The 54,507-nt window shown below is 43.7% G+C and overlaps 1 protein-coding gene across 5 annotated transcripts; it reads left to right on the top strand.

Annotated features, from left to right (window-relative positions):
* The first annotated feature begins 1,939 nt into the window (after positions 1-1,939).
* Positions 1,940-42,162, top strand: LOC103184505 (NEDD4 family-interacting protein 1). 5 transcript variants are annotated; one of them, XM_007902541.2, is made up of 6 exons: positions 1,940-2,099; positions 2,384-2,471; positions 4,788-4,912; positions 5,757-5,823; positions 32,844-32,951; positions 41,411-42,162. In XM_007902541.2, exons 1-5 carry the CDS (start codon positions 2,061-2,063, stop codon positions 32,918-32,920), a joined length of 396 nt encoding a protein of 131 aa, XP_007900732.2. In that variant the 5' UTR covers positions 1,940-2,060; the 3' UTR covers positions 32,921-32,951; positions 41,411-42,162. The 5 variants fall into 5 exon arrangements, with proteins under 5 accessions (XP_007900732.2, XP_007900729.1, XP_007900733.1 ...); XM_007902538.2 differs by lacking the exon at positions 5,757-5,823; XM_007902542.1 differs by lacking the exons at positions 32,844-32,951; positions 41,411-42,162 and adding an exon at positions 18,569-18,630.
* Positions 42,163-54,507: the final 12,345 nt, after the last annotated feature.

Here is a 54,507-nt window from a genome sequence, read left to right as displayed (position 1 = left end):
CGTTGTTTTGTAACGGGATGGGGTGGTGGGGGGTTAGGTGGTAACAGGTCTTTGTGGACACTCTGTGCAATGAAGCAACTGAACACTAGTCACTCAGCGCCATCTGGTGCCGCACAGGAGCAAATAAACCAGGTTGAGCCACAACCTGCTCATTAAATTTTTCCCGTTTCCTAAGTTGTTCGATTTTTGATTCTATTGTAAAAAGTCGTTGCTCGCATCTCTTTCCTTCTCTCCGTTCAGACGCGCTCTCTGGTCAGACACACTTTTTCTGTACTCTTGTCATGTGCTTGGCAACTGATGCGTCAAAACCGATTCAATCCTCTACGTCTCGGCAATCTCATTCCTGAGCCGGGGCGAACTCCCTGTCTTTATCCCTCTGCTTCGCTCCCTCTTTCTCTATCTTCAAATCCCACCTCAAAACTTACTTCTTAGTCGGAGCCTAAGGTCACCTCCCACTTCCTCTCTTGCTCTCTGTCCAATCTCATCCCTGTGAAACACTCCAAGACATTCTCCTATGTGAAGGACACTATATAAATACAAGTTGTTCTCACCACTGCATCAAGCTATTTTATAAATGACTCCAGTGTCCAGGTCTCCACCACCCTTCCTGGCAACCCTGTTCCATTCATTAATTACCTTCTGGATAAATAAATACTTATTTTTATCTGCCCTTTCCAACTCGAAACCTGTGCCTTCTTATTCCACTGTCTCAGTGCGTCCTAAAGTATTGTTCTGGGTTTACTTTTCAACCCATTTAAATATATATCATAGGTTTGAGATGTCTACTTTCAAGATTGAAGAACCCTAGTTTATAATGTGTAATAATCCTTTCACTTGATATAAGCACCTTACCACATTATCAACCCATCTCAAACACTTTGCAGAATATACTGTAAAGCGTAGTGTAGACTTTTGGGTGAACCCAGCAGCCAATTTGCACTCAGCAATGTCCCACAAACAGCCATGAAGTGAATAACCAATTGGTTGACCGGGACACCGGGAAAAAACTCTCTCTTTTCGAATAGTGCCATGGGATCTTTAACATCCACCTGAACAGGCAGACGCGACTTTGGCTTAACACCTTATCCAAAAGATGGCAAGTCAGCAACATCCACTCCAATGGGTGGGAGCATTAGGAATGCTCCTCCTGATGAGGCAACTGTTTGTGACTGTGCCGTTTTTATTTAATTCTGCAGGTTTTACATTCCATATACACAGTGTACACTTCAGCTGCAATTTAATAGCCACTTTACAAATCCTGTCTCTCTAAATACACGGTCCTAAAGTGGGATCTCATTATTAGCCACTGGAACTCAGCCAGTGAAAACATCTTTGTTACTTCCCCCGAATGCCTACCTTACTGCAAATAGAAACCAGGATTGGTTCCTCCTAAATCATTTTGTTTCATCCCACCGTTCACTTCGTGTGATTAATGTGTTCCTCCAGCGAAAATCTGATGCAATCCTAAGAGGCTTTGTATTAGCACAGAGGTGGCAGCTCCAACACTAGTATTAAATAGGCTATAATTTCAGTATAATTGAATACAGTATAATTGAATCAAACTTTGTGTTGGATTTATTTACACTCCCAGTTTATTTTCACTCCCAGTTTAATCCTTTGCTGTGAAACCCAGGCGGCACGGAACAGGGAAGTTGATACGCTCAGCAAATGTTGTCCCTGTGTTACTTCAGCCTCAAGTAGCAGTGCTATGTGTTAGAAAAATATCAACGTTAAAGATATGGACCGAATCCAGAATGTTAAGAGTAGATGTGCTCATCCATCACCGAGAATCAGAAATAGGTTGCTTGCGGCAACGCTGCATTCCAAGCAGGACATGGATGCATCGCACAACATAGATTGATGTCAGGCATGTTTTCCTGTGTTCAAAACTGGAGGCAGCAAGTCTTAACCCAGCGAGTTACGTGGAGGGGGTGGCATGATTGTTATTGGTTTCTCTGCTTGCCACCCTCTGTTGTACTGTAGCTTAGTTTGACCCAACATGGCTGTCTGCCTCCACCGAACAAAAACGATGTGAAACTTGACAAGGTGACTTTTAGGTGATGGAGTTTAATGGCAAGCCAATTATCTTCTGCGAATACGTGAGTGCACCTTCAGCCAGATCTCATTTCTACTATGCCGTCTGCCTGGGCACATAGCACAGTGAATTCTAATACATAGCGAATTCTAAATTGACTGCTATTTAAACGGGTGTGGGAGGGAGGGAGGGAGGGAGGGAGGGAGAGGCAAGCCGGGGGTACTAACATATACAGTATGGCTGTGCAGTAATGGGCAGCTAGGCAGACTGTGACACACATGCTATTTAAGACCTCGTCAGTTAATGTGTCCTATTTAATGTGCTTGTCATTTTTGTTCAATACAACAGGACGATGATTTCCTAGTAGAAGATGGGTCCGATGAAGAGGATCAGCTCAGCCTAGGAGACGATTGCATGTTTCTACTGACCTTTTTCAGTGAGTTCACCCTGCTGTCGTTTGTCTCACAGGAACCCATGAAACAATCCGATTTTGATCCATGTCATTTCAGAAGGGAGCCGGCTTTCCCTCGGAAAACAAAACATCCAGTTATAATGTCCTTGGCGTCACTTGCTGTCAAGTGCATTCCACAACCATACCACTTTACAGTCTATCCTGTGATGCACTTGAGACGCATCTCAGGATAGACTGTAAAGTGGTGAGCTGACGTGATAAACTCTACAACAGGCGCAAACATTATTATTATTATTATCATTATTGCCTCACACTGTGCAATGGGCTTCGATGCTGTGGTTACCTTCAATTTTATTCATTGACATGTTAAGACAATGAAACCTCAAACATACCAATCTCCAATGGGTTTCTTTCATAAGGAATCCGAGTCACCGAAGGGAACATAAATATGTCACACCAACCTGCTGCGGGAACTCCACTCTGACCTGATCTCCTTCAGAGTCTGTGTGACATAATTCACCTTAGTCCTTATTTGCAGCTCAGAGTCATTATTAAGGAATCTGGTTAGAAATTGTTGCGTGTTTTGCCTATGATTGGAAGGAGAGTTGCAGTGAATAGCGTTATCATTATCATAAGGACGGATTTTCTGAACCTTTGTGTACAGTGGTTCCAGACTGGTTGGAGCTGAATATCAATCTGACTTCTAGAGAATGTTTTTTTCCCTCTCGCCTGCTTTAGGACAAGGTTGCCATGGCATTTTTAAAAAGATGCAAGCTTTTCTCACCCCAATATTTGAATAATTTAAGATTATTTTTCACAGCCATTCTTGAACTGAATCTATTATGTGTCTGCTTCTAAGACAGAAGGCTGCCAGATATTTGAGAGCAGCGTAAATCTACGCTGAGAGACCAGGGGAAAGGGAGGACTGAGAAAGAGAGCACAGAACACGATTGCTGGAGGCTAGAGGGAAAGTCTTTTGTTTGCAAGAAGATTGGATAGGTTTGGGGATTAAAACACTAACTTTGCTTAGATAAGATCAGTCTGCATTGGGCCCAGAGAGTTGAGATGACCGTCTCCTCTTTCTGTTAACTATTAAAAGCAAATACCTGTCGCAGTATTTTATTACGGCAGCCATATCCAGTGTCTATTTACTTAACAATGCCAGCGGATTGTAAATCAGAGGAGTTTGACCAGGCTCACTCTCCATTGGGTGCAGTCGATGAAGCGTGAACGATATCCAAAGGAGCAGTACAATAGCAACTTACATTATATACCAGCCTTCACGTGGGATCATCTCTCGGCACGTTTCACAAGGACAATGTCAGTTTCGGAGCAGGGAAGGAGGGAGCAGGTGACCATAGACAGAGTGAAAGAGATTTAAAGACAGATAGAGAAGGAGGTGAGATGTAGGCGCAGGCGGAGGGTATTTTAATGGGTGGGGAATAGTTGCTGAAGGCTCAGCTATCAATAATAGTAATCCTTGCATCGGATACAGCGCCTTATCACGTCTTCGAGACGTTTCAAAGCGCTTCACAGAATAGACTGTCAAGTGAATTGACTGTGGGACAATGGTGGGATTAGTGTAGGTAGCTCTGTTGGGGAAGCTAGCACAAGCAGAAGGCACATGGAGTATACAACGGGGCTGTAAAGGTAAATAAGATGCCGTGAACAACCTCGATGTAAACACTCCTCCAGAGATGCAGTTCACCATGATGCTGTGGGTTGGCTGAATGTTGAGCCAGTTGTGTGGCCTGTACCTCCTCTTCCCAAGCACCTGGAATGAACGGAATGAACGTCAAACAATTGTGCAACCGTCCTACAATACAGGGTGCCCACAAAGTCCTACTTACCCCCCCGTTATAAAACAGTGCTTTGAGACCAGGGAGGAGCTGAAACAAGTTGTCAGCGATGCATTTCCCTCGTCACTCTATCCATGTTATGGAAGTGTCACAATGAACACGGTGACAAATTATTATCTGCCATAAAAATGATGGCACTCACACTGATCCTCTGGACGTCTAAGTACAGTTAAACACTTGTGCCGAATTAAGAACTTCTAAGTACAAGTATCATTATTCTTCCACGTGTGTTTCAGTTGTCGGTCAGTGCGGTGTAGGGGGATAAAAAAGATAACAGGACTTGGTGGACACCTTGTAGATCTCGGAGGAGACGTCCTTGTTATTGAATGTGATTATCTTCTGATCTCATCGCACATTGCAGTGCACTATTCCACGTTTCGTGAAACGCACGATACAAATGTAATCTTGTTTTTTTTACCTCTCAAAGCCGCTTAAACCCTTCCCGAAACTAATGATTCATTTCACTTCCTTTGGTTTTTAGTTGCTTTCGTCTTCAACTGGATTGGATTTTTTTTGTCCTTCTGCTCAACCAATACCATTGCGGGCAGATATGGTGCCATCTCTGGGTTTGGCCTTTCACTTCTTAAGTGGATCCTTATCGTGAGGGTAAGTGGACATGTCTTCGTTACTGCCTTGATACGTGCTGCGGTTCCCACATTGCCATCCTGCCTAATGCAATTCATTCTCAAACTGGATTTGTTGCATCACAACCAGACGTTCACTTTTCTCTGCTTGTTTTTATCGTATTTGTTAAGTGTGAGAACACGTGAAACATAGGTGTCAGCCGGGCCTCAGTTAATAGCACTCTCGCCTGTGAATCAAAAGGTTGTAGTTTCAAGAAGGACTGTGAGCTCATAGACTAGGCTGACATTTTTCGCTGAAAGAGCACTGCCTTGTCAGAGATCCTGTGCTTTGGAGGGCCCTTCAAGTGGACATTAAAGATCCCATGGTATTATTTGAAAAATGAAGGGAGTTTCTCCTGTGCTCCCAGCCAACCAAACATTCACTTTTCCCTGGTTGGTCCTGTCTATCATACTTGTTAAGCGCTTGGAGACATGTGAGACTTGGGTGTCAAGCCCGGCTCGGTTTGTAGCATTGTGGCTTCCGAGTCCGAAAATTGTGGGTTCAAACCCCATGTAGAAAAAAATTCCAGATAATAATAATCATCATCATAATATAATAATCCTCACCTCCTTCAAGATCCATCTCAAGACCCTCCTCTTTGATCGTACGTTCGATCACCCTGCTTCACCCCCCCTGCCCTCCACCCACCCTCCCCGATCCCAACCCCCAGCTCGGGTCCGAAACTCTGACTGTCCAGCGCCTTGGGATGTCCTCCCGACATGAAAGGAGCTTTACATGTGTAGTTTTGTTGTTGTTGTATTTGGGATGGATTTCAATTTATATTGCAATTGGATTGCAGTTTATATAAGCATTCTTTTATTTACAGTTCTCTGACTATTTTATCAGCTATTTTGAAGAAAATGTTTGGCTCTGGTGGATTTTCTTTGCTCTTGGTGAGTGACATTCTCTTGTCGTACCTTTTGACAGGTTTACTTTGTTCGTAACTGCTCTGATCTCCTGATAATATAGAAAATGTCAATGTGAACTTGTGTTGCAATTAAAATCATTGCAGAGTCCTGACTAAATTTGTGAGCTAAACCTCCCTCAAAACTGAATGGTCATAATTATCCAAGATGGTTTCTAACTGTCTCCTGTGTTTTCAATACTTCCCTTTGAAACCATTTCCAAGGAGTCCCAAGCGTAGTGGTTAACACGCTCGCCTCGCAAGCAAGAAGACCCGGGTTCAATCCCTGGGCCGGGCAAAACCTTAGGCAGGTTTCCTCACTCCACTCTCCTCTGTTTACTTAGCAGTGAGTAGAAACCCGGTTGTTAGTCGATTGACGGATCATTTTTCCGGCGGTAATAATCCCTCAGAAAAAAAATCTGGTCACTCAATCCACGACTGTTTGTAGAAGATTGCTGTGCGCAATTGGCTGCTGTGCTTCACCCATAAATTACACGGTCAATCCACTTCACAGTATATTCTGTGAAGCGCTTTGAGACATCTCAATGAGGTGATGAGACGCTATATCAAATGCAAGGATTAGCCTTATTATTAGTATTATTATTACAATACTGTACACAGTGCATTTTTGTGTTTACCTTATAACCAGTCATTAGTGAAAGTTAATAAGTTATCCTCTGCCTGAAGTTAGTAATGATGGACACTGTTGCTCCTACTTAGCAATTGCAAAAGTAAATTCTGGTCTGACGTCTTCTGAAAGTCGTATCATGAGACCTTTGAAGGCACACTGAGCCTACATACATGACAAGCATAAGACAGTGGCTGTCATCCTACGAGCGCACACAACAGTAAATAACCAGCCGTCAAGTCATCCATGCATTGGTTCATCTGCAAAACTAGCATCAGACATGATGCACAGAAAGTCTCAAACAATGATAGGATAATATAAGCATTGCTGCCCTCTTGCAAAACAAAAACAACTTGTATAGCACTTATCACGTAGTGTAGATTAAAGACTGGAAGATAGCTACCAGTTAAGAGACAGTGACAATAATTGAGGACTCCTGCATCTTACTGGTTAGAGCACTCGCCTCGCAAGCGAGAGGACCTGTGTTTGGCTGGGCGAAACATTAGGCAAGTTTCCTTACTCCACACGCTCCCGTTTACTTAGCAGTAAGTAGGAACCCGGTTGTTAGTCGATTGGCGGATTGCTTTTCCAGGGCTAATAATCCCTTCAAAAAATAAATAAATAAATAATAATTTGGTCACTCAATCCAAGTCTGTTCGTGGGGACGCTGCTGTGCGCAATCGGCTGCCGCGTTTCGCCCACAAAATACACAGTCAATTCACTTTATAGTATATTCTGTGAAGCGCTTTGTAAACGTCTTGAAGACGTGATAAGGCGCTACATCAAATGCAACGATTATTATTATTGTTATTATTATTATTATTATCTAACCTTACTTATCACGTAGCTCAATTCTAGACTTGTTGCCGCTGCCATGAAAATCAGTGGTTGTGAAGCCAGTTTGGGCAACATAATGACGGGGTGACTGAGAACCTGCAATAGAGGATAAGGCAGACTATTACAGTGAGAGGGCGCTGTAGGCAGCTGGACAAATATCAGTAACAAGAATTTTTAACCTGGTTAAAAATAACCATAAAAAATTAAAAAATGCTCCGAAACATTATTCTATGTGGGAGGCATCATATAAGTGGAAGTTGTCGTTGCTATTAGATCATGGGGTGGGGGGGAGTGGACATGAGCAGAAACATTATTGACCTTTATGCCAAAAGAAACCTCACTTGGTTCTAATTTATGATGCCTGCAAACTGCAGTTTCTAAAAGCCACCAAAGTGCAGCTGGAGAGGAAAATAATCATAATAATAATAATAATTCTTGCATTTGATATAGCGCCTTATCACGTCTTCGAGAAGCCTCAAAGCGCTGAAAGTACGTTTGAATGGAAAATGGACTTTGTTCTCCAGCCTTTTTCAACACTTTTGTTTTGTGGAATCGGGCGTGAAGACAATACAATGCAATACAAATCTACATTAGTAGAGTGCCTTTGATGTTGGGAGGACATCCCAAAGCATCCTGTAAATGCCGCAGATTGGAATGCAAACCACTCAGCTGTTGAGCGCTCCGAGACTCTACCCGAGTGAAGGGCAACGTGTTGCTGTTGCAAAACAGAAGCTGAAATTTTGCGAATATGGTGAATTAGCCGCCAAGGTATCCAATATACACTTTGCAAATTTCAAGGCCTGATACTAGCTGAGCGGCTGCTCCTGATGGAGTTAAAACATATCATCGTAGATTCAGATGCAAAGAAGCTTCGAGGATATACGTAGTTGTAAATGAATCATAGAAATTTACAGCACAGAAGGAGGCCGTTTGATCCATCGATGTGTATCAGACAATGGTAAAATCATTCTTAGTAACAAAGAAATAGGCCATTATTGTGTAACTACGGTTTATAGGCTTGAGGTCTCAACCAGCTTGTGATCTGCCATGGCACCTTTAATAGGCTGTCCTGAGTAGCATAAGTAACTACAGCTGACAAGTTGGTGGTTTGTGGTTCTAGATTGCCCTGAGGTACTGAATGAGCAATTGAAGTAGGCAGATTTATAGCAGACATTATGCCAGTGGGGAAGCAGTTGATTATAGGGGTTTAATTACAGCCTTGCCACTCAGCATGTCACGCAGAGCTACAGAAACTGCCAAGACTCTCAAGGGCCTATTCTGCAGCCAGAATTAAAACAAGTCTTCTACTTAATGTCCTAATCTGAACCACTGAGCGGGAGAGCAAAAACTCCACTGCAGATGGCAAGATGCCTCTTTAAACATTGAATGGGTAGGTACCAATAGAGAGATTCTGTGGTCTTTTTGGTTGTTTGGAGAACAATAACTCAAGCTTCGCGTTCGTCCGAAGACTAAGAATTTCGTGACACCTTTTACATTTTTTAAGAGAGAAACTAAATTAAATCTTTGGCTGCTGGCAATGGAGCCCTTTATTGATGTTCCAATGCAAACAACTCTTGCTGTCAGAGCTAATGTATCCCTCATTAATCATGTCAAAACTATTTACCCACTCGTACACGTACACACACATATTTATACATATATATATACACACACACATTCAGACACATGCGTTATAACAACAACAAACTTACATGTGTAAAGCGCCTTTCATGTCGGGAGGACATCCCAAGACCCTGAACAGTCAGTATTTCAGACCCCAGCGGTGGTGGCGGAGGGGATCGGGATGGGGGGGGGTAGATATGTGTGTATATGAGTACATACACACACACATACACATCCACACATACATACACGTACATGCACACACACACACACATCCAATCCACGTACACACATATTTGCACACTCATGCATACATACACACTCACACCTGTATAGTCCTTTTGCTCCAATACACAACAGCTGAATTTAAACAAATTCCTCTGGTTGTCCTGGGGAAGAATTCCCCCAAATGACATAACGTATGATGTTTCCTCTCTCTCTCTCCCCTCGCCACCTCCCTACCCCGTCACAATTATACCCTATAACAGACTGAGTTACATACACACACAAAATGCAAATGACGTCCTTCCCTATCCGGCAACAAACCAAAGTCAGTATTTCACAGTTTTCATATTTATGCGTAGCTCACTTCATCCAAGATAATAATAATAATCATAATAATAATCCTTGCTGATCACATTGTCAAGACGTCGTGAAGCTCTTCACATGGTATACTGTAAAGCGTAGAGGCTATGTGCTTTATCGGCGATAAGAGATATCAGGGACAGCGAGACACCACCTGAATGTGTGAACAAAATCACGGCCATTTCACAATACAAGTCTGAAAGGTGAAACCAGGAGCCAGGTCACTTTGCCTGATTTCTAGGCTTGACTTTTGTAAAAGTGGCTTTGCTACAAAACTCACCAAATTTCGGAAGCTGTGCTCCAAAGGTTTCTGGGCCATTAGCCCTTTAGCGCCTTTCCACGTATCAGATTTCCTCATAGAGGCCGTCTGAGGACAGGGGGAGTGTGAAATGACTGATGCACCACTCTACTCTGCGGCACTTCCCTGTGCTCCCAAATTGTGACTTTAGGCAGTCTTTGGGTGCATGCAGAGCGATACTCTGATAACCCGCCCCTGGGATAAGTAGTCGACCTCACATTACTTGTCACTCACTCAATATCTTGGCTGTTTCCCCATACATTTTTTTTAAAATTATGATCCTCTGATAACTAGTCACCCTGGATATCTCATAACTAGTCAGGATTTCACACATTTGAGACGGTGCTTCCATGTTACATACCTCTGAAACTCATGATTTTATTTACCCTTCAAATTGCTAAACAATTCAGGAATTAAAAAGGCGCGAAAACGGATTAGTGTCAGGCTGGTTGGGTACTGTACTTCCCCATCTTCCTCCTTCCGCTAACTTCATCTCCCCACGCAGTCTGGCGTGAGGGTAACAGATTCCCTTTCCTGTCACCTAGCTTGAGCTGTGTTTGTGGAGTCCTGTAGCTCAGTGGTTAGAGCACTCGCTTTGCAAGTGAGAGACCTGAGTTCAATTCCAGGCAGAGGGCGAAACATTGGGCAAGTTTCCTTACTCCACACAGAGCCTAATAATAATCCCTCCAAAACAAAACAATAATAAATTGGTCATTTTCAATCTACGACTGTTTGTGGGACATTGCTGTGCGCAATTGGCTGCCGCGTTCGCCCACAAATATACAGTCAATTCACTTTATAGTGTGTTCTGTGAAGCGCTTTGGGATGTCCTCCCGACGTGAAAAGCGCTATATCAAATGCAAGGATTATTATTATTATTATTATTATTGTGAGTTTTGTACTTCTGATCAGTTACAGAATTCTAATCAGCTAACATTCCTGTGTCTGTGGTCATTTTTGCTCTGCGCTGTGTTATCAGTTTGCTTGCAGTTCGTGTATCCATGCAGTGACAGGTTTACCATTCGGTTTTTGCATTGTGCGTGTGCCACTGTCAATGTCTTGAACACTTATGCGAGCATTTTGAATTAAAAAGAAGTAAAGAAATTTAGAAACTTCTTTCCCGCGCTGGTTCAAGTACTTTGTACTTTTGGGTTACTGCACTCTGGATAACCAGTCAACTCTCAGTAGTCATTTGAGTTATTTCCTTTGGAGGTGAGGAATTTCACTGTATGTATGTAGCCAGTGGTGCAGTTAATGGAATGTTTGTTGCATATGTGATAGGAATGATCCGTACATGCAATGCTTTCATTGACGATGCCATTGAAATATTCATCACTTCTTGATCATTGCAACATGATATATTACAACAAGTCCAGAAGAATATTCTTAGCGAGCTGTAAAGTTTCAAAGAAAACCGTTGGGACACTTAAAAGAATCAGTCATAGTTCCACCATATCACAGCCTCCAGTTCCATCCAAATGGGTAAAAAATTCATCCAGCATTACTCACAATGCCTTTGGCAACGTCGGCCTCTGATGGGATTTCCCATTGTAGTCGTGTATCATCAAAGGCACTGTGTGTAACGCGGAATAATTTTTCTACTCAAAAGACCCTGTGCAAAAGAGCCAATCACTACTGTGGGTGACAATCCTCACTGAGATGGATGTTTTACATCTTGAACCTGATGGTTAACTGTGATTACAAATTACGACCTTCTCTCTTTCTACCAGTTATGATCTTTTATAAGTGTTTGCATATCAATTCGGGGGAGTGGGTGGGTGGGGTTGGGGCACGGAGAAGATGGGGAAGAAATGATGGCTAACAGGAAAATGGATGCCTGAAGAACCACGATAATGTACGTTTATATAACTCTCCCCACAGGGGCAGTGAGTAAGGCGTTATGGGAAGTTCAACCCAATAAAAAATATATTAATTAGTGAAGACTCGCTTAGCTGTATTTCCACAGAACCTATTCTTAAAACCATTTGACGAACTATTTGACGACCCTTCCCTTCCATATGCTTGTTTGCGGACTGCAAAAAGGATCACCCTGCCAGCACTCAAAGGGATAACTGGAGCTGCTTAGTTGTGACTGTTAACCAGAGGCTTCTGTGTGTTTGACATACCATGTGTGTGACGTGATGTACATTCTACGGGCAGTAGCCTCAATTGCCACACGTGGGCCAAAAGGTGCTCTTTCACACACACACACACACACACACACACACACAAGAGCCTCGCTTTCCGGGGGTAATAGCTGCTTCAAAAAATAATCATTATTTGGTCATTCAGACCACGACCGTTCGTGGGACACTGCTGCTGTGCCCAATTGGCTGTTGCATTTCGCTTACAAAATACACAGTATTACACACTTTACAGTGTATCATGTGAAGCACTTTGAGACGTCTCGATGACATGATAAGGCGCTATAGACCCTTCTTAAACCCACCCCCCCCCACCCACCGCCACCGCCCCTGACGTGGGCCTCAAACCCACAACATTCTGACTCAGAGGTGAGGGCATCACCAACTGAGCCAGGCTGGGACCCTGACATCGTTTGTTTGTGAGTCCAAAATGAGGGGCATCGATATGAGATAGCTAGTAACAGTTCAGGAGAAACTTCTTTATTTAGAGGGTGGTGATAATACGCACCAGTAGCTGTGGGGTTGAAGCAAAAAAAAGCATCAACATACTTAAGAGGAAACTTGATACGTACACGAGGGAGAAGGAGCAGGTAGGTTGAGAGGGAATCTGATAGAGATGTACAGAATTATGAGTGGTATTGACAAGGTGAACAGGGAGCAGCTATTTCCACTGATGGGGGTGATACTGGGAGCATAGATATAAGATAGTCACAAGAAGAGTGAAAAGGAAATTTAGAAGAATTCTTTTTTACGCAGAGAGTTGCTGGGATGCGGAATGCCCTGCCAAGTGAGGTGGCAAAAACAATTGTGGGTTTCGAGAGGGAAGAAGACAGTAGTATGAAGATTAAAGGCTTGAAAAGGTTTGGGGATAAGGTAGGGCAGTGGGATTGAAAGTTGTAAAATCAATGTAATATGTATCATAATCTCAATTAAACAGACTACTCAGGTGACACTGAGAGATAACTATAAGATGCTAGTGTTATTGTCCCATACACGAGGTTATAAAACTGCTTTTTTTAAAAAAAGATAAGGCAATCCTGTAAAGGAACCGAAGAGACGAGAAAATGTCACCATCTTTTCCCTGCTGGAAAATCTTTTATCGGATGTACAGAAAGTACGTATCATAGGAGTATTGAAACAGCGAAAACTCCTGTTTGTATTCTCACTTGTGAAGAGGATCATGGAGATAACATTCCCACAGTACTTGTCAGTTGTAAGATCTTAGGTCATCTTGGAAAGGAACAGCGTGCTGTGATTCAGTGTGAAAAATCCTCCGTCCCTGCTCCTTGGCACTTGCTAATAATCTGCCTGCTCGGGTACGATGCTTCTTCATGAAAGATTCCTTTGTTGCCTCAACAGAGGTTCAATCAATCACAGTGCACTGAGTATCAGCAAGTTGGGTATTAGTTGTTCTTCAAAGCTGGCAGATGAAAGCATTTCTTTACATAGGATTACATGGAAATTTAGAAACAGGAGAAGGCTTCTTGTCCCAGAGGCCCCACTCCCCTAATCTCGCTTCTCTCATGTCTCTTCATCATACCTTTAATAGTTCTAACTAGTTACTAGTTTAAGTGTCTATCCATTTTCTTCTCTAGGCCCTCAGTCAAGATTTCATCCGTGGCTCTCCAAAACCTACGCCTTTCGCTCACAAAATACACAGTCACAAAATACAAAAAGCAAAATGCACACAATGTACAATGTATTCTGTGAAGGTTTTGAGTCATTTCAAAGATGTGATAAAGTGCTATATCAAATGCAAGGATTATTATTGTTGTTATTATTATAATTATTATTATTATAACCCATGTAGCCTCAACTTGAGCTTACATCCTCTACAGACTGATTGACCCGAGAGGGTCATTGGCCTTATAAAGATGAAAGTTGTTCACTGTTTCATTTGATTGATGCCTTTCACAATCCTGGTCACCTCAATTAAATCCCCTGCACCACTTTCCCAATTCCAGGGAATAAATCCCCAGTTTACGACAACAATAACAACAGCAACTTACATTTCTATAGCGCATTTCACATTGGGAGGACATCTCAAGGCACTGGACAGTCAGGGATTTGGACCCAAGCAGGGGTTGGAATTCAGGAGGGGTGGAGGGAAGGGAGGGTAGGGGGTAGGAGGGTTACCGAAGGCGTAGTCGAAAAGGAGGGTCTTGAGGCGTGCCTTGAAGGAAGCGAGGGAGGGAGTGAGGAGAAGGGACTGTAACCACTATACCCTTTATGCTTTCGGCTGCCTCTCCACCATTCATACGCATTGCTCACTACTTCATTATAAGACTCAGACCCACTTCTCATATAACTAGATTCACCAGAGGCAAAAATGATGGTTTCTCATTTTCGTACCTTAATGTATTAGTCATTGCTATTCCGTCTCCGGTGAGTCGATACTGGGTATGGCTTACTGGAAATAATAACATTTAATTTAATTCTACGAGGTTCGTAGAAATATGATCTCAATACCACGAGCAAGGCAGGGCCAACAAAGGAATGAGTTATGGTCTGTCTCGCAAGCACAAATAGGAATCCTATTTTGGGCCGTAAATCAGGAGTCTTCTTTCTTGTGTATGTTGAAAACCGAAAGGGAAGCCAGCTTCGGTTCATATTAAATTCATGGGTGTCAACTGCATAATAATAATAATCCTTGCATTTGATACAGCGCTTTTCACGTCAGGAGGACGTCCCAAAGCGCTTCACAGAACACACTGTAAAGTGAATTGACTGTATATTTGTGGGCGAACGCGGCAGCCAATTGCACACAGCAATGTCCCACAAACAGTCGTGGATTGAAAATGACCAATTTTATTATTGTTTTTGGTTTTGGAGGGATTATTATTAGGCTCTGTGTGGAGTAAGGAAACTTGCCCAAGGTTTCGCCCTCTGCCTGGAATTGAACTCAGGTCTCTCACTTACAAAGCGAGTGCTCTAACCACTGAGCTACAGGACTCCACATAGGATGACACCTAGCTGAACGAGAAATCAAAATTTAAAGACTATTGCTCAACACATCTGTCAACAAAGTATTCGACACCAATTGCACACTCGACTGGATTCACGCACATCACTATGACCTGCAGGTATATACAGTACTGACTCCAAGTATTGCTTCCGGGAAAGAAACTTTGTTGAGCGGTTTAGGAGTGCAACAGATATCTTCCTGTTCTTCGGTGAAATTGTTCCTTGCTTTAATTTGCAGATACTTTTGCATCTTCTTCTGTCTCTCTCCCCACCCATTCCCACTCCCACACCTGCCATGGCCAGATATCAGCGATGGCAACACTTATCTTATACAACCCTTGCATTTGACCTACCCTCTTATCATGTCTTTGCGACGTCTCAAAGCACTTCACAGAATATACTGTAAAATGAATTGACTGTATATTCGTGGGCGAGACGCGGAAGCCAATGGCACACAGCAGCGTCCCCACAAACAGCCGTGGATTGAGTGACCAAATTATTAGTAGTTTTTTTTTTTTTTGGAAGGGTTTATTACCCCCGGAAAAGCGATCCGCCAATCGACTAGCAACCGGGTTCCAAATTACTGAAGTGATATCACCACGGTGAGCCTCCAGCTAGCAGTTCTGCCAGATCTTCCTGGAGGAAGTGCTTTTCCGCCTCCAGAATTCACCACGGGGGAGTCCATGGCTGCCAACCTATATCCTTCCGATCATTGAGGCAGCACACACACAATGGTCTCTAACGCAGCTCATCACTACTGTACCAAAAACTTCAGTTTAAGCCCAATTGAAAAGAGACCTGTTTCAGGCTACAATTATAACCCAAATAAAACACGATGTGCTGAAATCGGAGGCTTTTGAAATTCTTTTTCCCTGGGCGCTAATTATCTTGAGAGAATTAACCATATTTCGCATTGGAAAATAAGCATATGCCAGCAAGCTGTAGAGAAGGGCTCCATCACAAGGGATTCAGGCATCATCTTAACAGGCCAAGCCATAGAGGGATCCCATTTCCTGCAGCGTTGAGGAAAGTGCCTTTAACTGAGTTTTAATAGTAGTAACAATCCTATCACATCAACATATTCCAAAGTGCTTCACAGAGTTTTTCTGTTAGATACAGCAACTATATATTTATAGTCAAACGGGAATATGATAGAAATTTACACATTCGATATTCGGTCTCTAAACTGCCCGAACTTCAAACCTAACACAGACCTCAAACGTACCGGTTTAACCTTGAAATTCCACGAGGAATAACCAGACATATTGGAAATAGTGCACGGCATCAGTTTAGGATAGCTAGCAAATGAGCAACGGGAAGATTAGGAGACTTTTTTTTAAGCGCAAGAGGAATCCTCTGCCCGGGAGCAGTGACTGAGGCAGAACCCATATTAGCTTTCAAAAGCGAAGTAGATAGATTTCTAAAAATGAGTCAATTTCAGGGGTACGGGGAAAAGGCAGGTGAACTCGACTGTCAGGTTTACTCTTTAAAACAGTCAACACGGAATGGGATGTAAGCCCTCATCCTGTATATTGTATAATTTTATGGTAAACACTGTTCTCAATGCTGATGTCTGTGGGTCATTTATTGTGGATTCAACCATCAGTTAGCAACAAAGCAGTTTTAATAATAATAATAATAATAATCCTTGCATTTGATATAGCGCCTTCACAGAATATACTGTAAAGTGACTTGACTGTATATTTTGTGGGTGAAACGCGGCAGCCGATTGCGCACAGCAGCGTCCCCACAAACAGTCGTGGATTGAGTGACCAAATTATTATTAATATTTTTTTTTGAAAGGATTATTATCCTTGGAAAAGCGATCCGCCAATCGACAAACAACCGGGTTCCAAATTACTGAAGATAAACAGAGGCGTGTGGAGTAAGGAACATTGCCTAAGTTTTTGCCCTGCCCGGGAATCGAGCCCAGGTCCTCTCGCTTGCGAGGCAAGTGCTCTAAGCACTGAGCTACAGGGCTCCACTGCCTCCACATCATACATTAATGTCCTTTTACGGCAGTGGGTTCTGGCAGCACAGTATGTTCCTGTTTCATTTTCCGTTCTAAGGCTTTACAGAAAGGCTCAGTTGGTGGACTGCTTCCCTGGACGTTAAGAGTCATCCTCCCCATTTGAGACTGCAACGATGTCTTTCTGGGTGTTTTCCAAAATGGGCTTTGATGTTTGTAAATCATCTGTATGGTTGTGGAAGAGCAAAGCCTGAATGCCTGGCTTTGAACACAGTCAGCTTTCCAGCCGAAAAAAAATAAAAACCTGCAGCTACATTTTATACCGCACTGTATACTTCATATGGATGGAATCTGCTGCGTGACTGATCATTAAAAATGTTTGAAGTTAAGTGGTTAACCGACACTTCTTTGTTTATTACAAATGTTATTTTTTGTGTGTGGTACAGCGCTCTTTCATGTCGGAAAGACGCCTCAAAGTACTTCACACAATTTACTGGAAAGAGTGTGCATTTTGTAGCTAAACGCGGCAGCCAATTTTTTTGTAAGGAACTGGAAGGACCATTGCAATCAATCAATCATTCAATCAATCAATCAATCAATCTGCCTGGTCCCCAGATTGAAAAAAAACTCCGGGGTCTAATTTGTGTTACTTCGTAACGGAAAGGAAGAGGTTTAAAATTCCCAACCACGTTGCGAGATCTCCCACGGCGGAGGTAGATCGCATCAGATCAGAAAGGGTTTCTCCCGCGAGTCAGTGTGACCCACGACTGGTCACTGTGAAGGAAATCCCATTTAAAGCATTCCTTAAACATTGTTCAAAAAAATAGCGCAAATCAGACCCCCCCCCCCACCAAAATCTACCCACTACGGAGTAAATGTTGCAACGTTTCAGAATGGGATCGAAGTGATAATTAGCGCCTGGAGACAGCACTTAAGTAACCGAATTAATTGATCTATAGCACAGGGATTCACTCCGCTGATAGCGTTGTGCTGAGACTGGACTGGGCGGGAGGAAGAAGAATGATTCGGTTCCTCATCGAAAGGCGGCCGCAATCTTTGTTTCTCTGCTTTTATTCTGATTTGCAAAGATGTTCAAATAGGTGTACGTTTGCCGCAGAGACGTCCAAATATTCTGCTTGGCCTTTTTTTGAGACGGGATAATTATCCGAGTTCACGTGTGCAGTAGTTTGATACAGAACGGGGGCTTATTGCGAGTAAAGAGTATTCACCCACAGCGGTAAACAGGTATTGACTGCAGACGGGGTCACTTCACCGCAGAGGATTCACACATTTTCAACGGAAAGGAAATAAACTTCCTCCCGTCTCCTTTCTCCTGACGCCGGCCCAGCGTTCCAGATGCGGACATGAAAATGAAGTGAAGCGAAGGGAAGATGTGGGGGGGAAAAAAAACACGCGGTGACTCAATCCACGACTGTTTGTGGGATGTCGCCGAGCGCAATCGGCTGCCGCGGTTCGGCCGCGAATGAAATGCACCACGAATCCGCTTTGTGTTCCGCGAAACGTTTTCGCGACGTCTCGGCCGCTTGATCAGGAACCTTATATCGGATGCAAGGATTGTTACGCTGCTATGGTCGCCAGTGTGGCAGGAATGGGAGGGAGACAACTGGTATGTTTGTACGCTGGTTTGCCGAGCTAATGAGCAGTGTCTGTCCATACTGTTATCAGGTACTTGTGCTGAGTCTGGAATTGAAGCGAGGCGACAAAGCACTAATTGACTCCGCAGCCCCAGGGAGGATACAAGCCTTTCACAACAAGACCCCAGCAACGCCAATCAGTGTAATGACAGGAAAGAATCCCAACATCTCGGCCGTAACAAGATCATTTTTCCTCCATAATGACGTGGTTTGATTACTCGTAATGAGTAAGAAGAGGAAGTGAAACAAAATTATACCCTCTCAATTAGGGACTGACTTGTTTTGTGAATGGGGAAGCGGCGGTGGGGGGGGGGGCGGAGTGGGGGATTGGGAGGTAGGCTGGTGGGGCTGGCAGCGTAAATGTGGTATCTGATGTGATGATTATCCAATCTCACAAGGCATTCCCTCCTGCTCACACTACTAACACGGCCTCTTCCTGGACACTTTATATACAGAGGAGATTGTATCTAAATGATCTTCAGATGTGGAATATAAACACAAACACCCTGTACTCAGCGGGGGCAACTGTAGAGACACCAAACCTAGCTTCACCTCCGCTCCCCCACCCCCACCCCACAGCCCCCACAGCCCCGGCTACTAGGGAATCGGGCAGTGTTCCCGCTGATGATCATGATCCAGTTGCTTTGCCAGAAGAGTATGTTGCACGTGGAACAACCACCAGCTCAGGTGCGGATCTCTGACTGTCCAGGCCTTCGGGACGTCCTCCTGAAGTGAAAGGCGCTGTACGAATAAGTCACGTATCTTGCGAAGAGCGGAAGATGTTAGAAAGTAGCTGAGGGAGAGAGAGAGAGAGAGAGAGGGAGGGGGGAGAGAGAGAAAAAAACCTTCAAACACCAATAAGCCCACATTGTCGCATTAGCAGAGAAAGAGTTTGCCGCACTGGAAAAAAGGTCCACATGGGGTCACTACAGGCAAACTTAAGGAGCAGGTTGTTTCCAGCGGAGCAGCGAGGTTGAAAAGTTGCCTGCTGATGACTCCAATCATTTTGTTTTCCTTTGATACGACGCATGGGGCACTGGGGCTGCTGTTCATTCAGTAAAGGTGGGTATGAAAACCCATTCAGGAAACTTTTGAGTAAATGCAAGGGAAATGGTGCGAGTGCCTGGCGTTCAGGAGAAATGTTAGGGTCTATCACACAACTTGGAGTCCTGCAGCTCAGTGGTTAGAGAGGGCTCGCCTCGCAAGCGAGAGAACCTGGGTTCGATTCCTGGGTAGGGCGAAACCTTAGGCAAGTTTCCTTACACCACACGCCTGTGTTTACCTAACGGTAACTAGGAACCCAGTTGTTACACGATTGGCGGATAGCTTTTCCAGGGGTAATAATTCCTTTAAAAAAATTGTCACTCAATCCACGTGGGGACGCTGCTGTGTGCAATTGGCTGCTGCGTTTCCCCACAAAATATACAGTCAATTCACTTTACAGTGTATTCTTTGAAGCGCTTTGAGATGTCTCAAAGACGTGATTAGGCGCTGTACCAAATGCAAGGATTAGTGTTATTTGTAGCATGAGTTACAAATACATGGGGTGGTCTTTAAGTTGAGATTTTGGACGATTTACTTACGATAGATTCCTTCGTCATTGTGTGTTTACAAAATCACATCACGCAAAGATGAAGTGGCCCTGTGATGAGATTCTCACTCCGCAAAAAAGATTCAAAGGTTGAAAGAGAAAGTCCTCGGAATCCAGCTGTGGTGAACAGAAGTCCTGGAGCCCTTTATTTGCCACACTGGCTCGGTGGCAAATAAAGGAAATCCTTTTTGCAGATGAGGCCCCAGGCATGCTATTACAGGTACAACAACAACAGCAACAACTTGCATTTGGTTTGGTGGAGGTCATCACTCCAAACCATGAAGAATGAGCTACTCTTGGCAGCAGTGTGAGTGCTGTCTCTTCACTCTTCAAGCAACCTGAATGTGGTGCAGAAGTTAATTGCTCAGGTGCAGGAGCATCAGAGGACTATGCACATTAGGGAAAGCCGAAGTTGTAAGTATGTGTTTAAAAGCTGCACCGACAGAGAAACGATAGCAATAATATACTCAACAAGATAATAATGGTGCAAACAGCAGGGTTATGCACAATAAAGCGAACATGCCACAATGTTAATGGACTGCAGGAAGCAGTTTTCATGGGATACATCACCGCGGCTCAGTCACTACTGCTCCTAAGTTCAAAGACAAAACTAACACACAGCAGAGGGGTACAGAAGACATGTGATGGAAACCAGCTTTGAAAGAATTCCCAGCACGTGAGCAGGCAATAGGCCACTTCTCTGTGAGATTTTAGATACTATTGATGTTGGAGAAGAGAAAAACATTATTGATGGGTACCATGGTCCTTTCACATACGTGTGTGGGGGCGAGGGAGTATCTCCAAGCACTTCACACGATTACTGTAAAGTGTAGTGACTACGCAGTTTGTAGGCAAATGCAGCAGCCAATTTGCGCACAGCAATGTCCCACAAACAACCGTAAAGTGAGTGACCAGTTTGTTTGTGGGAGGGGGATTGTTGCAGAAACACCGAGAGCTTCCCTCCTTCCTTTGAATAGTGCCATGGGATCTTTATCCTTCATCTGCACAGACAGACGGGACCTTGGTTAATGGATCATCTGAAAGAAAGCACCTCCAACAACACAGTGTTCCCCCAGCACTGAATTTGTGTGTGAGCCTAGACCAGGGTTGTCCAACCTTTTGGCTGTATAAGCAAAATATGTGTGTTTCCCTTCCAGAAACATAACATTTGCCCAGCACCTTATTCACATTGGGAGGACATCTCAAAGTGCTTGACACTACTGGCTGGGCACCTGAACTGGGGGTGGGAGCCCAGAGAGGTTGGGTGGGATGGTGACAGATGGAGAGGGGAAAAGATGACCAAAGGAGGGGTCGAAGAGTTAGGTCTTGACGTGCCTTGAAAAGAAGGGAGGGAGGGAGCGAGTCAGAGAGACTCCAGGAGTGGAAGTCCAGAGAGCGGGAGAAAAATGGGAGGGTGGAGGAGATATTCAGCTGTACAGGAACCAAGCAAAAGATGCACGAGAAATATAAACCAGAATGTCAAATAGAATTCACAAGCACTTTGTTTTCAGGTCATGCTGCGCAGATCCACTGAATAACAACCCAACTAACTCAATAGTGGAACGGAATGTGTTTAGAAATACCACAATTTTGACTGCTTTAACTCATTGCAGAGGATAGCAGGAATGCCAGGAGTAAAATTGGACAAATTGTTCAGTATTACACACCATCTCCCCATTTGGAGTCCCCTGTAGCTCAGTGGTTAGAGTTTTCTTGCATCGCAAGCGAGAAACATGGGTTCACTTCCCGGACAGGGGGAAACCTTAGGCAAGTTTCCTTACTCCACATGTCTCTGTTTACCTAGCAGTGAGTAGGAACCCGCTTGTCAGTCGATTGGTGGATCGCTTTCCAGGGAAAATAATTCCTTCCAACAAAAAATAATAATTTGGTCATTCAATCCACGACTGTTTGTGGAGCACCTTTGTGCGCAATTGGTTGCCACATTTCACCTGCAAAATGCACAGTCACTACACTTTACAATATCCTGTGAAGCGCTTTGAAACATCCCGAAGACGTGATAAGGTGCTATATCAAATGCAAGGATAATTATTATTATAGTATTATTATTATTTGTGCACATCACAATTGTCACTGAAGTTAGCAACCGGGAGAAAAATTGGCTTCCGAATTTTTTTTCAGATCAATTCAAATAAAATAACACTGCTTCCCAACTGTATCTTAAGGGTGAGGTACAGTCTGGTATGCTCCTGTCATCGCCATTACTTACTCATAATTACAGATGGCAGGTATGTTTTAGAATGTGTCTTCTGAGCAATATAGTGCTCGGGAAACCAGTGCACGTCCACATTTATTCTCGTTTTCTACTCACCCGGTTTTTGGCAACAGGTGTTGTTTCACATGAATATTTGTTGCCCTTTGCCTTTGTCATCTGCAGGTCTTTGGCTCCAATACTTTCTTTGTGCATGCGAGAAGATTGACAGTTTGATGTGTGTATTTATGCCAAAGGGAAGTAAGAAAAAACCAGTCTATGATACAACAGATCCTGTGGTTACAGTAGTAAGTGTCCCCTTCAGCCTCGTGCACCTTCCTCCACCCATTAACATCTGTTATTGATATGATTTGCAGTTCCCTTAACTCGAGATCAAAGCAAAGACTTGTGATTTAGCATGTGCTTAGGTTAAACCAGCCTGAGTAACTATAGCTGATTGATGTTTCCTATATCACTGCCTACATTATCAATCTGTTCAGGTTCTGGCGAGCACTGGGCGCTCAGAGCAATTACTGCTCGATTATGTCACAAAATTCTTCACTAATTTGATCCGCGTTAAACCTAGTTTGGTGATGACATTGATGATAATGGGAGTCTTCTACATTTTGCTCCTTTTAGCCCGTTCTGAAAAGGGCGGCTGTGCTCATTGCGTATTGAGGGTGTGGGTGAGGGGTGGTCGGGGGTGGGGGGTGGGTGGTGGTGGGATTTGAACAGTAGGGTTTCCTGGCTGATTTACGAAGGAATTATTTGTACCTATGCATTATGGATAATTTGCAAACAAAGTGGAATGAGCCCAGGGCAGCGCGGGAAGGAAAGGTTACTCTGCTGCTGGCTTTAAAAACAATCACCTTTTAAATCATCTCAAATGGCCCAGCGAAAGTTTTGCTTGGGTTGGAAAAAGGGGGAGGTGGAGGATGATCACCATCTGATAAAGGCCCATGAGTGTGCAGTGACTAAACAACGAGCAGATCTCCTCAAGCAGATGAACGTGTGCAGCGTGAGCCATAGTTAGCAGTTTGAATATGTCACCTTCTTCTCCTCGGTTTCAGCAAAGTAATCCTGCTTTGGGCTGAACGATCATCTGTTAATTATACTGAAGAAGGTCAGTGTTTGCAGAGAGTAGGTTATACAGTTCTCTAGAAAGGGTTTTAGGCACCGAAATGCTTCGCTGAGTACACAGCATATTGTTTAATAACAGAACTTGAACTCACAGAGTCTAAGCTGACCCTCCAGTGCAGTGCTGCAGTGGGGTGGATTGGGGTGGGGTGATGTGGAGTGGGTTGGGGTGGGATGGGGTGGGATGGGATGGGGTGGGGTGGGGTGGTGGAGATTTGCAATGTCGGAGATGCCGTCGTTCAGATGAGATGATAAACCGGCCATGACCTGGGAGGCTGAGCCTGAGGGCTGATGTCGTCCCACTGATCGCTCTCTCCCGGTCTCTGTATGCACATTTTGGCTGCTGCCCCGACTCGAGCCTCCCCCTCCCCCTCCGCTCTAAATGTCTCTCCTCCCGCCCCCTTCTATGTCTCTCCTCCCACCCCCTTTATCCATTACTCCTCCTCTGTCCTTCTCTCCCACCGCCCTCCCCGCCTTCTCTCTCTCTTCCCTCGACCCCATCACCACTTCCCTCTGCTCCAGCCTGGACATCTTCCGCTGGCACTGGCTGTCCCAGAGCAGCAACCCCACGTGTCCCATCATTCACTCCCTCCGCTCAAACCGCTTCCTTAAGGCAAGCCCAACTCCCCTTTCTCTCATACGTATCCTCCCCAACTCTTCACATCACACTCTCCTCCCTCCCCTCCCTCCAGCAAACCCACCCGCATTTCCCTCCAAAATGTCCGTTCCTTCTCAAATAAAGCCCTCACCATCCACGACCTCATCCTGGACGAGCACCTTGACATTCTTGGGCTCACCGAAACCTGGCTCTTCCCCAATGACCCCGTCCCCCTAGTGGAAGCCTCCTCTCCAGGCTACACCTTCCACCGCACCCCCCGTCCAAACCAACGTGGTGGCGGGGTGACCTTCATTTCCAAAGCCTCACTTGGTCTCACCCCCGGCTCCTCTGGCTGCTTCCCCTCCTTCGAGCACCTCCCCTCTTCCACCCCTCTCTCCCTTCGAAAATCCTCTTTGTCTACCGCCCCCCCCCCCAAGCTCCCCGGCTCCTTCCACACAGACATCTCTACTCTCCTCTCCTCCCTGTCCCTCTGCTCCGAGCGCCTGCTCATAATGGGCGATTTCAACCTCCACCTAAACTCCCCTTGTACCACTTCTGCTGATTTCACTGCCCTCCTCTCCTCCCTAAACCTTACCCTTCATATAAACTCACCGACCCACAACCATGGTCAGGCACTTGACCTCATCATCACCCACGGCCTTGACATTTCCGACCTCAGCAAGTGGACAACAAAAGAGGAATTTCCATTCTCTGGACGTATCGCTGCTACTTCAGTAGTGATGAGGTCTTTGATGAGCGCCAACTTTCTGCACTAAACATGGACAAGGCAGAAACTCCCCCTCCTTGGCTCCCATCAAGGCCTTCTCACTTGAGGCTCGGGGCTCCTAACCGCCCCGGCCTGTCTCTCAGACTCTCCAAATTTGGGTGAAACCAGGTGTCTAGTCGAATCCTTAGTTCTCTTTCCTACTCCAGTTCTGGCGCACTGACCAGCACTGCTTTCCTCCACCTCTGCCATATCCACCTGCCTTCAACCATGCCTCACCACCAACACTGCTGAAACCCTCACCCACCGCTTTGTTACCTCCTGCCTCGATTTCTCTGATGACCACCTTGTGGGTCTCCCCAGCTTCACCATTCATTGAAAGTCCAATTGATTCAATGCTCTGCTGCTTGGTTCCTCACCCTTATCAAACTCTGCAGCCCCATCACCCCAGTCCCTGCCAAGCTCCATTTGCTCTCTTTCACAGAATGGATCAATTTCAAGTTCCTCATACTCACCTGCAAATCACTCTATGACAGAGAACCTGCCTACCTCTCCAACCTGCTCCCTCTCCACTCCTCTACCTCCACTGCCTGCCCCTTTTGCTTGGCTGGCTCAGGCCTTCTTCACGTCCCTCTACCAATCCACTCCAGCCATGCTTTCAACCACTATGTCCTTAACCTCCAGAACTCCCTGCCTCAATCCCTCCACCTTGTCCCCTCTTTGCCCATCTTCTGACCACGCCTGAAGACTTTCCTCTTCGACTGAGCCTATGGTCACCTGCCCTTTCACCCCAACTCAGTGTAAAACTCTGCCATTGATCAGTTCTCCGAAATGCTACCCTGCATGAAGGGCGCCATATAAATGCAAGTTGTTTTTGTTGTCTGAGTTTTTTGCTAGTCTTGTAGGTGGGGGTTGGGGTGGCTGCCTAATCGAATGGGAAGAGGTAGAGACAGTCTCCAAGCTCAATGCTCCTCTGTGTTTTATAAAGACTTTTAATCTTTGCTTTTATTTTAAGTTGAACAAGTACAGGCAGGTATATAGGAATAAAGATCCTTTCTGTATCCATGTTTTGTAATACTTTACTTGATCCATACAATCATGTAAATAGATACAGCTGTGCTTACAATGGTCCAAAGCAGAGGCAGTAACAGGAACTAGTATAATTGTCAGAAACAGATTATCCTTGCAGCATATAATAGCAAGGCTAAATCTTTAGATGTGAAATGAACTAACTATACATCCTGCGTTTACCTCAAGCTGGCTATTTTCAGGTTGATGCATGAATACTCATCATTTTCTCAATTTGAGCAATTTCATGTTTGGGTTTGTCTGTTCCTCTTAAAAATTATAGCACTTTGGCAGCGAGACAAAATGCTGCTTGGAACACGCATATTGCCATTGTCTGTATTAAGCCATTAGTTGTTGAGAGTTGTTGTCGGGCAAGTGAATGCTGTCTGTGGCTTGCGTGAGTGCCAATGCCTCTGGAGCTTTATTGGGTGTGGAGAGGAATGGAGAATGCATGAAAACCCTAGTGATCCATGTTTTCCTTGCTGGCTTTGGTCAAGCTGCTTAGCCTGAGACAGGATGTCTGAATCAGATTGCTGGCAATGTGGAACATCCATTTTCCTAAATGATAAAGCGTGTGTGGGTGTGCGTGAGTGGGATGAGTGGGGATGTAATGATAGAGTGGGTGGGGGTGACTGCGTGAGCGAACGTGTCAGTGAGTGGACGAGCAAGCGAATGTATGAGAGTGTGTGGGTGAGCAGGTATGTAGATGAGAGTGTGCGCGACTGAGTGGGTGTGTGGATGGATATGTCAATGAGTGAGTCAGTGAGTGCAGGTATCCTTGACTGAGTGAATGTGTTAATGAGTGGGTATATAGGTGTGTTAATGAGTGAGTCACTGTCACTGGATGAGTGAGTTACTGAACAATTGGGTGACTGGGTATGTGGGTGAGTAGGTGTATGAGTGAGTGGGTGAGATGAAAAGTGTGTGGGTGTGTAAGCGATTGGGTGAGATGGTGAGTGAGTGGGCGAGAGGGTGAGTGTGTGGGTGTGAGTGGGCGAGAGGCGAGAGTGTGAGTGTATAGGTGTGAGTGGGTGAGTGGGCAAGAGGGTGAGTGTATGGGCGTGAGTGGGTGAGTGAGCGAGAGGGTGAGTGTATGGGCGTGAGTAGGTGAATGGGGAAGTTGGTGAGTATATGGGTGTGAGTGGGTGAATAGGTGAGATGGTGAGTGGGTGAGTGGGCAAGAGGGTGAGTGTATGAGTGTGAGTAGGTGAATGGGCAAGATGGTGAGTGTATGGGTGTGAGCAAGTGGTTGAGATGGTGAGGGAGTGAGTAAGTGGATGAGAGATTCCTTTGAGTAATAAGCATCCAATATTAGATCAGAAAAATGCCTGAAGGTATTCTTAGAAAAGAGAGACGAATTGATATAAGGGTAGAGAGATTCAGTGAGAGACAGTTGTATGACAGGAATGGGTATACTTCAGTAGAGTGCTATTCTGTACACTGTGAGGTTGGATTAAAAATGTCGTCACTTGGAATTTCCTGATTTTGAAACTCAGTCCAGAGTGTAAATTAATCTGAACGTTCACATCTTGAAAGAATAAGTCATAACTAGAGCTGAGCACCAAAGCAATTATAAATGAAGCTTTACTAGTTGTACTTCAATGCAATATTTGCTTTAGTACAGGGTGACCAAAAATTTATGATATCTACCCCATTATTTCAATTTAAAAATTTATATATCATCATTTCGTTTAGACTTATTAGGCATTGTAATGGTATCACAACTTTTTGGTCACCCTGTGCGAATCATGGGTGTTCCTATAATCACTGTGGTAGTATACATGCAGCTCTAGTACTGGGACTCTCTCTTTCTCTAAATGTGTACAGTATATTTAAAAATTGGTCACTCAATCCATGACTGTTTGTGGGCTATTCTTGTGTGCAATTGGCTACCAAGTTTTGCCCACAAATACACACAGCCAATATATTTACAATATATTCTGTGAAGACGCTTTGAGGCATCTCAACATGATAAGGTGCTATGCCGAACACAAGGATTGCGTGAAGGGCACTATACAAATGAAAGTTGTTGTTGTAATGAATTATTATTCTTTCCACTATAATGGATTCTTACTGTACAGTTCTTTCTACATCGCAACGCTATGACATGCCAATACTCCTGTTGAAAATTGAAGATGAATTTTTCAGTGATTCAATGAGTTGTTATATCAAATGCAAGGATTATTATTTTTATTTTTATTTTATTTATTTATTTTTAGTAGTAGTTAGGACCATAATACTGTATTCCAAAATAAATAGTTGTCTCCCTGACTGCTTCTCCATAAAGCATTCCTGTTGGTAGCTACAACAATATCACCGCAGGCCAACTCACAGGCACGACTTGCTGTGTCATCGTATCATTTACTAATGCTGGCAATAGCCATATTTTCATCTCGATATTAAGCAAATGTGCTTGTTGAGAAAGCAAGAGTGTTGGCAAAGGTCTGAGCAAAACTGGCAACAATCGGTAGGGGGAAAAAAAATAACCCTGCGATAATGCTTGTTTTTTTTTAAAAGGTGCGGCTGGCTCTGGTATAACCTGTTTTGATTCAATGGAGGTGATTGGTAATATTGTTGTGGTGACTGCTCGCTAACTTCGGGCTGTGTTCGCAAACAGTCGGGTTGTGGATTCTTCCCTTTCTGACTGGATTTGATTTGGAGTTTCCTAGATGACACATCTTGTGGTGTCTTTTGGCAAGCAGTCAGGTAGCAAGCAGTTGGTTGGCTGACTCATGTGTTTAATGGATGTGCTGCTCATTATATACTTAAAACACACTGGAGTTGATTAAGCAATCTGGTCCACTGCCAGTTCATGGTGAGGCTTCCAGTCTGTTGTTGAGCTGGGTCAAAAATCTAAAATGCAGCAGTCGTAACAGAATTTTTTGGCTTGCGAAACCATTTTGGCACCCACCTTAAGATGGTGTTGAATGGTGGAAAATTCCTTAATTCCGTCTTAATTTGGGAAGCAATTCTTTCTGAGATCTGCTGAAAACCAGCTCCCAAATTAAGCATGAATTGATGAATTTTCTTTCCATAGATCTGTGTGATTTTAAATGTCAAGCCAAAGCAGTCTTACAATCTAAGACAAGGTGGGATTTGAGGCCTCTGCATTCACAAACGATGTGCTCATATTGAGTCTTGCCATTAACCTGACGTGCATAACACAACCCGTTGGAACTCTGCAAAATCTCCTTCAAGGCTCATCAGACCAAAAATCCTCAATCCTGTGTTGCGGTGCAGTTTTGTGTTTTATCATAAAGGCTCCATCCTAAAATTATTTGGCTTTGCCAACTGCTAATGTTAATTGTTGCCCACAAAATGCACAATCAATTCACTTCACAGTATATTCTGTGAAGCGCTTTGAGACGTCTCAAAGACGTGATAAGGCGCTATATAAAATGCAAAGATTATTATTGTTATAATTGAATAATAATAAGGATTCACTGAATTTCATGCCTTTACGTTGCAACAATTCATTTTGGGTTACAGAGACAAGCCTTCCATACAGAGATTTTAATAACATGACCTTACAAGACATAAGGTGCAGTGATGTGAATGTGGAATAGTTATTTTACTGTATACAGAAAAGTACTTTGTTTCCTTTTATGAATAACAGGAGACGAGGAATAATTCTGGGCACTAAAATATGGTCATGGTGGGGACATTCAGGGAAATTATTCCTCGCGATTCGTTTAATATTTGCTCAGAAAATATTAAAGGATTCGAGAAATAAGTATATTTTTCCTTACAATGTATATAACTTTCGATTTCACCAAACCAGATGGGAGTAACTAGCGAGAATGCCCTAATACAGTCCTCACCAATAGATTGCTGCAAGCGTAAGATTTGCTTTCACATTTTCCTTTATTCCTTAATAACTATCCTCTGCCTCTGTAGTCAAGCTTGTCAACTTGGAGCCAGTTCAGCTCAGCTCCCGGTACACCCCACTTACCATCAATAATAATAATAATAACAGTAAAATAGTAATCCTTACAGTTGATACAGCGCCTTATCACGCCTTCAAGTCGACTCAAAGCGCTTCACAGAATAAACTATAAAGTGAACTGACTGTATATTTTGTGGGCGAAACGCGGCAGCCGATGAGCACAGCAGCGTCCCCACAAACAGTTGTGGATTGAAGTGACCAAATTATTATTATTATTATGTTTTTATTTTTTTCCCCCGCGAGGCCATCCACCCAGCAAGCTCTGGATCCTTCATCTGCATCTCTCGCTCCCCTACACCGGGGGGTCTCGAACCAGTCGATTGCCACCAGGTGACATGTGGCTCGTGATCAAAAAGGACAAGAGGAGGGAGTGATAGAACTCCGTCCTTATTGAATCCAATTGAAAACAAAGCCGGATGCGCAGAGTATTCTTTTTTTTCGCGTCTGGAAATAAAACTATCAATTCAAAACCGTCAAAACTGCGGTAAATATCAGTGCTGCCTCTTGTTTTTCTCGAGCGTGCGCAAGACTCCACCTAGCAGCGATCGGAGACACATTGGAGACACAATTGTCGCTGCCGCTGGGTTATGGGTTCAATCCTCACACTGGGGACTTTGAACTCACAGTCTAGGCTGATGCTGAATTACGGTGCTCGTGGTGAGCTGCATTGGAGGGGGTCGTGCTTTGGACGAGATGTTAAGTCTGGCATTTCAGGTGGACAGTAAAACAGCCCATGGCTTGAAAAGCGAAGAGTTTCTCCCGGTGTCCTGGCCAGCAATCCCCCAAATAAAATTGGTCATTTGCTTTACGGCTGTTATGGGACGTTGCTGTGTCCAAAGATACACAATAAAATCTTGTGAAGTGCTTTGAAACGACACATGACCGTAGCAGGACTGATCTAATGTGCGTATGCCCTCTGATAACACAAGCTGATCATGACCCCGGCGAACAGCGACCGTGTTTTACTGAGGCGTGTACAATACTACTTACACACCCCTAATTCTTTCCAAAGACGTATTGTACTGCAGTCTGCACAGGAAAACTGAGACGCGTTTTACTTGCAGCCACTTCTATCACTGGGACCCAATTTACAACTGGTTGAGCATAATTGTATGGTACAAAGCCTTCAGAGTGTTCCATACTCACAGGCCTTTCAGCACTAAGAGTGTCTCTGCAGGCTTGCTTCTTTTTCCTCTGTGGATTCGCAGTTTTTGTTCTTCAAAGACTGAACAAAAAAGATTACTCTGTTGGCCACACACTGTGATGGATGATGAAATCCTGCAGTAGACTCGGCACACAACACACCTGAAAAACTTCTATCCGGCTCGAGTTTATAAGTTGAAAAGTTTTTTTGATCTACAGTGATTTCTCTTTGAAGATGATCACCAGTAAAAATTAAAATACAATGGGGGAGGATTATGCATCTTATGCACATATACATTCATATGTCTTCTAGGCAACAGGGAAGGCAATTCACACCTTCTTCCTAATGAAAACGTATTTTTTTTAGCACTCACTCTCCCTCTACCATTGGATTATGTTTATTCCCATGCTATTTTTACATTTGTGGAGTCCTGTTTTTTATTGGTTAGAGAACTCGCCTTGCAAACAAGAGGACTCGGGTTCGATTCCCGGGAAGGGCGAAATGTTAGGCAAGTTTCCTTAGTCCACACGGTTGTTAGTCGTTTGGCGGATGGCCAAATCAAACCAAATCAAATGGCCAAATGGCCTATATCCAATGTAAGGATTATTATCATTTACTAATTTTTAAAAGTGCAACGTTTGGACATGTGGACTTCTAGTTTGTGAGATTTCTGAAAGAAGATGCAAGCGACAAGAACTTACATTTATATATTTCTCTTCACCTGGTGTAGTGTCTCAGAGCTCTTGAACAAACAGTGAATGTTTTTCTTGCCGGTTGTTGTTGCTATCTCTCTGGTGTGCCTAGATGTCTGTGGTCTCTCTATACTTCAGTCTCACTACTTCATCTTGGTGGTTATCTTTAGGTTATAAACTTTCTTCCAACTATTTTTGCTAGGTCTTCTGAATTATGAGGACCACGGAGTCAATATCGTGCATTGCTATATTCCCTCCTCCACCAAAATTGCGCGAGTGTCAATCCCTGAAGTCGTCACAAGGATTTTCAGTGACATTTCTGAAAATTTTCCTCTACCATCTTCACATTCCAATCAATATATTGCCCACAGTTCCACACAAACTTTATCTGTATATGTTCTAGGGATCTCCACCGGTTTAGCTGCTTCAGACATTAAGAAATAACTTGATGCTGTGATGTGAAGATGGTGGAGTGCGTATATTGGAAGGATGAGATCAAATGGACTGAAGGGCATTCATTATTTTATATTCCCGATCTTGTGAGAAATGCTCAATATTGCTCCTGTGCGGTCATTAACTGCTGCTTTTTGTTTTGTTAATGCAGAAATAATCTGTTTGTTTTCCAATTGATATTTAAGTCATACAGGGCTCTCACCTATTTTTCTTAACGTGTCATTAACATTGTCGATAAACATACTCTCCTCTGTTATTCTTGAGAAGGAGAATGTTGGGATTAAGGTCACCCAAGCAATAAACATCAAAGGCCTATTTATGTATCAACTTCTGCTCACTCATCCAAACATTTGCTATATTTTCACTTGATTTAGAAGTTAAATCATTTCTAGTTGTTACATGAAATATCCAATGGTGTAAAAACAAATAACAAGGTAACTGCAGTAGGGCTGCAAAATTTGCCTACAAATACACAAAATTTACTTGACACTAAATTCTGTGAAGCTCTTTGAGATGTCCTCCTGATGTGAAAGGCACTAGAACTAATGGAAAGATTACGATCAGCAGTGTGCCTGCAGTCCATCCTTTCCAGTTTATTTGAAAAAAAAGACACGCCAGAACTGTCTTCGTAAACGTTAACCACAGCGCTCAACGCAGTGCGAAAGTCACGGGTGTGGCAAACTACAGTGACTGTGGCGTTGAAGTCATTAACTGCGTGTGTCACTGTTTTCCATCCCCCTGCAGGAATCTTGCTCTTCACAAGAGGCTTCATCAATTATGCCAAGGTACGGAGAAGATGGCTGCCAAGATCGCCACCTTGAAACGATCCAGGTTCCGTTTTATTTACTGACGGTAATACATCTTTTCCATCCAGTTTGTTGCTAAACTTTATGGGAAGATTGACGCTCCTGTGTGCTCTGCGTGTTACAGCTTTCTCTTGGAAACAGCGTGATCAGAAGTTATGGGACCGTGTGCGTGCGCGGGGGTGTGGAGTGAGGCCGAGTGATTAATTTTAAGAAGCTTTCAGATTTACGAGGCTCAATCGGCTGGAGAAATGCCTCAAGTGTATTTCCCCGGCCTGTGGAGCAATATAACACTCTGTCACTCATTGGTCCAAATGCTGCGGCAACGAATTAACCTTTGTACCTTGAATGCACTCAATGATGATGCAACACAGGGACATCCTTTGTTTTTTGCTAATAGTAACCTTCCATTGATGACAACTGTTTGTCACTGCCCTACTCCACTGTGCTGAATATTTTGCGGTGACATTTAATTTTTTGACGATTTTGTAGACGTACTGGTTTGTGAGCGCTATTGATATGAGAGCTGCCCGTTTGCCCCTTCTGCTCGGCTAACTCGGGCTTCTGCATGTCTCCCATCCCCTCCGGTCACCATCAGTGGCCAAAACTTCAGGTTCGATGCCTCCTAACCTCTGGAACTCTCGACATCTCATCTCTCTCCTATCTCTCTTTAGGTCCAATCTTATAGCCTACCTCTTCAACCATGCCTATGATCACTGCCCCCTCCCCCTACTCTCCCCTCTTCCCCATTTGCTGTCCGACCCCATCTTTTGAAAGTATCCAGACACCTTATCCTCCGTGATGGATGCTATACAAAAGCAAGTTGGTTTTGTTGTTGTTGTTGACACAGAATAACTTCCAAGATTAAACTGTGAATGATTTCCTATTCCAACAACATTAATATAGGCATCAACGTTCCAGGGTCACCTTGACTCAGTTAGTAGTGCTCTCACCTCTGAAACAATATAGGATCTTCCACCACATCCCACACACTCACACTCAGTAGGAAATATATTGTAACATTAAAGAGAGAGAACAGTGTAGGTTTACAAGGATGTTATCAGGGATGAGTGCATGTTGATATCAAAAAAGATTGGACATAGTTCTCTCCAGAGGTATGACAATTCAGAAGAGACCTGATAGAGATGCTTAAGATTACAAAAGGATTTGATAAGGTGTCTGTTGATGGATTGTTTCCATTTGCTCACTTGAGTCCAAAACAAGAGGACATAAATATCAGATAGCTGCTGGTAGATCTAATAGGGAGTTTAGGAGACATGTATTTCACAGAAAACTTGATGGAGACATGAGAGAGAATAAAGTAGGGTCATATTATAATAATCCTTGCATTTGATATGGAACTTCATGTCTTCGAGACGTCTCAAAAGGCTTCACAGAATACACTGTAAAGTGAATTGACTGTATATTTTTTGGGCAAAATGCGGCAGCATTTTATAGCGTCTTACCACACTGTTGAAACAACTCAAAATGCTTCACAGCATGCTTATGTGGAGCATAAACATTGCCATGGACTAGTTGGGCCAAGTGGCCATTTCCAATGCCTTACCACTCTATGTAATTCTTTTTAACTCCATTCCCGGGGTGCGCTGCATTGTCAGAATTACTCTTCCTTCAAATGAGACTATAACCAAGGCCCTGTCTGCCTGTTCAGTGGAGCGTTAAATGATCCATGATATTATTGGAAATGAGTGGACATTTTCCTTGCGTCTGTATTTCTGCAAGTTGCTCGCAGGAACTGAGTGCTTCCCTTTCGCTAGCCTCAGGAAGACTTTAAATTATTGCTGTTCTGTCAGGTCTCGCACACTCTGGATATTTACACTTTACATTCTAATGAATATCTTAGTTCGAAGACTTGGCCTGTGACAGCTGTTTTTTAAAAGCATGAATTATAAAATGTAGTAATTGCCACTCTCCTGCTCTGGTATTGTTCCCCACTGCAAACGTATACAGAGCTGTAATAATTAAGATTGCTCTCTTGTTCACTTGCTCCACCCATAAAAGAATGGAATAGTTTTTTATCCAATATTTTCGTACATGCTTCATCAGCAAAGAAGCTTCAAATCTGTAGAAAACACCTTTTTTTTGTAATGCTATCATTTACCATATTGAATAGAAAGAAAGGGAAGGGGGGATTGAAATATATTCAGCCAAAGTACATGCTGAAGATTAACAACAACAACTTGCATTTATATAGCATCCTTCATGCAAGTTAGTGTCTCGGAGTACTTAAGCAGTCTTGGCCTTTGTTCAGCGAGCTGCGGACTTCTGCAAGTCTCTCTTCCCCTCCACTCTACCATTGGTAGCTGTGCTTTCAGCCACTAAGCCCCAAATCTCTGGAAATCCCTTCCTCTCAATCCTCTGTCTTGTCCTCTCTTTGCCAGTTTTCAAATCACACTTGAAGGCTTTCCTCTTTGGCCGTGCCTCCAGTCGCCCCCCACTCCCCCCCCCACTCTCTTTTCAACTCAGCGTCAACCACACCACTGTTAAAGCTCGAAGACACTACCTACATGAAGGTTGCTATATAAATGCAAATTGCTGTTGTAGTAGCAGTGTCTGCGTGTGTTTTGTGGAAGAACACAATAGTCAATATTTGCGCTGCAATGTCCCACAAACAACCACAAAGCAAATGATCAATTTTATTTCCAGTGAGGGAAGTGAGGAGTGATCCATGAACCAGAGTTTGAAGACCAGAAGGTATTGCCTGGAATGTTTTTATGTTCAGAAACTTGGTGATGCACAGCTGGTTATTATCTACAAATGGCCTTAACTCACTCCCATTGCTCCTAAATCCCTTATTCATATGTCAGTTATCTCACAAATAGATTTTTCCAATGTGTTCCTTGCCAAACACCATGGAGTCATTCTCAGGAGCTTTAACTGATCTGAGTTTTTTGGACAGACGATCTACATCTGTTATCATTCTCCTTGCCAACTCCATTGGTTCCCAGTACCTTAAAGGATTGGTTTTAAGATCTTATAAGTTGTGGTAGTTAGTTACTGGCTGGAGTCACTATTTATAACTTCCTGTTAAAAATATCATCTTTTAGATCTTCCCCACGATGCATTTCCACACGATTTACATCACTGACGTATGTTACTCATCAAAATTGGTTTGATTTGGCTGAAAATATGAGAAAGTAAGCCCTTATCTTCTCTTTAAAACATATACTGCATAGACTGGTGATCCCAGATTGGAGTGTGTAGGTAGTGGCCCTGCCTCGATGGTCTTTAGCTGGTAACAGTTGCCTGGTGGACATTGTTTTTGACCAGACTGGTGACCCTGGACTGTTGCCCTTGGGCTGGTGACCCTCAAATGGTGACTCCTAGAGTGGTGATTTCCAGAGTGGTCACTGTAACGAGTTGTCCTCAGTCTGTGTCCAGTTTATGGCTAACTCAGGCTTCCTGCATGTTTGCTGCCTTACCCGTCCCCGACCATTGGTGGCCGAGCATTCCAATTCTATGCTCCTAATGTCTGGAACTCCCTCCCCTGACCCCTTCACCTTGCCCCCTTACTATCTATTCCAAATGGCCCCATACAAACCTCTTTGACCATGCCTGTGGTCACCTCCTTCCACCCCTTTCCCATCATCCCTCTATCTGCTTCGTGAGTGTGAAGGCCTCTGAGATGTTATTGGATGTGAAGAGCGTAATATAAATACATGTTACTGTTATTGTTAGTGTTGACTCTGCCTGTCAGCCAATGCCACCTAGGATGTGTGCCAACAAGCATGTGGGAGGAACTGGGGATTAATTTTTCAGAAGTGCAGTGGTAGGCGCTTTGCATTCACTTGACAGATAGCCCTCTATATGACGTGTACTTAATATTTAGGATCCTCGCGCAGCATAAACTTTGCGGAAGCTGATCTTCTACAATGAATCATCAGGTCACCATCATTTACTGTGGACTGTATGTTCATTGGATTGGAATCTCTTTTTGGTTAGTGTAAGAATTAGAGCTACCAATTTCAATGGCACTATAAGAGTTATATAATTATAGAAATTACAGCATAGAAAGAGGCATTTGAGCCTACTGAGATCTACTGATACTAGCTCTTCCACTGAACCTATTCACTTTAATCCCCGTTCGCTGCTGTTTTCCCAAAGTCTTTAATCTTTGTTCCTTTTCAGATATTTATTCAACTCTCTTTTTTAAACAGAGTCTTGGGTCATTTAGAGAGAGAGGAATTCCTCTTGCGTACAAATTTAGCAACTTTGAGGACGTGCAATTATCAAAATTAGGAGGCCACAAAGTCAAAGTCACTACACGTAGCAGCAAGAGGAATTCTGCCACTTGGAATCCTGTGGGAGCAGCGAATATACTGTATTTTTAAATCTAGAGCAATGCAGAGAAACCACCAAAGGTCACCCATATGTGACCCAGTTATTATATGGATCAAGAATCTAGTAAAAAGTTCAAAGGCAGACACATATGGTTGAAATCAAATATCCAAAGGCTATTCTTCTGTAAATCAGAGGTTACGTTGTTCCAATTATGGTCATTTAAACAAGGAAAAACAAAGATCGATGTCCCTACAAGCCAGTAGTCGCAACTATTTAAGAAATGAATGAGACAGTCAAGAACTGAAAAAAAATATTCCCAGAAGTCTGGCTGGAATTACATGGATTTCCAGTACATTTTAGCTTGCTTATTTCTTGCCAAAAAAAATCTTTGTCCGTCAATAGACTTATTAAACAGTAATCGGTTTAACAATATAACGTAACTAAGTACATCTGTTCCTGTTTTGTATGGGTTGAGTTTATTTCCACGTCCCGAGACAAGTGCCTCGGAACAAATACTGCCCTTAGAATTAATTTATTGTTTTTCGGGGCAGTCCACCTGCCCATTTAGCACAAGGCAACACCGGTTGTCCTTTAGAATTGAGGGATAAAATTTCCACGCTGCTGACATTAACCTGCAGTTACATGTAACAGTAATGAAAGCAACACCAGCATTCATTCTTCTCTCTGCTGCCAAGTGGTTGGGGCTTGCCAAAGGGAGCAATCACTCCACACTCAACCTCCGATGCTCCATGTTTGTGTGGCAAAAATACCAGTAGCAGAGTTAAAGCTGGCTGATGCTGTTGTTATTCGACTCATTCCAATGCCCTGGGACATGTTGTCATTACCACAGGCTGGTATCCTGACCTATCTTCTTATTGGATCCTGTCTTAGAGACATCACTGCGCCCTAGGGAGACTAGAGACACAGAAGTAACTAAAAAGATTCCAATTAAAAACTATGGATAAGGTTGCAGATTAGGGGGATAAAAGTTAATTTTCTTCAGTTCAAGAAGCATTTGTTTCCCAAATAAAATATATAGTCAATTCATTTTACAGTATATCTTGTGAAGCGCTTTGAGATGTCTCGAAAGACGTGATAAGGCAAGGATTATTAAAATGCAAGGATCAAATGCAAGGATTATTAGGGGATTATCGTACTATATGAATCATAGAAATTTGTAGCACAGAATGAGGCTATTCATGACGTGCTGGCTTTCTGACAGAGCTATCAACTTAGTCCCATTCTCGGGCCCTTTCTGTGCACGCTTTTACAACAACAACAAAATTACATTTATAGAGCGCCTTTCACATCAGGAGGACGTCCCAAAGCGCTGAACAGTCAGGTGTCGGGGCCCGAGGTTGGGGGAGGGTTGGGGTAGGGGTGAGGGAAGGCAGAGAGGTGGGAGGGAGACCAAAGGCACGGTCAAAGAGAAGGGTCTTGAGACCGGCCTTGAAGGAGGCGAGGAAGGAAGCGACGCGAAGGGACCGTGGGATGGAGTTCCAGAGTGTGAGAAAGGCTGAAAGCCCATCCACCGATGGTAGGGCGGGTCGGTCGGGAGACATGGAGCAGCCCGGAGCCCGCTGAACGGAGGGAGCAGGCAGGTTGGTAGGGAGTCAGCAGTCAGAGAGGTAGGAGGGGGCAAGGCCATGGTTGGCTTAAAAGTGAGGACGAAGATCTTGAACTCGATCCTCTGGGGGATGGGGAGCCAGTGGAGTCGGGTGAGGGTGGGAGTGATGGGGTCACGGAGACTGGTGCGTGAGAGTACACGAGTTGCAGAGTTTTGGATGATCTGCAGCTTGTGAAGGGAAGAGTTGGGAAGGCCGATGAGGAGGGAGTTCTCGTAATCGAGCCTTGAGGTGACGAATGTGTGGTTGAGGGTTTGGGCAGCCTGAGGGGTGAGGCAGTGGCGGAGTCTGGCAATGTTGCGGAGGTGGTGGTAGGCAGTGCCACCATTTTTCAAATGTTAGGTTGTCCGCCTGACTCAGTTTGTCGTACTCTTGCCTCTGTTGTGGGTGCAATCCCCAGTCAGGCCCCATCGAGTGAAAGGGTTACTTGATTCTTATTATGTTTATCTCATTTAATTGCAATTACAAATTCTGAATTAAAGCTGAATTTGAGAACTTTGTTGAAAATATTACATTTTGCGACAGTGGTCTTTACCACAGTCGCCTTTCCGTATTAAAATACACATGGGAGCTCAGTTGTACAGTTTGCAGTTCAGGACCTTCTCCTTTACTTGAGAATCACAAAGTCAATCATCGGTCAACTTTGTCTTAACCTCAATGACTTGGGCATCTAGACTTCATCACTCAGTCACACATCAGTCATCACTGAGTCACACATCATTTGACTTCGGCATCATTAAGTCATGAATCACTCAAGTTCTATATCAGTCAATGACTTATCACTTGTATATGGTACCACTCACTGAGTCAGGCATCATTTGATTTCAGGATTTCTCATTGTGGTTAGTTTAATATATTGGATTTGTTCAGTTGTACCGAATTAGCAGGAAAATGCAGACCACAGGCAATCTATTGGTGGAATAAAAGTCCTGGAATATACCCTTGAATTTATGATTAAAAAATGTGGAAACTGTTAGCATATTATGAATTAATAAGAGGTAGAAATGAACCACACTCTGGTAGAATCTTTTCAGGCTTTTTGATTTTACTTTAGGGGCAGATACAGTATTTTGTAATATTATAATATATTTCTCTGCGATGATTTTGAAAGGAATCGGGTATCTGTATAAATAGCATTTCACCCACAAAATACAGTGTCAATTCGCTTTACAGTATATTTGGTGAAGTGCTTTGAAGCATCTCAATGACGTGATAAGGCGCTATATCAAATGCAAGGATTTTTATTATTATTATTATTATCTAATAATGTGACTTGTGTTCATTTGCTCTTCAGACCTGTAACACAATCAGGTATTAGGACTCTCTATTTTAGTACTCTCTTTTCCCGCAGTAGGATATTTTACAATCTAGCCTTTTTAAGATAATTCAGGTTTATATATTTTGTGATGCTAATAAATGAGATAGTAGAATTTGGTTCCAGAGTTTTGTCAGAATTTAAAGTGGAAAATTGCTTTGTGAGACACAGATAAATACACGCCATGAAGTGGAATAGTGAAGTGAATACAAGACTGAGATAAACTTAGGTGAAAGGCTACGACCCACAGTGCAGGGCAACAAGTCCCAGGGTATTGCAATGCCCCAAGAATGGAAACAAGAGTGAGATCGATTCAAGAAGCAACAACAACAACAACAGCAAAGTACTCTTGGAAAAGCGTCCTCCCTTCACGTTGGAAAGATGTTTCAGGACTCTAGATAGTCAGGGGGTTTTGCACCCGATCTGGGAGTTGGGGGTCAGGAGGGGTGGAGGGCGAGCAGGGGGGGCGGGGGGGGGGGGAGAGTGGGGTTGGGGTGGGAGTGGGAAGGTGTCCAAAGGCACGGTCGAAGAGGCAGGTCTTTAGACGGGACTTGAAGGAGGCAAGAGAGGGGGTGAGGCGGAGGGGTTGCGGGGATAGAGCTCCAGACTGGAAGAGCTGCCCAGATGTGTGGCAGCATTCAAATCGTGGATGGTTTGGTGGCATCCGACAATGTAGCCCTTTTCGTACAGAGTCAATTCAGGCACCGCACCGTTGCGGTGTGGACCCCGTTCACTGAGCAGCAGGCTCACTCCTTTCCCATGTGCCAGATTGGCTGCTTTCCAAGCCATGTGGTCGCCACTAACATCACTTCCTGAGAATGTGGTCCTCCTCTACCCACAACTCTGACCTAGAGGCGACCCAGGCAGACTGACAGGAAATGAATGTTTGGTTTGGGAGAGGAAATTGAGATGCAGGAGATGCAAAAGTTCCATTTGAAATCAATGGAGATAGTGAGGCAAACAATGTTGAAAAGAAGACAGTTGAGGTGTGACAAGTGTGTACTTACTGTGGTCTTTACAAAACCGTAACAGTACAACACTTCTTATCCTTACTTGGCATCGATGCTTTTTTCTGGCGACGTGCTCAGCATCACACGAAGGGTTAAAGGGATAGAGGTGTCAGTGGTGTTAAAAACAGCTTTGGTATCCTGTCAGTGTCGTGGCAATCAATCGCTTTAAAGTGGCAGAGGCTGTGAAGAAACACATAGTGTGGAAATTCAATTAAAACTGTACAGGAAATTGATATTGGCTCTCTTTTTATTACAGACATTTGCTGGCCTGCATTTCTCCCGCACTGGCAGACTCCACCGTGTTTGACAAACAAGGACTGAGGGGGTGACGCATCTCACAAGCTGCGCGAAAAAAAAAACCCCAGCCCAAATGCATTGGCTTTTCCTTTACTTCTAACTTGACCTTCCAAGCGACGTGAAAAGATTGTTTTGGATCACCGTGCGCTCGCACTTGAAGTCTTCCAGGTTTCAAGTCCTATCATAGAAACCGTTGCCACTCCTAGTTCTGAATTGTTTCCGCTCGGTTTCCACTTCTAGTTCTGGTGAGCTGAAATTTTACCAGTCACTTGCTTGACATTACGCAAAGAGGTATATTTCAACGCGATGTGGATGCTCTCAGCTATAGAGGGCAGTGTTGCTTTTGGAACTCTTGATCATCTTTGGAGATAAAAGGTACCAGAGATTTGTAGGCTTGAAGTTGGAAGTGGATTCTTGGCAAATGCCATTTAGTGTCCAGATGTTTCGACTGCACGACTGAAATTATAGTAAACAAGACATGATGAATTATAGTTGGCTTTGGATATTTTTTTTTTCCGAATGCAAATATTGTTTGATAAGACTTTCAAATAGCATTACTCAACAAAATCAATAATTATTTTGCCGGAAATTAAATAGTCTTTTCACATTTGTGAAAGGAAATCAGTAGCAGCAAACTATCACAGTGTGATACTGCATCACTATTTCTAAAAATAATCCTCGATGGTAAACAGGTAACCCTGTGTATTTAATACACACAGATCCCAACACAATAATAATAATATATTAATAATAAAATATTGGTCACTTCAATCCACGACAGTTTGTGGGATGCTGCTGTGCGCAATTTGCTGCCACGTTTCGCCCACAAAATATAGAGTCAATTCACTTTACAGTATATCCTGTGAGGCACTTTGAGACGTCTCGCAGACGTGATAAGGTGCTATATCAAATGCAAGGATTATTTTATACAACACACTAAGTATTGTACCAGCCTCTAATCAGTAAGAATGATTTGGAAAAACCCTTTTATCAGATGTTTTTGCATCATTTCACTCTCAGTGTAACCTGAGATGAAATGGCTTTGAATTAAACTGAAAAAAGACACTGATGTACCCAGGAATAAGCCTCTATTGCCTCTTTCTTGTTAACCGGCCAATCAGAGATTGTGTGAATATCAGAGAACATACTGTTGTCACGTGTTGGCCAGATGACATAACCATGGTTTATTATGTGGATTAAGAAACCACGTGCTTTTCCTAATGCAAGAAACATCCTTATATCTCTTTCTTAATGAGACAACGCCCTCCTCTCTAGACTTGACTGCAGCAATGAGCACTAAAAGCCCTTTCACACTAATGCACAAAGTACTGTGTTGTGTCAATTTTTTTTAAAAAAAACACGAATTGGAAGTAGCGATGCAGTCACACTCTATGAAGAGAGCTTTAGTTTTAGTTCCAACGTGCACGAAGCCTTCTGTCAAGTGACAAGCGGATCTCACCAGAAATAATATGGCATTTCTAATACCTATAGTTGATTGGTACCTGCACTTTATATATTTGTGTCTAAACGTTTTCTTTGCCGTTGTATTTGATGAAACTCCATAAAAGGTTAGTTTCCAGGAGGCATAATTCAAGCCACACATCAAAGCAATAAATCTTTGCTGGTCCTCCCGTATCGATTTCTGGAGATTTACAATGATTGTTTTGAATAACCAATTATAAATATTGATTATGATTAATTCCTGCAAGTGGACCTTTTACAGTGCCAATGACTGGAGACTGTGATGATTCTAACGAGATTGTCTGGAACGTATTCTTACGGATACAGTATTAAAGGTAAATGATCCCAAAATGAAGATCGGAAGTTTTAGCTTCAAAGTTTTCTTTTACTGTAATTGTATGTTTTTGGAACTAATCACCTCTTCTTGTGTTTCTAGCTTGGATCCCTCTTACTCCCAAGCTAGTGCTAGCACTTCTCTAGCTAACACGAGTGGGGTCGGGGGGGGCTACAGTACTGCTGAGTACTTCTGAAAGGATCCCTGGGTCTCGCTGATGATGTTTTATGTTCCTCTCCCAAGATGGAATGCACCATTATCACAAGGTGCGCCATTGCAAACTCCTATCTGGAAACATGGGACCAAAGCAGAGATAATCGTGTTCAATCTCCAGTCAGGGTTGGACTTTCACGGCCATCCAGGAATTCACAAGACTGGCCTAGATGAAGAAGGCTCTTCAGCCCATCTGATCTCATCTCTCCAAATCACCCACTCTACTGTCCTACTATCCCAGTATCAAACTGTTTTATAAATGAATCCAGTGTCCTGGCCTCAACTACAGTTCCTAACCGCATCTCCAGTTGGTAATTATCCAAGCTGGATATAGAAAACCTTCCTGGGGTCTGTCGTAACAATGCAACTCTAAACCTATGACCTCTTGGTCCACTGTCTGATGCATCCTAGAGCATTGTTCTGGGGTTCCTTTTCAATCCCATTTAAAATGTCGTACAACTCTATAAGGTCCCCTCAGCGTCATTATCCATGTCTTCAATGTGCAGCGAGATGGGAATACTGGAGATGTATTCAGTTTGTTTGTAACTTAGATTATTAGTGTATAAGTGGAGAACATAATAATAATAATCCTTGCATTTGATACAGCTCCTTATCATGTCTTTGAGATGTCTCTATACGCTCCATAGAATATACTGTAAAGTGAATTGACTATATTTTGTGGACGAAATGCAGCAGCCAATTGCACACAGCAGTGACCCACAAACATTTGTAGATTAAGCGACCAACTTATTATTTTTCTTGAAGGGATTATTATCCCCGGAAAAGCGAACCGCCAATCAAAAGGAACAATCCTTCAGTGAGACTAGAGATTTGAAGAATTTATTTTAACCATAGAGTAAATGACTGATGCGGAACAGATGTACAGCAAAGACAATAAATGCTGTATTTATCAACTCCTTTAAAGAAATGGATAACAGGATTGAAGGTTTAAGGATAAGTATAGATACAGATGATCACAACTGTGTGGAATGCAACAGGATGCGCCAAAGATTAACAATGAGAATGTCCTGCCAAAGATTAATGATATGGCTTGTTAGGTTAGATAGCTACTCTGTAGTCTGGTCGCTGGGTGGGATGTCTTCAATTGGCCATGTTGATTCCTCATCTGGAAAGTTGCCTTTTACCAGTTTTGATTGATAGTGACAGCTTAGATTCATCACGATCAGCGATGTCCCCTTCTGAATGGAGCTTAGCCATGTTCTTCCTGAACTCATAAGCAGAACTGTGTTGACATATCTTTACGTATAAGCAGGCAGGAAGCCATTGGGACAGGGAACAGGAAAGTGCCTCAGAAAGCATTCCATTATATTTAACTGCTGAATAAATTATTCAATAAAAGAGGCATTTTCACAGGACTTTGACAACTTGCAAACTAAACAGACTAGAGGGAGTGCTTCAGTGTCCTTTTGAACAGGAATAATATTCCTTTTGAACATAGCACCGCTGATAATTAACGGTGATTCCATCCGTGCAAAATCCTCTTAATGCTCCCATCATAGGATGTTCATTGTTTCACATTTATTATCTTGCTTTTTCAGATTTATTGTTGCATTCATGGATATCTCAAATGATACAGAGCTCAAGGGTCTTTAAAGGTTTCCTGCTTTAGGAGTGTGAAACACATCACTGCAGGCATGTCTTCATTGGCTAAATTTCCATTCTCAAAAGCAACATTCATGCAATCCCATTGGTTTTTCATGAGAAATGTGCTGAACTGACTTTTCTCCCTCTTTTAACCATGATGAAATTGATATTTTGGAGGAGAACTTTAGAGAGCCTGAGGCGATGAAGGTGGCACCATGGAATAGTGGAACACATGAATTTTGTGCAGGAGCTGCAAATTCATCTCCAGTACCTGAATATCCAGATTCAACTTGCAACTCAACCAGGTTAGGTTAACCATATCCAAACACATATTGTACAAAACTTAACACCTCATCTATATAATTAAAACCAATAAAAAGGATTCCTGAATCCCCCTTAGTCCTCTTCACTGGTTCAGTGTATTATTAAGGGCATCTGCACTTCTCTCTTGTACACATGTTTGCACATGGTTAGCACAATCTGCACATATTGCACATTGGTTCTTAACCCAACCTGCAAGTTGGACCCTGTTATAATGGTTACACATAAAAAAAAAGACACAGCAGAGCCAGTGTGTCATGGATATTTGGCTTGGTTTAGTTTTCATGCTTTGTAATTGTGAACATGATTGATGATTATACTGTACGTGGTCTCAGGCAATTCTGTCACAGCAACAATGTCCATTTCCATTCCTGGTAAATACATGTCTTCTCTTGTCCCTGGGAACAGCTTTTTCATTATTATGTTGAGGTTCCCTTCCTGTGTTTGCTTGTATGTAAACACTGCCTTTATTAATGTTCCATAGCGATCTTGCCCGGAGGTTGTGTATGACTAATTGCTGGTTTCTGATTTCTTTCCTATTGAAGTGGCAGCACCAGACAGATCTGGCTCTCTTTCAATTACTATTTAGAATTACAGACACCTTCGTTCTATTGTGCTTCTGTTTTTTGCATCAAGCAAGGCTATACCTTTATTGGGCTTTCAGGGTGGAAGGAGTCATTCCGTTTGCTTGGTGTGCAAACGGAGACCCGGTTGAGTTTACGCAGTTAACACATGTTCCCCTGCTTCCGACGGAGGATTTGTCTCTTGTGTTGACAGTACACAGCAGGAAATGGAAGGTGTGAGAGATGTGGAAAAGATGGTTTGGCAACAACCTGCATAGCTGAGGAAAGTGGCCACAGAGAGAACAGGGAACTAGCCCAACTATATTATTTCCAAGCCTTCTTTGCAGAAAGCCAGGCACTGAAACGAAAATAAAAGATCTTCATTCTTTATTTGCAGATTCCATTGAGACATTGTTTACTAAATGGCTGAAAAATGTTGTGGATGTTCGAGAAATAATTCTGTCACAGAAGGAACATTTGTCATGCTCAAACCAATCCTATTCTTGGCGTACAGTGAAGGACACTTTTGGGCAAGTCCTATCAAAACCAGAAGCGGTCTCCACACGTACTGAAAGATCTTTATGTATCCAGTACAAACTGATTATTGTTAAGAGTTTGGGTCTCTGTGCGTATGCCAATTTTCTGTAAGCAACTGCAGGCTCAGGAGGAATATTTGTAAAAGCTCAGCTTCCCCATTCTTTGTAATGGAGCAGTATGTGGAGGATACGTCACATTGTAATTCCCGCTCCTCTTCTATGCACTTTCCAAAGATTTGACAGAGGCGCAAATGCTTGTTTTGAAATTATTCCGGCCCTTAGAGTTGTAAATTTAGCACGCAGCAAGATGGTGATGAACCTGTCACAGATGCTCGGAAATCCGGTGAACAAAAATGATTTTCTATTGCACCCATGTACAGCCAGACTCAATCACAACACGCCCCAGTATAGCGTGGGCCCACGCTTATTGTGGTTACCCTATCGATCAGCGGTATTCTGGAAGTCCAGTACCCTTCCAGCTTTCAGTGCTAATTGGCTGACTTTGCAGGCTTAGAGGTGGCCCATCATTGAGTGCTATTGAATGGTACCCAAACCCCCACTGGAAACATTTGTGAGATGGGCTGTCAGCTTCCTGCACAAAAACAATGACAGCAGCGGTGACCTGACAACTTGGAAGCACTGACCAGCAGCTGTTTGTTTTTTATTGCGGCTCAATAGAACTCAGGGTCTCAGCTTATCAACCCATTGGAATGGAGTGCGACCGTACACTGTGTGTATACATTACTGTCCAATGCTTCCAAAAAGCAACTTGAGGTACTCGAAATAAAAAGAGAGCCATCAGGATAGGAAAACGATATGTTTTATCATGGTGTATCCCACAGAAGAACGACAAATTAAGTTGCGCGAGGCGGTTAGCTTGACTTTGGCTTCCCTGTTCCTCTCCTGTCCCTCCTCTGTATTCCCCACAGCTGTTCCAGCCAGAAGGACCCTTTAATGTGTGCTCAATGGTAGATACAAGGTGGTACAAACACAAAAAAATGTTGTTTTCTTAGTTCCCCGATATGGAACGCTCTTTACATCAATGAGTATTATCAATAAGTATTTGAACTCGGAGTCTTGGCTGAAACTCCAATACAGTGCTGGGGGGGGAGCAGGTCTGTTGTTGGAGGTGCCATCCTTCAGATGAGACGTTAAACCAAGGTCCCGTCCGCCTGTTGAACTGGACGTTGAAGATCCCATGGCACGATTCAAAAAGAGAAGAGAGTTTCTCCCAGTGTCCTGGCCAAAATCTCCATCCCAAAAAAACACGACCACTCACTTCATGGGTGTTTATGGGACATTGCTGTGTGCAAATTGGCTGTTTATTTCACCTACAAAATAAGCAGCCACTACACGCTGCACTACACACTAAATCCTCTGAAGTTCTTTGAGACGTCCTCCCAACTTGAAAGGTACTACGGATATGAAATGTAGGGATTATTTTTATAGTTAGAATGCCCGTCCGGGCTGCATCGTATCTGGTGCCATAGTTTTGAGAATACAAGTCATGAATGCTGATGCAGGATACTCTCAGGACTAATGATTTCTGCCGCACCACAGAGTGACAAGACGAGCCGGGGAACACAGTCATTTCAGCATATTTGTCTCAAAAAGAATCGCAGCCTCTTACCAGGTGCAGTAAAAACGTCAACAGTAAAAATTCCGCTCTGACGATAAAGGCAATAACTCCGTTACAGTTTATTAGTGAGGCTCGTTTCAGATGAAGGTGTTTAATAAAGCGTGACTCGGGGTAACAAGAATGTTGTTTTGCTTTAAAGACACAGGGAAAGGGCAATCACTGAAACAGGACACTCAGAAGACTAGTAAATGCTGAATACTCACTCAGCTCCCTGTGATTTAGTTGCAGTGTGGCAATTATAATGGATGAACCATAAAATGTATACAGAATTGTAGGCTCAGTCGTGTTCATTTACAGGAGGTTATTTTATTTGTAGCGTTTTATTTAGTTACTGTGCTTTAGCATAATAAATGAATAGAACCTGCGTAATAAACCCTCCAAAAAAAATTGATCACTCACTTCGTGGCTGTTTGTGGGACACTGCTGTGCGTAAATAGCCACTGCACTTCGCCCACAAAATCCACTTTACAATATATTTTGTGAAGTACTTTGAGACGTCTCGACAACGTGATAAAGCACCAAATCAAAAGCACAGACTATTATTATTATTATAATTATAATTGTGACATTGGGCCAATTGTGTCCCAAAAAAAAGGCGCTGGACACTTCAATTCCAACGTGTGCAAATTGGAACAATTTAGTGTTTATTGAATTGACGCAATGAGAATTTTAGTTCAAGTTGGAATTTTAATCAGAAATCAGATGACCATTTCTCCTTCACCACATGTACAGTACACCCTACCCTGGAGGCTTGTTTCCTAACCATAATAATAATAATAATAATAATAATCCTTGCATTAAGTATAGAGCCTTGTCACATCTTCGAGACGTCTCAAAGCGCTTCCCAGAATATCCTGTAAAGTGAATTGACTGTGTGTTTTGTGGGCGAAATAGTAGAGATCTACAACCCCTACTCTTCCAAAAAGCAAGAGGAAAGTCACTAATACTGAGGGATAAGTGAAAAAGATGAATATCTTTTTTGCTCCGATGCTCTTTGCCTTCCCCAGCGTCTGTTCGGCCACGTGCAATTTATTTTCAACTTCAGCCATTTGTAGAATTCCAAGTTGAGAGACATTTAAAAGCAAGAAAAATAGCCGTGTTTTTTTTTCTGGTCTGGTGATTCAACTTTTCAGTAAAACGTCATTGCTGCAGAAGAGGCACAACATTTTTATATGTCACAACAACGTATAGAAATGCAGTTTGATTAGTGAGCCCTTTCAAACCCGGCTCAAAAGGAGACCATGCTCTGCGAGCTGCAGTAGACTCAGTAGCCCAGGGAGCACAAATGAGTGAAAGCAGTGATACACATTAAAATGATTCACCAGCTAATAAAAGTGGCTTTAGCTACTTTCACGTAAAATACCTTGAAAGCGGGGGCACATGTCAGAAAAGGGAAGGCAGGGTGGCTTTGATACTCTCTATAGCACTGGAAATTCATCAAAAGTAGGCTGGGTGGGGACGGGGGGGGGGACGGGACGACATGCTGGCTTTTTAATTTGCTGCCACAGAATTTGGCCTTGAAGCATTATATGTACATGTTGGGCAGCTTCCGTTGTGGAAATCTGGTTTTGTAAAGGGGACCATCAATAGGTTCAGCAGCTGTGGTACTGACCTCCGAGTGACAGTGCTCAGTGAAGGATAAACAGTTCCAGAAAAGAAAAAAAAAGGGGTGGGGGGTGTGTGGGGGGGTGTGGGGGGAGATAAAAGGAGGCAAAGATTGCTGCTAGGAAACAATCTGGCCGATTCTGAAAGAATCCTCTATGTATATTAAGTTCAAAGAGGGAGCTGGAGTCTGACCTCAAACAATGACTCAAGGGGTGGTGGTGGGAGGGGGGGCTGGGACTGGGGGGAGGATGGCTTTCATGGTCATTATCATGAGAGGATATAACTAGGATTGGGAATTGGAGCCCAAATGAGATTTTTTGACAAATTGTGGAAGGTGTTGTGGAGGAGTATAGTCAGGGAGAGGGGCTTGGAAGTCGAAACACCTTTTTAATTTGAAAAATGAGACCCCCTCCTCTCACTTATCACGTTCGGTTTCATCTCAAAGCTCGTTTTCTTTCTAAACATATATTAAAAAAATTGACGACAGGAGGTCTGGAGTAACTGTGCATCCCACAGGCATTGCTCCCAGCAACTGAGGAGGAAACACAAGAACACAAGTCACTGTGGAGGCCTTTTGTCAATTAAAGGGGCAGCTTCTTCATTGGGAGGGGAAAGAAAGAAAAGTTTGGCGTTTTTAAAAAATTTTATTGGGAGAGGGAGGAGACGTGAAGTGACTTGTGGTTTTATCATGACAATCCCCTCGCCCCACCCCCCCCCACAAGCCATTCGTTTTCAGGTGATTTATCGAGTCTCGTTTTGCGCCAATAAAGCAATTTGTAAAGGTTTGGGGCGGTGGGGGGGAATCACTCTTTTTTAAATAATGCAAAGGCCCGGTGTCTTTTTAAAAGCACGCTGCGATCAACGAGCAACACATTCAGCTTTGTGCTGCTGAACAATTACAAATGCACCGCTATGCACTGCGTTACGGATGCTCTTATAATCGAGGAGGGGGGGGGGAGGTGTGGTGGGAAAGGCTTTATGACAGGCTGTCTATGTCTGCCAAGTAAACCAGGGATCTCCTGACACCTGACTGCGGGAGAGTGCAACACAGCAAGCAAACAAAAGGGGGGGGCGATCAACAAGGCCACCAAGGAAGGCTCCCTGAGATTCTCCGGCAGCATATTTTGGAAATGTGAAAATCAGAATGTCCATTTTATAATAATCTCTGTCCTCGTTTATAAACAGTCAACACTAACAATAATCCGGGTGTGTGAATCGGCGCCTTGTCACGTTGTCGAGATGCCTCAAATTCCGCTTCACAGAATATACTGTACAGTGAATCGACGGTATGTTTTGCGAGCGAAACGTGACAGTCGATTGCGCACGGCGGAGTGTCCACAAACGGTTTGGATTGAGTGACCAAATTATTATTATTTTGTGAAGGGTTTATTATCCCCCGAAAGCGATCCGCCCATCGACTAACAATCAGGTCCCTATTTATGCTCGGTAAACAGAGGCGTGTGGAGTAAGGAAACTTGCCCAACATTTCGCCATTGCCTCTCCCCTCAGGCTGCTGAGACCCCCATCCAGGCTTTCATTACATCCAGGCTCATCTATACTAACTCCCTGCTTGACAGACTTCCCAACTCTTCCCTGCACAAGCTGCATGATTACTCAGAGCTCTGCAGCTCATGTCCTCTCCCACACTAGGCTCCATGAACTGATCACCACCAGCTTCACTGGCTCCCTGTCCCCCAGAGGATCGAGGTCAAGATCCTTGTTCTCACCTTGGAAGCCCCTCCACAGTCTTGCTCTCCCCTTTGTCTGCAATCCATTATATCTTTACCAACCTGTCTGCTCCCTCTACTTGGCAAGCATTAGCCTGCTCCATGTCCCTCACCCTACCTGCCCCACTCTTGATGGTCGGACATTCAGCCGTTCTGCACGCATCCTCTGGACCATCCCATCACCTCGCCCCCTTCCCTTGCTTCCTTCAAGCCCCATCTCAAGACCTTACTCTTTGACGTGCCTTCAGTCATCCCCTCACCCTCACCTCCCTCGCCTTCCACCCCCCTCGATTCCAAACCCCAGCTCAGGTGCAAGCCCTGGACTGCCCAGCAGCTTGGGACGTTCTCCTGATGTGAAACGTGCTGTATAAAAGCAATTTGTTTTGTCAAAGGAGTGTACATGTTGAAGTGCGTCAGTGAAAGGGTTAACGGAGTGGAAAATCTAAGCAGTCATTTGGCTTACAGAGCAGGTTGAGCGGAAGTTCGGTATTTCTATGTGTTAACAGCGCTAAGTGGCGATTAATAGTTTTGTAATGGCTAATTACTGGTAAAATGTCCGTGCTTTCGATTTATATTCACTTGGCCTTGACCTGAGTCAGGACTGCAATTGGCAAAGGGTACAACTGAGGTGGGGCGGGGGGCGGGGGGATGTGGGGGGGCTGGTGGGTGGGGGGGCGGTTGTGGGGGGTGTTCACTGGATACAATAAAGGTACATTCCCCGTATTGGGGAGACCTGAGCCATTGTGTAGAGTGACAGGGAATCGTTTTACATCTGTTGCCGAAATGGTTCTAGACCTGCTGCACCTGTGCACCAGTGTAATAAACAAGAGGCGAGGATGGATGACTGTTGGGCCCTTCGCTGAAACCAGACAGTCAAGGGCACATTCGTGTCTCATAGTCGAAGGACAATTGTGGCTACAAGGCTTTGTGGGAAAGCAGAGAGAGTGTTTAATCATCTCTCCGAGGAAAGTGAAGGGACTGCATTATATTGATTCATCGGGGATGCATTACCAGAATCATTTTGAACTCCACTGGAACCACAAATCGCTCAAGGCCGCGAGTTACGATCGTGATTGGCATCGCGTGAAAGCGAGAGTACGTCTGTGGCTCTTCTCGGACTCTCGGCCTCGTTGTGAAGGCAGCTGCTGAGCCAATCTCTCAGGCAGGACCTCGCCTGGCGGTGCCCGCACGTCAGGATGCGAGAAACCCGGAAAAGTGGTGTGAGTAAAGCAGTAGTTCACAGCAGTTCCAAATGGAAAATTGCTGGGGGTTGGGGAATCCATGGTTACAATAAACTGAACCATCACAATTGATGAGGAAGCAGAGTAGTTGGAAAGACTGCGTCAGAAACAATTACATGCAGCAACAACTTGCACTTCTATAGCCCCCTCCACGCCAGGTGGCATCTCAGAGCGCTTACAGGCACGACCGTGTTTTTATATTTCTGAAACTGGATTAGTGTACCGGCTTTTGGACAGTTTGGTCCACATTTCTCCATCGAACTCTCAAGAGCTGTGTGTAGTTTGCGCTTTCCAATAAACACCGTAACACCAATACCACACTTCGGATTTATCAGAGGATGCGAGTACATGATCTGTGAGCACGTGACCATTTTACTCACCAACACACAACCCTGCTGCCTCCACTCGACTGACTCCGGCCTTCTTCATATCCCTCGTACCCTCTGTTTCACCGTGGCTGGTCGCGGTTTCAGCCACTATGCCCCAAACTTTGGAACACTCTTTCACCATCCCTCCGCCTTGTCCCTTCCTTCCCCATCTTAGGATCGCGCCTGAAGACCCTCCTATTCGACCGTACCTACAGTCACCTCCCCCAGGCTCAGCGTCATGCTCCCCCCACTGTCAAGCGCTGTGGGACTCTGCCCTGTGCGGAGGGCGATATGTGAATTCAAGTTGTTGTTGTGAGATGTGTGCAGTGCAACAGTGGTCAAGAAGAGATGCCTAGGACCACCTGCTAAAGGCCCGCAGGCCAATGTTCAAAGCTTCAGTGCTGTTTCGGGGGGGTGGGGGACAATAGGGAGGCAGTAGAAAGCGGACCCACCTTGTAACTGCCCCCTGCAAAGGATGACAGAACCCTGAGGTGGGAAGCCTTGGTCAGGGGCAGGGTCTATGACTGGACCAGCGTAATAACGTGTTGCATTTCTACGTTCTGTCAGGGGATTTGCTGCGAGGGGGTAAATGCAAGGCCCTGAACCTCAGTCTAAATAATAGCATTTTGCAACCGTCAAACATAATGATTATGCCCTGAAGTTGCAATAATATTTTAAAATAATCTGTATTTATGTTTCCTTTCACCAGTGCAGCATAAACAAGGACAGCAGGTGGGAGGCTGGGGGTGACAGCTGAGTCTTTCTGGAATGTCTTGTTATTTCCAGATCAGCAATCTTCTTTTGACCTCAAACATGTCCACATCCTTTGATAAGAAAATACCCACAGGGCAGGGAAAATACAGTGCTGTCTTTATTTTTAGTGTTTACAGCTAATCCTCAGATTAACTTTATGGTATGGTGACAATCACCATTGCCTTTTGCAAAAAACACGTACTACTTACATATCTGAAAATTAGATTCCATTGAGCAGAACTTCAATGGGACTCTGCGATAGAGATCCAAACACTGAATAAAACATCCTACTTCCTTATAAGACGTCATCTGCAACTTGCTGCCAGAAAGCACAGGGTTATTCCTATTTAACTTATTTAACTTACAAAGAAAATACTCCATTGGATCTGAATTGGAATTGTAGAGTGCACATTTACAAAGCTGCAGGTACTAAAAGAGAATAATTTCCATGTAGGCTTTCACGTCACGGCTCCAGCGCCTTGAGATGTCCTCCCGACGTGAAAGGCGCTGTACAAATGTAATCTTGTTGTTGTTTGTGGGACACTGATATCCGCTGCCACATTCACCCACAAAACACACAGCATATACCCATGAAGTGCTTTGGGACATTCTCCCAATGTAAACAGCACTACACCAAATGTAAAGATTATTATTATTACAAAGCAGTGGGTACAATAAGAGAATAGTTTC

Source organism: Callorhinchus milii, unplaced genomic scaffold (assembly GCF_018977255.1).
Source record: "Callorhinchus milii isolate IMCB2004 unplaced genomic scaffold, IMCB_Cmil_1.0 Scaffold1, whole genome shotgun sequence".
NCBI classification, from domain to species: Eukaryota; Metazoa; Chordata; class Chondrichthyes; order Chimaeriformes; family Callorhinchidae; genus Callorhinchus; species Callorhinchus milii.
Note: the sequence above shows the minus strand (reverse complement) of the source record. Positions and strands in the feature narration are given on the sequence as shown.

Excerpts from the sequence above, each read along its gene's own strand:
- LOC103184505 (XM_007902537.1), top strand. The coding sequence starts at position 2,061 with ATGGAGTTTAATGGCAAGCCAATTATCTTCTGCGAATAC. Across the intron at positions 2,100-2,383 it reads CAATTATCTTCTGCGAATAC|GACGATGATTTCCTAGTAGA; the intron begins GTGAGTGCACCT and ends TCAATACAACAG. Across the intron at positions 5,824-16,982 it reads GTGGATTTTCTTTGCTCTTG|GCTTTACAGAAAGGCTCAGT; the intron begins GTGAGTGACATT and ends TTCCGTTCTAAG.